At 36.2% G+C, this 72089-nt stretch overlaps 5 protein-coding genes, 1 long non-coding RNA gene and 1 pseudogene across 7 annotated transcripts; 3 read left to right on the forward strand and 4 right to left on the reverse strand.

The window, feature by feature from the left end:
- Window positions 1–387: 387 nt before the first annotated feature.
- Window positions 388–17832, reverse strand: LOC140807427 (putative glycerol-3-phosphate transporter 1; annotated as a pseudogene).
- Window positions 17833–19940: 2108 nt separating this feature from the next.
- Window positions 19941–21341, reverse strand: LOC140808430 (uncharacterized). Its single transcript, XM_073165565.1, has 2 exons — window positions 20807–21341; window positions 19941–20731 (listed from the first exon to the last, which is right to left on the reverse strand). Exons 1-2 carry the CDS (start codon window positions 21299–21301, stop codon window positions 20597–20599), a joined length of 630 nt encoding a protein of 209 aa, XP_073021666.1. The 5' UTR covers window positions 21302–21341; the 3' UTR covers window positions 19941–20596.
- Window positions 21342–24231: 2890 nt separating this feature from the next.
- Window positions 24232–25154, reverse strand: LOC140807358 (peroxisomal membrane protein 11-4-like). The gene has a single exon (XM_073164174.1). The coding sequence runs from the start codon at window positions 24964–24966 to the stop codon at window positions 24292–24294; it is 675 nt and encodes a 224-aa protein (XP_073020275.1). The 5' UTR covers window positions 24967–25154; the 3' UTR covers window positions 24232–24291.
- A 7769-nt stretch (window positions 25155–32923) lies between these two features.
- LOC140806844 (uncharacterized) lies at window positions 32924–33463 on the forward strand. Its single transcript, XM_073163364.1, has one exon. The coding sequence runs from the start codon at window positions 32924–32926 to the stop codon at window positions 33461–33463; it is 540 nt and encodes a 179-aa protein (XP_073019465.1).
- Window positions 33464–39880: 6417 nt separating this feature from the next.
- LOC140807583 (uncharacterized) lies at window positions 39881–46794 on the forward strand. Its single transcript, XR_012112719.1, has 4 exons — window positions 39881–40018; window positions 40129–40197; window positions 46384–46510; window positions 46674–46794. It is a non-coding gene; the product is annotated as an uncharacterized lncRNA (long non-coding RNA).
- Window positions 46795–56251: 9457 nt separating this feature from the next.
- LOC140806933 (disease resistance protein At4g27190-like) lies at window positions 56252–65629 on the reverse strand. Of its 2 annotated transcripts, none has more exons than XM_073163498.1 (4): window positions 65441–65629; window positions 57828–60210; window positions 56916–57404; window positions 56252–56504 (listed from the first exon to the last, which is right to left on the reverse strand). In XM_073163498.1, the coding sequence occupies exons 2-4, from the start codon at window positions 60093–60095 to the stop codon at window positions 56448–56450; spliced, it is 2814 nt and encodes a 937-aa protein (XP_073019599.1). In that variant the 5' UTR covers window positions 60096–60210; window positions 65441–65629; the 3' UTR covers window positions 56252–56447. The 2 variants fall into 2 exon arrangements, with proteins under 2 accessions (XP_073019599.1, XP_073019598.1); XM_073163497.1 differs by having other exon boundaries at window positions 56252–56507.
- Window positions 60417–63003, forward strand: LOC140806845 (uncharacterized). The gene is made up of 4 exons (XM_073163365.1): window positions 60417–60781; window positions 60856–61561; window positions 61705–61893; window positions 61966–63003. Exons 1-4 carry the CDS (start codon window positions 60417–60419, stop codon window positions 63001–63003), a joined length of 2298 nt encoding a protein of 765 aa, XP_073019466.1.
- Window positions 65630–72089: the final 6460 nt, after the last annotated feature.

Raw genomic sequence — 72089 nt, forward strand, 5'->3', positions numbered from 1 at the left:
ATAATGTTTAGTATTTTTTTTAAAAAAAATAATAAGCGGGTTGGCACGCCTAACCCGCAGCCCAAGGCGGGTTGGGCTGGGTTGGCCATTTAGGGGCTGGCCCGCCCCGCCCCGCCTAATGACGGGTTGCGACGGGTTGCGGGCCAGCCCGCCCCGTTAGCCCGTTTTGACATGTATAAACACCGGTGTCGCGTCTCCGGTTGATGGGATTGACAACGAAGTTTGGAGTTAAATTTTAAAAAGAATTACGGGTCAAACAAGTACAGAAACCGATTATTTAACCGTAACCGGAAATCGTAAGTATGATGCTACAAACAAACATCATAATCTATAACCAATTCCTAGGGCTTTTACTAAGGATAACACGCGACCCGCATATTAATACAGTAGTCCAAGATCATGTAATATTTCATAAATAAAAATAAGGGAATAAAAAACCTTTTCTGTCAAGCTAGATCTCTTGTTCGAAATCTATGACTTAATAGTTTTTGTATTTTGACTAAAATAATTTGTAAAATTACATGTTGGTATAGGGCAATCACACTTCGGTTACAGGAGACGTCGACGTAGGAAGTCCTCGGGTCCTTGATTCTCGTATCTTTACACTCACCTCCGCTACAACGAGTCTTGTTAGAAGCAGACCGTCTACAAGGGCCGCGCCCATGAGCATTGTAAATACTGCAGTCCAGCTCTTGGCCGAAATATATCCTGTGAGCAGTGGCCCTATGGGCGGATCCAATCGAGCCCGTTCCATCAATGATGGCAGTAACCGTGGCTAATGCTCGTGAATTGCCTTTCAACGAGCTGTGAGTTCCAAAATCAGTCCAAACTGCTGTTGTTATAAGGGCGTAAGGCCCATTGACAAATACTCCCGTTATCAGCATGAGAATGACATCAACGGTCATGGATATGTGCCCATAGCTTAGATAACAATAGAGAGCCGGGATACAACAGTACATTAAACTTGCTGCTTTTATGACTCTTGCATTCAAATTATCCGAATTGTGGCAGGATCCCACCAACCACTCCTCCGACATCGAATAACGTTGACAAGCTAAGTTTCCCGATTCTTCGTTTGATAAGTATCCTCCCTCGATAGCTGCAGCATCACGAATTATATGCAATGAATTGAAGAGAACCAGAAGCCAAAATAATTTGAAATTAAACCGCGAAAAATAAGAACTTACCCATGTGGCTGATGTAGAACGGAATCTAATAAAGGAAAGTGTAAGCTGCCAATTTAGTAAAGAAAAGGCAAAGGGCAAAAGGGGCAACCCCAGAATCCTCCATGCTTCAAGGAATCCCACGGCATCCCTCTCATCAGATTTCATCCTCAACAGGGGTTTGACTTCATCCCCCGTTTTCTTGGGGGAGAGCAGTGTATTGTCATCTAAATCAGCTCCAACAGATTCGGGAGTAACAGGCAACAAAAGGAACAGCACAGCGCCAACAAAAGCAATTACCTAGTCTGGGAACAACCATAGACCAACCCCATTCACGTTTCAAAAGCATTGAAGCAACCAACGAACCGGTAATATTACCAACATAATAAGTCCTCTTCTTTTTTCCAAACCAGTTACCTACAACTGCCACTGTGATACCTTGTCCCGCATCTTAAAAATTAAAAGATTTAAAATGAGTTTATAATGGGCTACAATGAACTTCTATAGCAACTTGGGTAAATCATTTTCGTAAAGCAAAGACGAATACGAAGTAGTTGCTATAAGAGTTCATTGTGCAGTCACGCAAGCACGGGCCCGGGCTCGGGGCGTGACAAAATGGTATCAGAGTCGGTCACCGGCATGGAACACCGGGAAATAAGTGCTATGTGTGGCAAAGTGCTATGTGCATGAGAGCCACCTCTTGAACCTGCGGGACAAAGTGCTACATGACGGGAACCACCTCTAGATTCTCGGCGCTAGTGGATCGAGTGGTCAGGTCGCGACGAGGATGTCGCGTTCTGAAGGATGGGTGATTGTGATACCTTGTCTCACATCTTAAAAATTAAAAGATTTAAAATGAGTTTATAATGGGCTACAATGGACTTCTATAGCAACTTGGGTTAATCATTTTCGTAAAGCGAAAACGAATACGAAGTAGTTATAGGGGCTCATTGTGCTGTCACGCAGGCACGGGCCCGAGCTCGGGGCGTGACTGCCACAACTAATGGCCATCCAGTCGTTTGAAACAACCTAGCAAGCTTTTGGACAATCAAATAGAAGTAAAAGATATGGATGTTTGCCCATTATCCAACGCCAAAAAGTGCAGTAAACAAAACAGTTCCGACCATTCCTATGGTTAGAAATATCCTAAGATCCATCCTATCGCCCACATGACCAGAAAAGTACATTCCTACAGCATACACAAAAAGGAATGCCACATCAAGCACATCGAGCAATGACTTGCCGTCTCCGCCATTGAACGGAGACCATCCTGCGCTCTCAAATAGCTTGTGAGAATAAGACCTTTTATCGAATGGGAAATGAAATCTCATGTCTACATTAGGCGATTGGGGATCAAGCACACTTTTCACTATGCTTGTGGTTTTTTGAGTAGCATGGTAGGTCATCACGTAGGCGAAAAACGTGACTATTAGAACAATGGATCTATGCGTCTTGTAAGAAACGGCGGATCCTTTTATGTACTCTATAAAACGGATTCCCGGAGGCTTGCTGCCATTTATTTCCGGGACGAGTTCGCTACTTGAACCAATCAATGACTCGAAAGAAATTCCCATTCTATAAGACAGCAAACCGAAAACCTGAGACAGGAGTTCAATTACTGTAACTGAGTCGTATAAACCTCAAGAACTGATATTCTGTCATTAATAGGTCAAGATTTTAACACAAAAAAAAAATTCAATTCAAGCTACCGGCCAAACATACTTCGTTAAATTGAAACTCCATCCTAGAAAATTGTTCGCTAAACCGTCCAACTGAAAATTTGTTGTGGCATCCATTTCTGAACAAACTTCAAAATTTCAAGTCCAATCCACCATAAGAATAAAAGAATACCATATTCGTAAGCTAAACGAAAAAATGTCCTGTTTGGCCATAATAAAATCTCTCAAGAAAAAAAATAAGAATATTTAACTTCTTCATCACCCTAAAACAATCAAATCTTCATACACGTTTCATACAGCAGTAGAACAAAACAACGAAATCGCAAGAACAACAATTAACCCACAAATTTTCCAACATCCTAGTACACAAATTCAACCTTAAATTTTAAAACAAACGCAAAAGTAAATATACGGCACTTTTATAGCATAAAAAAGGCAAACAAAGAAGACATACAAATTTGAGAAATTCGAGAACAGTTCAGAGGTAAAAGCATAGATTACGCGTACAAAACCGAAAAGCTAACATGGGATTTTTGAAACTCAAACAGCCTTTCCTCTTTTATTCACAACTTATGTGTTATCATTCGACTAAACTCTGAAATGGTTCTGTTTCTACCCCATTTTTTCTTCAGTTCCTGAGGAAGGAAGTAAATGGCCCATTTCCCGGCGAGAGGTTGAGACGGATTGATCAACGAGGCTTTTATAAAAGTGGTCGGCAGTTTTAAATCCCAAGGCTGCTATTATTATTACTAGCGGCTGAGGGTGTTAATAATTGCATGAATATCGAAATAACATTATTTTGTCCAACTCTAGCATAAGAAGAAAGGAATTTGACATTTCATTTTATGAAATGAATACAAATGAATATTGAATACCAACCTCTAAGTCAATTAGCTCCAATAGTATCAGATGTGGACTAAACATATTTTTGCAACAATTATGACTTCTTGGATACCTTAACCTTTATCATATGCAAGATATTTATGTCAGAGTCAACAATAAGACATGCCAAATATTAGTTGATACACAAACTTTATTGAATTAACCATGTACTGGATGAATAACATACTTACCAAGGTCAGAGTACTGCCGTACTCAAACATGAAAAGTCGTTTAAGCTTTGATATACTTTCAAAACTTATCCACGAATGATAGCAGGATGAAAATTAATATTTGAAACACTATTTCTTTTTCGCAGCACTTGCCTGAAGATAGCACCATATGCAGGAATGATTCCAGAAAAATTATTATTTTCATTAGTATACTCCATCAAATTACCTATAAATTGTTTCGATAAAACATGAAAAATCACAACGTCAATAAATTATAAGAAAATAGGTGTGGATAACTAATAGTTCAACTTGCACACGGATTGTCATTGTAATGAGATGGCATCTATAAAACATTGTAGTGATTTCAATCCTCTAATAAAACTAAACAAAATCTATAAATTGTTATTCTAGAGATTCCAATCCTCCCTTACCGTATTGACAAAACCAAAAAAAACTTTAATTTGCACACACAGATTCCTCAAATTGTAACACGTGTTAATATAAAAACACCAAAATTTTCTATGACACAACATATGATGAGCAGTATATTATCAATGATGCGATAATCTCTTATATATAATTTGCTTCACTTGTAGATGAGCTTATTACGGCAAAAACAAATAAGAAGACAGGTGATATAAACTACTAATATCATCAAGACTACCGTAGTAAAAATTTAAATGAAAGGCAAGCATGGAAGTAAAACATTAAATGAAAGGCTAATCATGGACAAACCAAGCTACAAAAAAACCCAGTATGGATTTGAACCATCATGCTGGGAAAGATATAAATTTGACGCACAATTGTAGAGCAAAATGAAATGAAAAAGTATTTTAACTATTTGTACATAATATATTTTTAAAAAATTTATAATAAAGAGAGTTGGCTTACCTATACTTTTATCGTTCTCTATTAAGTAGCAGCACGTCTTTGAAAATAACATTTCTTGTGTATACACCAGATACACTCTAAATTCCTGTCTTTTATCAAAATTTTGGTAGAATTTTGTGAGACTCCTCTTGAAAGTGCCACATATAGCTGACTGTGGCTGAGCACATGGTTATGCGGCCAATATTTGAGATTGTTTGACCTTCCGCTTTTTTATTGTCAAAGCAAAACTAAGTCTTATTGGAGACTGTCGACGTGTCAATTCAAAATGGTAATCCAGAATTATCTTCACTTTTCAAGGACATTCGAGCTTGAAAGAATCTTGTACCCTTATGAGGACCATATGATCTCTGCATCTATAAAATTTCTACCAAGACTGCGGCATATTAATTGTCCCATTGCATAGGCCAAATTCGGGCGCAACATTTCACGAGAGCATGATAGGACTTCTTACTTTCAATGCGATTCTATGTGCCGGCAAACCACTTGGACTAAGGGAATTCAAAAATTCTTCTTAAAAAAGGTTGTGATTGTCTTCTCCTACACTATTACAAGACGTACACTCCTTTTCTTCTCCAGAAAACTTGATAATGAGCATTTGATTAATATTGTAAACGTCAACATTTTTTTGTTTGATGATGGCTCTGCCAACCATATAGTTTGCATCATTAACATGATCTATCATATAGGAAAAACATAATCAATCAACTAATGAATTGATTGTTAACATTTCCATGGTATGATAATCGAATCTGATAATTTTATAAAACCATCATTCAGAGTGTGTTGCAATCCATCACCTATGCACAAGAGAAATTGTGAAAACTCAATATCTTGAACATATCTCATATTTTGTTCAATGTTTATTATCTTCACACAATACCAAAATGCTGACCTTGAAATTCTTGTGGCTATTTGTCCTGCCTTAGACCCTTATTTAACAACTGGTAACACTTGTCGAAAATCACCAACAAAAACCATTGCCTTCCCTCCAAATACCAATTGGTTTTCCATAATATCTTGGAAACTCTTACTGATGGATTCAAAAGCATAGTGATTTTCCATTGGATCCTTGTCCCAAACTATAGTTGATGCACGCCTTATTAGATCTACAAGTTTTGTCTGTTTTTTTTATTTTGCAAAATGTTGATGTGGTTGGTCTAAGTGGAATTTGAAAGCATTAATGTGCAACTCTTTCACTGGCAAGAATGCCGCAGCTATTCCAAATGTTTAACCGCAATTATAATTTTACCGATTTCTTAATTATGCCAACATTGAGCAATACAAAAAAGTTATACCAATACCACCAGGACCATTAATGAAGAAAAATTTTAATTGGTTATGCACATTACTTTCTATGATGGTGTCAAACGCTATCCGCCGTTGAGCATTCAAACATTCAATAGATCTCAAATCATCATCAGAAATTTGAATAGAAAGTTCATCCTCAAGTGTTCTTGGTAGCGGTGTGTTCTCTAAATATTCAACATTTATTGATGGCAAATCGAAAACATCTAGTTTCTTTTTGTACTGATGCAGCAACCTTCGTATATTTAGCAATAACTTATTGGTGACTAAGTTACTTGATGAAATTGCTCTACAATAATCTTCACACATGTAACTCTGTAAGTATGGAACTCATCCCAGAGTTCTCGAATTTCTGTTGGTTGACAGAACACCAATATGTATACAAATAACCTTCTCAATGAAGATGACATTCTAACATAGCATGTTTCTTGCAAACATTGTTGAACATAATCATCATGTTGAAGAAGTCCCCTCATTTGCGTAGCCTTCTTCAATGTTGAATATGTAACCCTATTCACAGTCATTAGATTTTCAAAAGATGTTAGCCCCCTAACATCTTTTGAAAATCTAACACGATTTAGAAGTATATGAAGATAAAGCATCTCGCCTTCAGATGGTGACGCACCAACCACTATATTGTTGCTTCTTCGACGAATCCTTTTTTTTTTAGTTTTTATCAACGTGTAATACAGCGATACAAATACTTTCTAGTCAAGTCAGGATCACAATTTATTTTGCAAAATTCTGTAAGCATGGTCTTCGAGTTGTCAACATCTACAACTAGATCACTTACATGTTGTTGAGAGTAAAAAAAAATCAAATGTTGGTTTGGTGTGCATAGTTGAAACCTAGTGACTGAAGGATACATCCTACTGAACTCAAATGAGAAAATTTGCCACAATACTTCAGGTTAACAAATCCATCTTCCATCTGAACTGTTGGATTTCATCACAATTTTTCCCTTTTCGTAACTCTAGCGCGACCCAATCATGACCTTTATGGATGTACTTGTATATGTACTTGACACATTTGATTTCACCACATACTTCAACATTAATATGAAAATCATATTTCAATAAAAGCCATGGATTATACGGGACAACCCAACAATTATCAATGATATTTTCATCATTGTTGGCAACTGATACTTGTGTACCTTCACATCTTCGATACGAAGAATATGAATCATTTCCTCTTAATGTATATTCCACAAATGACTTTGCAAAGTACTTCTTACATTTACCATTTACCGTGCATGGTCATTGATCGATGCACATGTCCCATATATCGTATGTCCGACAACTGCTTTGTGTAGAGTTAGTTATTCTGCTGTAAAGGTATTTCAGCATGCACAATTGAGTCAAATTGATCGAAAGTAGACACCTTGTCATTATTTTCAAATATGACCGACATATGAACATGAGGAAACCTTCTTTTTTTATACTCAATGACATAAGAATAATAGCGGACCTTTCCTAAAACCCTTCTCTCTACAACTTCTATCTTAAACTCCTCAAATTTTGACCTAAATATCCTTGTAATCAAACCTGGACGGTCTTGAGGTGATTGCTCAGGAAGTAGTTGATACTTTATCTCATTCCAATTTGGATTGCATGTCATTGTAAGCATTTTATCCAATTTCCATATGTTTGTACCAAAGTCATGGCAACACAATTCTGGAACCAACATTTCCAATATAATGTATTGTTAGATATTCATGCAAACAATCTTGTAGTCAAGTTCTGAACGTATAACGCGTTGATTTGAATGTATCCAGCGTAGTCTTTGTTTTTAAATCTTTACGTAATTGTCGACTACATATTGTTGAAGTAGACGACCTCCTCTAAGCAGCAATGACGGTGAATTTTCTCGTATCTGATTCAGAAAAGAATTTACAATATATGAGTGTGATGTATATTTAAGTTTAAAAGATTTTTTTTATTAAAAAGAGAAAGAATAAAGTACATAGGTTTTTTCACTAACCTGTAGCATATACGCTTAGTAATTTAAGCATGTTGACGGGTACCGTCAATATTTTGCTATTTATGTCCCAACCATATGTACCATGTGACAAAAAAGAGGATATGCGAGAGATCACAATAGCTAACAACATTTTGAATGCTGGTAAGATTTCCACCGATTCCTTGTATAACAATATCTTGAGTGCACAAATTTTCTTCACATTTGTTTCGACAATGATGGCCGCAAATTGAGATGTTGGTAGAATATATTGATGTTCATTAGGTTTTTGTTGCCTGATGATGAGCCTACAATTAGTTATGTCTTGACATCGGCCAATTTTTTGAAACACGTGCACAAATGGATTGTGTTGATCGAGAACGTTTTGTATCTTAATCAACAATTCTCGTCTTAGTTTTGGGCTTTCTTGAAGTCTACTGTCTATATCATGATTTGTGTCTACAATCCACATCTACATGTACATTGGCCTACAATTCTCATTTAGTAGAAGACTTCCAATCGTGTGATATATTGACTCATGGGCACGAAATGTGTAAATTTCATGCGTACCGGTTGCTAAAGACTCATCTATGTTGACTCTCATCGATCTAAAAAAAAAAGGTTGTATGCCCTTATAAACTACTGAAAATGTTTGCCTTCCTGATTAACCGCTGGATACAGCTCTTGCAATTCAATTGGATAATGGATATATTCACATTTGTGTTTCCATTTCTACAGTACAATTATGAATCTTGAATTAAACACTCAAACCTGATATTTATAGCAGAATACATGGGCCCGTGACGGGCCTCACACCTTGGCTGGGGATGGGCCAGGGTTCCCAAATCTGGTTTGAGCCTAACCTTAGTGGGACCATCCATGGGGCATCACCAGTCTTCCTCTCCCGAGTCGAATTGAATCGTAGGATCGAAGTTCGATTAATTGCGTTGTCTTCAGTTTACAACATGTGAGCTGTGCATTTTTCTCCTGTTGCTCATTAGTCAACAAAAATTTGGAAACAAATCAAATCGAAATACTGTTCTGAGGGAAAGATTTGGTCTGTGCTTCGTCCATAAATAGAGGTCCCCTCCTCACTTCATTCTCACATATCCTACACAGAATTTTCTCCCTCCTACATTCATCAGCTCTCCCTTGAATAGCCACTGCACGCCCTCGCTCACCCCACGTGTTCGTCTCCTCACCCTCGGCCATGCCCGAGCCCCAGCCTACAGGCACCTGCGCGCCCTGCACTCTCATCCCCACACCCACAGTAGCCGCATGCCCTAATCCAACCGCCTTCCTCTCCGCGCGCCTCGCCTCATCTGAGCACGCCCTGCGCCCTCACCCTCGTCCACACTGCCCTCACGCCCAGCCGCACTCCTCACCGTACGCCTCGCCTATTGCCTCCTCACCCAGCGCGCAGCCTCGCCTCTCTCGACAGTCGCCGCACACGCCCAGCCCGCCGCCCCGCCCAGCACGCAGCCTCGCCTCTCTCACCACTCGCCGCGCACAACCAGCGCGCCGCCAGCACTCTCGCACTTCGAGTGCTCGCCGCACGCTCGCCCTGCCATCCTCGCCCCAACACGCCACAGCACATAGCACACTCTCGCCCAGCCGCCCTGCACGCCCGCCCTCGCCCCGCACGCTACTTACCTTATTATTCAGGTGTTTTCTCACACTTCCTACGGGTTAGTTTGCTCCTCTATTGGTTTGATTATCCTTAACATTTATGTCTTCTTCTAATTCCGGGTTTTGTTCTTCGAGTGATTCCGAGAGAACTAGCGAGAATAGGACTTCCTTAGAAGATCCTGAATTTACCCTTGATTCCCCTGAGGAGGAAGTCATCACTCATAGCAAGTAAGGAAATTCGTCATGTGACCCAACAGATGAATATCTCTAATGCTGATAACCTCTCGTACGGCCACCTATCGTCCCACATCCCCCTTACTAGCGAGTCAAAACTTAGGAATTTGTGGCATATTCTTTCCTCTCACCAAATCATCATTTCTACCCCCGAGGACCGACCCTATCTAACTCCCAAGGGTTGCTATACTTTCTTTCAGCACCATTTCGATGCAGGTCTTCGATTTCCTTTGTTTGACTCCCTCCAAGAGTTGAGTAATTATTATCAGGCGCATCTAGGTCCGCTCACTCCCAATGCTTTCCGCTCGATATGATGTTCAATTGTGTTATTTAGGGCCTTAGACCTTTTCTTAAATTGCACTACTTTTTCCTACTTCCAGGTCTTAGCCTAGTCGAAAGAAGGACCTTTCTATGTGACCTCTCGGTATAGCCATAAGCTTTTTGACGGGGCCCCCAGTCATGTGAAGGACTGGAAAAATTACTTCTTCTTTTATTCAGCCCACGAAAGAGTTGACTTGTTCCACGAATTGGAATCCTACTTTCACCAAGCTTAATCTTTCCAAGGGTTACAAGAAAGATAAGACCTATCTGCACATAATGAGCGTACAAGGAGATAGATGCTTTAGTATTCCCCGAATCTTATCTGAAAATCTCCTGTGCCATGTCGAGTTAAGTCCAGCAAAAATTAAGCTGAAGGAGAATGATGGTAGATATTCTCATCTTTTCACACTTCTTGTTTCGTTTTCAATTATTATGTCCTTTGATAACATTCTCATCTAGTTCATTGTTTTTGTTCGCAGGTACAAGAGTCATGAATGCCGCATTGCTCCGTGAGGGACGGGGGGCACCAAAGAAGTCAGTCGTCGCAGCAACCAAGAGAAGAATGAAAGAAAATTGTTCTACAACTGCGAAGAAACCTGCTGGCTCACCCACCACTGCGAAGAAGAAGAAGAAGTCAGGCTCCTCCTTCTCCACCCAGCCTCATCCCCGCCTCCTCAGGCTAAGTCCTCTCCTCATTCTGGCAAAGAGAAGACGTCTATTGATCTCAGCCCATCAGTCCAACAGAAAAGGAAACGCAAAATCTTCGAGATCTTAGTCACGTCAGCCTCTTCCCTAGAGGTGTCTGGATATGATGATGAGCATCTTTCTGGGCCAGCGATACATCTTTTGTATACCTCGGAGTCAGTTACCGCGGGCCGAGGCCCTACTCACATAGCTCAGAAGCTATTATTTCAGCTTCCCTCCCATGCAGACGCAGCTTTCTTGAGTTCACTGAGATGGTCTAATTTAGCCCGCCAGACATGCAGCAGTCTTATCTTTCTTGTAACCCTTGGAAAGCTTAGGCTTGGTGAAAGTAGGATATCAATCCGTGGAACAAGTCAACTCTTTGGTGGGCTGAAGAAAGAAGAAAAATTTTTCCAGTCCTTCACATTACTGGGGGACCCGTCAAAAAGCTTATGGCTAGACCGAGAGGTCACGTAGAAAGGTCCTTCTTTCGACTTGGCTAAACCAGGAAGTAGGAAAAAGTAGTGCAATTTAAGGGAAGGTCTAAGGCCCGAAATATCACAATGAAACATCATATCGAGCGAAAAGCATTGGGAGTTAGCAGACCTAGATGCGCCTGATAATAATTGCTCAACTCCTCGAGGGAGTCACATAGGGGAAAGCAAAGACCTGCATCGAAATGGTGCTGAAAGAAAGTACAGCAACCCTTGGGAGTTAGATAGGGTCGGTCCTCGAGGGTAGGAATGATGATTTGGTGAGATGAAAGAATATGCCACAAAGTCCTAAGTTCTGACTCGCTAGTAAGGGGGATGTAGGACGATAGGTGGTCGTACCAGAGGTTATCAGCATTAGAGATATTCATCTGTTGGGCCACATGACCAATTTCCTTACCAGAACGGCTATGAGTGATGACTTCTTCCTCGAGGGAATCAAGGGTAAATTCAGGATCTTCTAAGGAAGTCCTACTCTTGCTAAACTCGCTAGATCTCTCGGAATCACTCGAGGAACAAAACTCGGAATTAGAAGAACACAAAAATGTTAATGATAATCAAACCAATAGAGGAGCAAACTAACCCAGAGGAAGTGTTAGAAAACACCTGAAGAATAAGGCTAAAATTCTGTGTAGGATAAGTGAGGATGGGACCTCTATTTATAGAGGAAGCCCAGACCAAATCTTTCCCTTCAGAACATGATTGCGATTTGATTTGTTTCCAAATTTTTGGTGACTAATGAGCAGTAGGCAGATCACATGTTGTAAATCGAAGACAACGCAATAGTCGTACTTCGAACCTACAATTCAGTTCGAATTTCGAATCTACGATTCAGTCTTTTTTTAAATTTGTTTAAAAACTAATTTTTTTCATTAGTGTATTTTAATTTTATATATAATAAATTTTATAATTTAATTAAATAAAAAACTTACATGACTCAATCCCACCAAACTCAACCCAATCAACATCTCAATCCATTCCTTCCCAATCTTTACAAATATATTCTTCTTCTCAACCTTCAGTATCATCCATTGTAATTTTGTTTGGTTTCTGTCTAGCAATGAGTCTACAAGGTATTCGTCTGCAAGAAATCGAACGAGAGAATCACGTAAGATAAGAAATCGACTTTTTATTTTGAATTTTACTGGGTCAAACTCGACCCATTAATTCGATTGAGATGTTTTTTGTTCGCATCTAGATCGACCAACTCGACCCAGAAAAGTGGGTCGAGGTGTGAAAAGCTCGGATCGAGCACTTCACAGTGTGACGAGCTCAACCCAGCACCTCGACCCAGGTGAGTCGAGCTCACTGGACCCAAACAAAGAGCTCGACCCAATTTTTTAAATGAACACTATTTAATTTTAAATTTTGACAACTAATAACATTTTTTTTGTAGATTTACTTCTCCACTAAACTTGGAAAGAATCAATTCTTTGAATGTAATTTAACTTTAGAACCAAAATACGTGGAGATTTGTAAGATCATTTTTGAATGAGAATGAAATAGAATATTTGGTCCAGCATACAATTTGAATCCATTGTTATGGTTTTTGATGAGTAGACAAACTTATGACAGTGGATATAATGAATTTTGGATAATATATCGTAAACGACCTTTACGGTTTTATCATTGTTAGAGTATTGTTTGCTAAAGGGGCTAAATTGTTCAAAATTTTATCATGTGATACCTGAAGAAGATGAATTTAAGTGGAGGCATTTTGGTGGGAGAGACAGTATAGGTTTAGGGAATTTCATAGTTAGAATGGATGAGTATGAGAATGACTTAGGGGAAGTGATAGACATAGAGAAGTTGAAATTGACCAGTTTTTTGTTCATGACAGGTGTATTAGGTAGACAAAGAAAAAATAAAAAAGATACAGTGGATTTAGAATAGATTACATTAGTTAATAACTTTGATAGTTTTATTAACTATCCATGGGGTAGAATAGCTTTCGAAAAAATAATTTATGGACTTATAAAATATCTCGAAAGTAATTTCAGAAGCTATGAAAATCTGTTCGCACGCAATGGGACTGATCCAGATTTCAGTGGGTGTGGTGGCTTTCATATAAGCTGATTTATTCATCATTTACAGGTAACTAAATCCACTGTATCATTTTTATTTTTTCTTTGTCTACCCAATACACCTGCCACGAACAAAAAATTGGTCAATTTCAACTTCTATACGTCTATCTCTTCTCCTAAGTCATTCTCGTATTCATCCATTATATTATAACTATGAAATCCTTCAAACCTATATCATCTCTTCCACCAAAATGCCTCCAACTAAATTCATCTTCTTCCGGTATCACAGGATAAAATTTTGAACAATGTAGCCCCGTTAGCAAACAATATCTAGCAATGAAAACCGTAAAGGTCGTTTACGAATATCATCCAAAATTCATTATATCTACTGTCACAAGTTTGTCTATTCATCAAAAACCATAAAAATTGATTCTAATTGTTATAATCCTTAGCGCATACAATCAAATTACCGAATTGTGTATGCTGGACCAAATATTCTATTTTTTTCTCATTCAAAAATGATACAATATTCTTTCAAATCTCAACGTATGTTGATCATAAAGTTAACTTATATTCAAAGAATTGATTCCTTCCAAGTTTAGTGGGGAAGTAAATTTGCAAAAAAATAAATATGTGATTAGTTGTCAGAATTTAAAATTAAATAGTATTCATTTAAAAAATTGGGTCGAGGTGCTAGGTCGAGCTCTTCACACTGTGAAGAGCTCGATCTGAGCTCGTCCGAGCTCTTCACGCCTCGACCCACTCTTCTGGGTCGAGTTAGTCGATCTAGATGCGAACAAAAAATATCTCAATCGAATTAATGGGTCGAGTTCGACCCAGTAAAATTCAAAATAAAAAGACAGTTTCTTACCAATACATGATTCTTTCGTTCGATTTCTTGCAGACGAATACCTTATAAACTCATTATTAGCCAGAAACCAAACAAAATTCCAATGGATGGTGAGGAGAGTTGAGAAGAAGAAAATATTTTGTTAAGATTGAGAAGGAATGGAGTGAGATGTGGATTGAGTTGAGTTGGGTGAGATTGGATCGTGTAAGTTTTTAATTTAATTAAATTATAAATTTTATTATAAATAAAAAAAAAAAATTACATACACTAATGAAAAAAATTAGTTTTAAAACAAATTTAAAAAATGATAAAAAAAGTAAATTACATTCCTTTTTTTTTAAATAAAGACTTCCACCAGTCCTATTTTCCTCGGGCTTTTTCACCGTTTACAACAAATTTCTTAAAAGCTTAATAAAATAACGTAAAAAAAAGTTAAAAAACTAAGGTGTCAAGAGGCGTGACTTTCAATTTTTTTTTAAAAAAAGGCAAGTCACACCTTTTCAAGAGGCGTGACTTGCTTTTTTTTAAAAAAAAATTAAAGGCAAGTCGCGTCATATGAGATGGTGTAGGAAGATTGTCATCTGAAACACCGACGACCCAATGCAGTCAATAATGCATGTTTCTTTCTTTTATTTCACAAAGAAGACGTTAAAAAAATTTATGATTAAAAATCATGTATTAAAGTGATTTGATGTATCACTGATGAAGACTAACGTGTCGTGTTTTTTATCTGAAAATTTGCTTATATATCATTTGCCTTCGTTTCAAATGTATTATTCTCGTGCTTCACTTCTCTGGATTTAAATGTACCGTTATTGGTCATTCCTTGTGAATTTTCGTTCGATGTTCGATTAAGTCATTGTATTTCAGCACATGAGGTGTGATGTCCTATAATAACATTACCACCTACGAATAAAAGTACCGGCACACTGTCCATTCCTATAAAAAAAATTCAATAGGTCACACAAAATAAAAAGGTGATAATAAATTTTTTAAAATTTCAATTGAATAACAAAATGTAAAATATAACAAAATAATACACTATAAAATTAATTTACATATGCTTTCATTTTTATTAAGATTAATTATAATAATAATGATGATAATGCTAAATTTGTTTTACTAAACTACAACTATCAATAATAATAATATTTTTTATTTAATAAGTAATAATAAAAATAATTATGATAATAAATTTCATACTAAATAGGAAAAAAAATAATAGTAAAATCATTTATATGTATATTTTTTTAATAAAGTTTTTAGAAATAATAAATTTTATATTAGTTATGTAAAATAATAATAGGTCCTACTAAATACCAATTAAGTTAATAATAAAATCATACTACTTATTTTTATTTAATAAATTAATAACAAAAAAAATTATAATAATAGATTTTATATTATTTGTATAAAATCAATCAACTGTAATACTTTTTTTTTTATAACATACCTAAATAAAACAAAAATCATAAGAATTACAATTGTAAGTGTTATTTTTATTCTAAAATAAAAAATCGCATTTCTTATTTATATCTTACAAGTTAATTATAATAAAATAATATTTTTATAATAATAAGTTTTCACAAATACGCACGTGGAATAAAATAATAATTAAATAAATTAATTATACAACTGATTTTATGTTTAATACGTTAAGAACAAAAATACAATATTTATACTAATAAATTTTATATTACTTGTGTAAAATAAAATAACTGTAATACTTAATTTTTTATATGCTACCTTTATAAAACAACAACATCAATAATAATTATAAATAAAAGTATTATTATTATTTTCTAAAAAAAGTTTATTATTATTCTAAAATAAAAAAAAATGTATTTTTTAGTTGTATCTTATAAGTCAATAATATTATAAATAATAATTTTTATATTAAAAAGTTTTGATACTACGCATGTCAAATAAAATAATAAGAAATTAAATTAATTGTAATATTTATTTACATTTAAGTAATTAAAAACAATATTAATCGTATTTATAATAAAAACATTTATATTATTTGTGTAAAATAAATTAATCGCTACACTAAATTTTTTTAAATACTACCAATATCAAACATTGAAGAAAAAGTACTGTTATTATCATTTGCATAATATAAAATAATAAGAATAACTGATAATACATAGAAACATAATTAAGCGTTTTAATCATAAAATCGAAACGTAAGATTATGATAAATTCATAATTTATATTCGAATACTCAAGTAAATTAATTTATATCAACGTTTACCTCAAATAGACGTTCAAAATCAAAATTTTATCTGCAAATATATAATCACAAATAAATAAATTAACGGTTTTAATCAAACGTCGAATGAAAAATTTAATTTAAAGCATACAAACCTCATGTGCTGAAGTACAATGACTTAATCGAACATCGAACGAAAATCCACAAGGAATGACCAATAACGATACATTTAAATCCAGAGATATGAAGCACAAGAATAATACATTTGAAACGAAGGCAAATGATATATAAGCAAATTTTCAGATAAAAAACACGCCACGTTAGTCTTCATCAGTGATACATCAAATCACTTTAGTACATGATTTTTAATCATAAATTTTTTTAACGTCTTCTTTGTCAGATGACAGACTTCCTCCACCATCCTCTGCCACCAGCGTCCAGCAAATATTTAAAAAAAAAAATCACGCCGATTCGATAGGCGTGACTTACTTAAAAAAAAAATATTAAGCAAGTCGCGCCATATGAGATGGCGTGACTTGCTTTTTTTAAAAAAAAATTAAAGGCAAGTCACGCCTCTTCAAGAGGCGACTTGCTTTTTTTAAAAAAAAAATGAAAGTCACACCTTAGTTTGTTAACTTTTTTTTTACGTTATTTTATTAAGCTTTTAAGAAATTTGTTGTATACGGTGAAAAAACCCTATTTTCCTCATCCTCCCGATCTTTGGCCCAATAAATCGACCGCAAATTCCGTGGGTGGGGTGTATATTAATTGCTCTGTCTACGTTAGAAGCAGAATAAAGTGAAGAAACATAGATAAAACCCTTGGCAACTAGTTTTTTCATTAAAAAACTTCAATAAATAAATTTGAACATACGTGAAAGGGAAAACCAATCGGCAAGATGAAAATAAATGAAACCCCATTCTTGATTTGATGTCAACTTCATACCAGAGTTTAATAAGATCCTGGCATGCCCAAGCACCACCGAGAAGTGAGAACAAAATACACCACACACGCCAATTTCTGGAAAATACAAAGACGTAATGAAAACCTGTGGCGTTGGCTGAATCTGTACATCGTCGGGTCGAATCCTTTCAGCCTCACCCGCACTCCGTGTATGAATCGTCATAATATAAATTTTTCGGGAAGTGAAAAGAAACGAGAAAACATTTGAGTTCTTGAGTCCGGAACACCGCTTAGATCTTCGAAGATTGACGTTGAGAAACAAAATTCTGCTGTGCGAGAGAAAATTGTATGTGAGATGGAGTTTGAAGAAGTTTTTCAAAGTTCGTCAGATATTAGACGTGGAGGGGAAGTTGGGATTTGGGAGATATTTTTTAGCCAAAAACTTGTGTGAGACGGTCTTACGGATCGTATTTGTGAGACGGATCTTTTATTTAGGCCACTCATAAAAAAATATTACTTTTTATGCTAAGAGTATTACTTTTTATTGTGAATATGTGTAGGGTCGACCCGTCTCACAGATTCTGATCCGTGAGACGGTCTCACATGAGACCCACTCTATTTTTTATTGAAAACAATAAATCTATTTTTTTTATGAGATATGATATTGTTTTAAATGTCCTCTCTTTTTTTCTTTTTAATTTAATTACTTCAGCTATATCATAATAAATCATTATCATGACCTTATCTCGGAAATCATAATCACAATGATAATAACAAAAAAATTAAAATATATTCTATTTTATTAAAGTTTAAGAAATGACAGTAACCATCTAAGAAACACACAAACTTTTACTTCCAATTTTACTTTTATATGATATTAATATTACACTTTTGTTTTTTTAAATTTTTTGTTTTTTTTTTTAAAATTTCAACACACTTTTATTTTTATTTTTTATTTCAACAATTCAAATAACAATTTAGTCTCACCATAGTTTATCAAATTTCACTTTAATCTATCGATAATGATAAAAAATATTGTACACACACGCATCGCGTGTGCAGAGTAACTAGTTTTGATTATGTATGTTTATACTGACAAATTTCAATTTAAGTCGTATATTTTTTAATTATTGTCAACTGTATTCTTTTTTCCGCATGAGTGTTGATGTGATATTGCATATATCAACATAGTATCGCAATATCAATTTTATGGTTGGTACTTGAATTGGACGTCAGAGGAGATACACGTACGGAAGCTCACCTCTGGCCCTTTTTATAACATTCAGGTTTTTCTCACATAGTTTAGCAACAGAATAGCTGGTTCCTCAACCGGCGAGAGCTCACCTCTTTGGAGTAATAAACAGAAAACATGTTTTTAGTGAGCATTAACTATTATTGGCAATACATTGAATACAATTACAATAACACATTGAATACAATTACAATAACAAAAACAAAAAGAGATGTCATGTGAAGGAACACAAAAGAACGCCTACATCAAATTTGTACCGAGTTGTGCTTTGAACCTTTGGATCTTTTGATCTATAAATATTGGATGAAAACTTTATTAAAGACCATTAAAAGTCTGCAAAAAATTAATTCGGTCAATTGTGAGGTGCCCTCTTCCATCTATGGATTTGGGTTGAGGTAATTCGGGATTGGGTTGGGTTGATGGATTTGGGTTGGGGTAATTTGGGATTGGGTTGGGTTGATTTGTGGATTGGATTTGGGTTGGGTAATTTGGGCTAGGGATTGGATTGGGTTGATTTGTGGATTGGATTTGGGTTGGGGTAATTTGGGATAGGGATTGGGTAATTTGGGCTAGGGATTGGGTTGGGTTGGGTTGATTTGTGGATTGGATTTGGGTTGGGGTAATTTGGGCTAGGGGTTTGGTTGGGTTGGGTTGATTTGTGGATTGGATTTGGGTTGGGGTGATGTTATCTTTGGACCTCATAGACGAACTTAGGGAAGAGGCATCACTCCGTGCAGAAAGGTACAGAGCGCAAATGGCCAGAGCATACAATAACAAGGTTAAGCATAGGTCATTTCAAGTAGGGGACTTAGTCTTGAGGAGGGCAGAAATCTTGCGGCAGGTAGGTAAACTCGATCCAAAATGGGAAGGCCCGTACAAAGTAATCGAGATAATCAAAGGAGGAGCATATCGTCTTCAGCAACCAGATGGGAAGACCTTACCAAGAACATGCAACATTGCGAACTTAAAGAAATTTTACGTATAGACTACGTGTTTCTGTTTGTTTTTACTTAAAGAGCAGTCGGTCACAAGATGTTATTACCTGAGTTACGTTTATCAATAAATTTATAAGTTTTTCTTGCATTTATCGTGTTTTGATTTTACTTAATTAGAGACCCAAAAAAAAAAAAAAAAAAAAAACAAATGTGTAACGCACGCAGAAGACATCACGAGACCCAAGGTGTCACAGAGAGCCACCCAAGCATAAGAGGCTTGGCCAGCCCAGCGGGAAAGTGCTCAGACACTGTAAGAGGTCACCAAAATAGAGTCCCGGGATACCTACGCTAGGGTAATAACGTCCCGCCGAGACCACAGAGGCATAAAAGTGCCCAAGTTCATATTTAATTAAGCAGCAAGCGTGGAGTATTACTAAAAGAAAACCAAAATTAATGTCCAGATGACATAGTAATCAAAATAAACTTCGACTAAGCAAAATAGTTGTGCAAAAGTACGATCTTAGAATAAAGCTCCGACAGGTCTAGTGGCAAAGACAAAAATCATCCATCCTCGATAGCTTCGTCAGCAGGGAGCAAGTGCAGCGCGCCAATGACCTCACAGTCAACATCCCCCGCTGGAGGAAACTCTGGCAGAGGGTCAACCCGAGCGGTGTCATCCAACTCTGCCGCATGAGGTGAAATCCTCATAATCACCTCCTCAGGAACCAAGCCTGTCAAGCGAAGCTGGAGACGACAGTCTCGCACCACCTCATCACGGAGACCAAAAGCGTGACTGTAAACCTCATCAGCATAGGCCGGAGAAGCACGAAAGGCTGCTAGTGCCTTCTCCTCAACACCCGTCACAAAGGACTGCCCCGTCTTAGAAGCCAAGAACATCCCGCCAGTCTTCACCTCGGTATGATGTTTGTCATAAAGGGAACCAAGTTCTTAGAAGCCAAGAACATCCCGCCAGTCTTCACCGTCTTAGAAGCCAAGAACATCCCGCCAGTCTTCACCTCGGTATGATGTTCTCCGATCGAAGACATCCATTTTCTTCCTTTAATTGGGAGAGCTCTCGGCAAAATCGAGCCTCCTCAGCTCGACCTCTCTCCTCTCGAGCCTGGTAAGCACAGGCCAGAGACACAGCCTGAAAATCAAGAGACAATTGGTTACATCACGTAAACGTCCCTACAGAAAAGACACTGAGGGGCGAGGAAAGCACCTGGCAACCTATCAAGGCCAGAGAGTGGGATAGAGCAGCAGGGGGCTGAGGGACCAAATGAGCCATGTCATGATCACATATCATCTCCCTCCCTTTTCTCCATCCCATATCAGGGTCATCTAAATCCCAAAAAGACCCCACTTTCTCCTTAGCATTAACTCCTTCCAAAAGTAGAGAGTTCTTCCGAGAGCCTCGAGAAGACGATATCGGATCCCCATGACCTTTCTTAAAGTTTGGCGGGGTGGCCACTTCGCCTTTCCTCTTGCCATCTTCATGTCCCCTAGTACACTGGTCCTTTCTTTTATCCACAACAGCTCCAGAAGCATGGCTGTCAGTGGACATAGGATGTGGCCCCTGACGACCTTGAGAACTAGACCCTCCTCCACGACCAGACTGGGGGTGCGACCCCGAAGTAGGGATAGAAGATCGAGGAGCGGGAGAGTAGCGCCGATCATCAACTCTTTTCTTCTCTCCGATAGAAAGAGACCTCCCCATAGTATCTTCTCGAGCTTGAAGGGTGGCCAAATTCACACGCAACCCTACAAGAAGAATAAGGGGCAATGAAGCATCAAAATTTCATAACTCAAACGTAAAAGTTAAAAGTAATGAATGTCAACGATGTACAAAAAGACGATTAGAGCAACAAAAAAGATACCTCGCATGATGACAGTAGTAAAACAAGAAAGGAAGAAGAAAATCGATGGTCCGTAGGAGCAGATTCAGAAAATAGAGCAAAAGCATTTGAGGAGTATATATTATACAGTAATATAGCATAAAGGCAACAATAATGATTCGTAGAGAAAAAGAATAAAGCAAGAGAGAGAGTTACCTGACATTGCGGCCGAGAATCAGGAGAAGATGAGGCATGTGGGACCCTTTTATAGGGGAATGGGGCTTAACCTAGATGCAGGATTGGAGTGGAGAATAGATTAAAGTTTTTGGTTCAGTTTATTTTTTTTAATTAGATGTAGGACCGAGAGTTTTTGGTTAAGTTATTCTTACTCTCCATCACCTTCAATAAATTGTAGGTGTTCGAGAGTGGGGGGCTTATGATGGGTATTAGTCTAAGAAGTGATTTAATTTTGTGAGTTAGGTAATTAGTGTGGTAAAGATTAGATTGGGCCATTAATTAAAGATTAGGCCCAATAGAGAGCCCAAGATGATTGAGGGCCCATGGCCCATCTAGAAAGCTTATAAATAGGAGCTATCACACCATTTCAAGGAGGATTTTTTATCTCATTATATGCTCCAAAAAGCCTCTAGCTTTTGAGAGTGCATATCTTGGGGTGTTTGCTAACTCGAGTACCGGAGGACCTTTTACCGAGAATCTCGCGATACCTCTAATCTCGTTTCGTGACACAGGTGGCGACCCTGATATTTACTGCTGTGGACACTGAAGTACGGGTTATTCTCTCATAACAACGTGTCCACCCGGATAGATTGATCACCTAAATTTCGTACTGCATCAAGTTGTGCAAGAACCGATAGTTGCATTCATCGCATTATCTTATTCACTTCTTCAAAAAATCTTTACAGAAGTTAGTGTTACTAAGTGTGGAGATTGTTGCATTGTGTTTTTGGATTGTCATTAAAAATGGTGACTTGTAAGAGATATTGCAAGGAATTTCAAATGAAAGTGTGAACTCGGTTAGATTGGGTTTGTACAATGACTCGCACAAATAAACCCTCTAATGGAATCCTTCGTATACATAGAAGAGATTATAATTCTAACTTTTATAAACAAATCTTCGTGTACTTTTGTTCTTAACAGTTTTAATTTATCATTAACCTTAGTTATTTAATGGTTCTGCATCACTATAGGCACCCCTGGCCTGTGTATTCATTAGACATCAGGTTCATGTGCGCACATATTCACCGCTTCTGTTTGAGCATTTTCTGCATTTAGAACATTCATATGTTATTCCACTTATCAGTTTAGACCAAGAAAAGTACATTCGGTTGCTAAATCCTAACTCAATTTATTGACTTAAAAATCTTGCAAAAAACAACATTAGATTATTCACCGTCCTTTGAGTTATTCTAAACGTAACCTGGATTTCGGGACTATATTTGCTAGAGATTCACATAGATATTGTGAAAGATTATCTCTTTGTTATAATTAATTGACTAAATATAATAATAATATATAATATATTCTTAAACTTAGAATATCATATTAACTAACTTTGGTATGTCAATATGACAACGAAGTTATTTTTACAGTTTTATTCTTTATAATATTTGTCAGTTAATTTTACTGGTGTGAGTTTATTAATAAAAGTAAGTTTCTTGTGGGACGATCTTACATATATTTATTCGTGAGACGGGTTAACTATGTCCATAATTACAATAAAATAATAATTTTGACATACAAAATATTATTTTTCATGGATGACCAAAATAGATATTTGTTTCACAAAATTGACTCGTAAGACCATGAGTTTTTGTGTGTTATTAGTTTTTGTACTTCTCTCTAACCTTTTATGAATTTTTCCCAAACTTATCTCAAATTTATCTAAAAGTTCAGACTATATCAGTAAATTTTATCTAATCATTAATCTGTATATCCTAATAAAATAATACATATTTTTACACCAAAATTATCGAACTTAAAAAAAAATTAATATGCGTGCCACGGAACACTGGTAGTTATAGGTAGCATTAATCGGGTATTCGGTCGGGTTTGGATTACTTGGTTGAAAACATGGGTTGTTCTACCGGAATTACCAGATCCAGTATCCAATGAAGGCTATGAAGAAGTTAAAGAAACTAGTGGACTTGACTATTTCCCAACGTCATTCAAACACGAAATATTTATAGAAGGATTGCGAAAACAGAGATTGCATGCTGATTATTAAGGAAATTTTTTAAATTAACAATATTGGAACTCATGAATTAATTTGTAACATGTGTAAGGCCCGAGGCTGAAGAGGACGGGGGCTGATCGGCGGTGTCATGAGATTGCTCGGACAATAAGTGGTTCTTGGCAAGCTTCTGGGCGAAGGGAACATGATTTAACCGATCTCACATCGGAATAAGAGAGATTCTAAAATTGTTCAGGTATGAGACTATGCAGTTGAGGAATATTTAAAAAATTTGATATGTACTACTCATATCAAGAAAGTGCATCTTTTTTCGGGAGCTCATCACATAAGAACTCCAAAGTTAAACGTACTTGAATTGGAGTAATTTTGTGATATGTGACCCCCTATGAAATTTCCTATGGTACGTGTGAGTGAGGACATAAATACAATGGAAGATACTCGTTTTGATACAGTTAGGACAATCGTCGAATATGAGCGATCCTATATTTGTTATTTTTGTTTGTTTCATAATTAATTTGATTTTTGATGGAGTGTTTGGATGAACTAAAAATTGCTGACAGCTGACATAGCATTTCTATTCAACTTCTTTTTTTGTATATAATTTTTCAGTGAGCCCAATTAAACAATACATCAACAAACTTTAATTTACATTAATTATATCTAAGATGGCCAATTTCTATACCAACCAGCCCATGCAGAGACCAACCCACTAATCCCTAACGTGACTGCATGATTACAGAAAGGATTGGGCTCAATATCAGCAAGCGCAATAACCAAATCTGCCAAATTTGCTGCCACAGCCATCAATCTCATCACCCGATCAACCCTAATTTTCTTGATATTCTCCGGTTCAGATCCTTCCTCCCCACTTTTCACAAGCCTTCTTTCTTCCATAATCCCCTTCCGGATCAGTATAAAATCCGACACGACGAAGAATACGTACCCGAAAGCCTCGCCGAAAGCCGACACAAAGCTCATCCTCGGAGCAAGTTTTGTGTCGAGGACTCCGATTCTTGATAGCCAGAGAAAATGGTCGAAGAAGAAGTAAACCATTTCGCCAGCGTTGGAGAGGATGGCGAGTAGCCGGAAGGTTACGGTGGCTCCTGGACTGCGACGGATGGCGTTGAATCCAGTGAGGAACCGGCCGCTGCGGAAGGCCTTCCGGCTGAGCCCGGAGGCGACTTCCCATTTCTTTGCTCTGCCAGCGAACTCTGGACTTGTTCTTTCTGCATGCCAATGAACTAGTTTGGATACATATTGGAAGGTTTTAACAAGTTTGTCGATTCCATCTCTTTTTGCAAGACAGATCACTAGTTTATCTACTGTGTCATTCATGGCCGAGGATGAAATTCGATTGTGTTAATCATGATGGGGGGGATTTTGAAGTGTAATTTAAACGTCGGCAGCCACAAAATTTATGGGTATTTTTTTGGGATAATTGTGGAATTATATGGTTGGATGGTATTGTTTTGTCCTTATATTTCATAGTAATATCGTTTGTTTTTTCTTTCTTCTGTTTTTGTTTCCTTGGGTGAAAGAGATGAAGGATGAGCCTTTGGTTTTGGAGGTGGAGCTCTGGACAAGTAGCCCTTTTCAGTTGCATAATATATATTTTAAAATACATCTCTCTCAAAATAAATAATATTTCAAAATGTCTACTGAATAAATATACACACCATAATCTTTTTTAAAAAAAAAAAAATTTAAAGCATTATAAATTTCGAAAATAATAATTATTTTAATTAATTCTTTAAAATGTTATAGACATGTTTACAAAAAAAACTTGCTTAATATAAAAATAATATTGTAAACTAAAAATTAATTTATCAGCGCATAATATATGCACATGAATACTAGCTATTAACAAAGGTTCATTCAGATTAACAAACGCTTGGAACTTTTAATGAGCGTACAAATACAATAACTTTTAGCTTAATAAAAAAAATTAAAAGATACATTTTTTCTCTCATTAAAAGTTAGCGTGTTGTTTACCGATCGAGTTAATCTTTGTGCCCATTAATAAGATGAAAGTCACTTATTCAATATATAATTTTGATATACTTCATCACATCCAATATGTGAGAGTCATCTAATTCATATGTACAAAGGTCGACACAGTTGGTGGACAACATGAGTAGGTCTTTTGTGAGACAGTCTTATTAATCTTTTTCTGTGAGACGGGTCAACCCTACTGATATTCACAATAAAAAGTAATAATCTTAGCATAAAAAAATATATTTTTATGGATCACCCAAATAAAAGATCTGTATCACAAAATACGACCCGTGAGACTATCTACACAAGTTTTTGCCGGACAACATATATAGTTTCAATATAAGTCATCACTTCATTTAATCGAATTTCTATTAACTTTTTCTTTTTCTTTTTTAGTATGATGAAACCTCGAACCATTACTTTTCATTGCACATTAGATAAAACAATTACAAATGTCTCATATCAAATATTAAAACTAATAAAGAATATCTTATAAACCCCAAAAAGATAATATCAGAAAAGTATTGTTACACCTCTTGGATTTATAATATAACAAATTTTTGAGACGATGGCGAGTAGCCGGAAGGTTACGGTGGCTGATAATACTGTTTGAGAAAAGCTTACGGTGGTACTCACGTTCCATAGATTTTATTTTGATTTTTTATAATAAAGCTCGACAAAACTAACCTTTTTCATACTTGTTAATTCTATTATAAAATATACATTTTTACCACATTTATTTTTTAATCAAAGCAAAAACTTGTGTGAGACAATAGTCGTATTTTATAAGACATATATCTTATTTGGATCATCAATGAAAAAGTATTACTTTTTATGCTAAGATTATTACTTTTTATTGTAAATATTGTCTAACAGGTAAAGATTAGTGAGATCATGTCATAAAAGATCATCTTTCATCAAATATTTTTTGATGCATTTGTCAACCATTTTTGTTTGGATAAAAATAAAAAGACATATAAATACAAATCATTATGTATTATTCGTTTGATGAATATAAAAGTTTCAAATCTTTAATTTTTAGTTTCTAAAGTTTGAAACAAAAAAGCAAAGATATTTAAAATAAATCGCAAAACTTTAATATTTTATATAATAATAATAATTATATTATTATTGTGCATAAAGATTGTGGTGCCTAAAGATACAATCACATGCAAGAATAAACCACAAGGAAATTGGAAGCAAATGCCATAATTTAGCCATCATATTTTCGAAAATAAGCAAGGAAATTTGGAGTCAAATATTGTGATATTCAGGCAATTTTGAACATGATTTAGATGCCATACTTAGCCCCATACTCATCCCCTATAAATACCACATCAAATCCTAGCACTCCCTACACTAAATTTTCGAAATCCCTAGCTGCAATTCTCGAAAATTCCAGCAACTATCCTAGCCGAAACCCTGCTGAAAAACCATCCCAATGATAGGCTAGAAATCGAAGCCGAAGTACTGTCCGAGCAAGAACGAGAAGCGACTCAATTACCGAAGCCAAACACCTACGTTTTTAGCATCAATATACACTGTAAGTGGGCTGTTTTTAAAGGTTTAAATTTTCAGATTTTTGCATGTGTTCGTTCTTTTCAAAAATACGGTCGAGCACCGTCGTTGTGTCTATACGTTTTTTTATTTCGAATTTTGGTACGTTTACGTGTTGGCACTATGAGAATTCCCTGAAAATGGGTGGAATTCCAACATATGGCCCTTCACGGCGGGATAAAACCGCTTTATGGCCTCGCCCCCTCAGAGAATTAAAACTTAGGGACTGATATCAATAAACCATAGAAGGTGGAAAAATCGCAGTGCTGTTATGATATGAGTATGATGTTACGTTATGAAAAGTATGATGTGTTGTGTCATTTTTTTCGAAATTGTGTAAATATTTTTTTGTTGTGCTCGATATGCCCCCACTTGCTGAGTATTTTCCCAAATACTCACCCCCCTTAGAACCCTTCCCAAATAAGCTTGAAGAAGAACTTGAGGAGGAAGAATCTGAGCAATTCTGGTGATGGTGTGTAGTGCCCAAATTCAGTACACGTATAACCCATGCAATTGTTTAATCATTAAAGCATTTTAATTAATTTTAAAACGAGTCTTAGTATTGCATTATTTATTTAACTGCATTACTTTAATTATTCATGTTTATGTGATGCACGTTAGAATGTTTTTCAAGTTTCATATTTCAGGCGATTATTCGAGGCGGGATCGAGGAAGAGACCGGTGACCATTTTGGAAATTTTATGCGGTATTTTATTTTAAGTCAGGAATAGGGCGTTTTAAATAATTTATTGAGTTTTAGTATTTTCAAGCTTAAATCACTTATTTAGTAATTTTGAGAGTTTAAGACTTTTAAACTTTTTATTTTGTGGGTGTTATTTTAATTAAGGAGCTATTTAAAATTAATGTGTATTTTTCTTTAATTAGGGGAGTATTAGCATTTTTAAATTAGCATGTTAATTATTGAATTAAGCATAATTTACTCCCTAATTACTAAAACACACGCGCACACACACTTTTACACACACCTGTACATGATAAACACACAACACACCCTACACATCTCAATTTTCAGATTTTAAAAGAAAGAAACCTAGGGTTCCTACTCCTTCAAGCAGCCGCCCCCTTCCCCTTATTTTTCCATCAAGTTTTTGGGGGATTTTATGGCAAGAAAATCGAGCCACGATCGTCTCGGATCAATCTCGCTTCCATCTCTGCTTCGGTGACGTCGTTTCGGTAAAGTTTTATATAAAAAAGGCACGTATATTCTGTTCTTGATGCATCGATCATGTCATATTATGCGTGCGTTGTTATTTATGCGTAAAACCATGTGTACGATGTGTAGAAGTTCGAGCAATTGTGTTGGGATCACTTTTGAAACCATTTTAGGGATCAAAAATCACGTTTTTACTGTTCTGGTTGAAAATGCGAATTTTCAGTCAATATTTTGAGAAAACTTTCAACTAAAAAATTGTAGAACTTTTTGATGCCTTCGATTTGATATAAAATTCGAGATTTTTGGACGATAATTGAGTGAGTTATGATGTTTTTTGTGGGACTGCTCAAATCATGTTTTCAGAAAATCATGTTATTAATAAGTTCTTGAAGTTTTTGTGTTGCAGGCTTCGTTGGAAATCGCCGGGCGATAGTTGATGCATTTAGATATGTTTTGTATGAGGTCGGAACGATATTGAGTGTGTCGTTTAGTGTCGCTAAATGCTTGAATCCATTAGAAGTCGTAGGATACGATTTGGTGTCAAATTCCGTGCTTGAGTCGTTTTGAGTCGTTGGTTATCTATCGTCGCTTTTGGGAACGATTTCTTTCTGATTGTTGGGGGTTAGTATAAAGCCTTGGTGTCCTAGGGAGTGTCTTGGGGTGTCAATTCGTAGCCATGGAGTTGGATGAGGAGGAGGAAACATCGTGTAAAAATTTTCGCGCAAGTTTCGTCGTGCAGTAGGTAGACGGACCAGTACACGGACCCTGACACGGGGTTCGTGCCTTTGTTCTTCCGGAGTGCTTTTTTTCCCAGAGTCTGCACGGACCCTAAGCACGGGGTCCGTGTCTTCCTTTTTTTACACACGCATTTTACAGTACCTACACGGACCCGGAGCCGGACCTGGGCACGGGGTCCGTGTACTTCATATTTTGGGAAAAATTATGGTATGCTTTGAGGAAGGTTTAGTACAATGATTTACAAAGTCGAGTCATGGGAACTTTAGAACGTCCTAAGGAATTGATTTAACTCATAAGGGAGCATGATTACTTACATCTAAGTTATGCGAGTTAAGCATGTTAAATCATGGTCAGTATGTGCAGCAAGGGCCCCGATCGAGGTCCAACAAATCCCTCAACGCCAAGTAAGTATGTGTGACGTGCAAGAAAATATTTAAGTTTTTGAGGTATGCTAAATGTCTTGTGACCAAATTATGTTTAGGATTGGAAAGCGTTAAATTATGAACGGGAACCAATCCGCCCGTTAAATTATGAACGGGTTAGATCGAGGTTAGAAAGCGTTAAATTATGAACGGGGACCAACCAGCCCGTTAAATTATGAACGGGGATCTCATGTATGTGGCAGTGGATACGTCCCTGTCAGCCCAGTACTATGGTTTGTCTGATCAGACATTTATTACGTTATGGGTCACTTGCTTTGAAACATGTCTCTACGCAAAATGATGAAGTTATGTATGTTCTAGTATGCAGTATGTTTATGACAAGTTTTCACGTTATGGCACGTCTATGTTATGTACGTATGTTCAAGTTTTAGTACGCAAATTCAAGTTCAAGTATGTATGTTCTATTTTAAAGTTGCATGCGGTTTTATTATGTAGTACTCGATATTTTCCAGTTTTTACGTGTTGAGTCTTTAGACTTACTAGACTTGATCGATGCAGGTGAGTATGTTGATGAGGAGACAGGAGGTGGCGACCAAAGGGCAGGCTTGAACTGAGCGGGAGGCTAACTCGAGGACCGTAAGGCTTATGTTTTTGTGCAAATGTTAATTTACTCTGATTTCATGTTTTGAGGGAAACACATTGAGCAAACCTTTTGTGAGCAAATTTTATTGTAGTTATTTTGAACAACCATGTCTTATGGGGGACTTGGTTGAGATATTTTATGGCAAACTTTGAATGTTATTTTATGTTTAAGAAAATTTTTAATTTTTCCGCAAATTTTGAGTATGAAAAGTATGGTACGTTACATGGTGAATGCTTAAGAATTTAGATTAAGTTTAAAGTTTATTATGTTATTCAGTTTTACGTTTCCGCATTAAACTCTTTCGTTCTTTTTGGATTTCGGTATTGTAAAGAGAGTTGTTATTACGTTTGAATTATGATTTATAAACTGGTTTCGGTTTATACTATACTACGAGGCTAGTTGTTTTCAATTGTGTGATTGTTAAACGACGCCGGTGTCAATCCCGAGTTTCGGGACGTGACATTTAAGTGGTATCAGAACCGCCATGTTCATAATCCGGTTGGGAAAAAATGAGAAAAAAAATTACAAAAAAAAATTTCGGTGGAATTTTTTAGAAAGGCCGATGCTATCGCCTCCGAAACGGCCCAACGAGCGATTTCACCACTTCGTCGTGAGGTAGGGGTCGAAATCGCGAAATTCTTTCGTTTAGGCATCCGAAACGTCGTTTTTGCCGTTTTAGGAAATATTCGTAGACCTCATAACTTCTCATAGGAAATTTCGAATTCGATTCTGTCGATTGTTCTGGAATTCTCTCGACATATGCTTCGAACCCATGTGTCAAATTCCCAACTTTCCATTTTTGGAAAAAAATTATATATTTTTCGAAAATTTCATATATTTTGCATATTGTCCCTTGTTATATATTGTATTTTTCCGATTCAGAGCATTTTCATTTTGATTTCAGGAAATGGCTCCATCGAATCCCATGCGACCCCGCACCCGTGCCCAAGCTTCCATTCGTATGCAGGAGCTTGCTCTTCATTATCAGTCCCGCCAGATTCAGTGACTTAGAGCAAGATTGAGTGAGAGGAGGAATGAGGTCGAGACTTTAGCCGCTGAGAAAGAGGAGATTAGTGTCCGCCTTAACCAGTCGATCTATCAGGGAGAGCTGGTGAGAGGAGACAACATGGACTTGAGGGAGGCCGTAGAGCACAGCCTGTATCGAGAGGGAAAGCTGAGAGAAGATATAGAGAGATACCGTAAGGAATTGGAATATGAGAGACAACAAAATTCAAGGGGAAAGAAGAGATTGAAGAATTCATGTGAGGTTATGAGCAGCCTTGTGCATGTGACCCGCGGTCTGACCCAGCAAGTTGAAACTCTGAAGGACCAGGCCAAGCAGAAGAAACATCACCATCTCCAGTATCAGCAGCATTTCAATGACGAGATGGACGTGGCTGATGCAGAGATACAGGGACTTAAGGCACAGGTGGCACATCTCACAGGTGAGAACGCCCAGCTCACACAGATGATAGAGCTGCTTCATGAGGACGAGCCAGAGGAGGAGCCGGAAGAGGAAGAGCCCATAGAGATAAATGAGCATATAGCAGCCATTGGAGATTGAGAGATAGAGGACTAGAGCATCTTAGTGACCATTCTTTTATTACTAAGAGTTTATTTTCTCGTTGTTGCTATATTTCTTTTCATTCAGTACGATTGTTTTCGTTCAGTAATATTTGGTTGCATTCAGTTGTTCCTCTATATTCAAAAATTAATAAAAGTTATGTTTATTTATTAACTTCAGTTGTTCCAGCATAACTTATTTATTTAATCATGTCGTTATGTGCAAATGATTCTTAGAAACGTTTAATTATAGAAATGGCCGGTAGACCTCCGAGACAAAACCGAAACCCACTATGCTAACAACAACAATGCCAACGAAGAAGATAACGGACCACCACCTGGGTTTAGTCTTAATCAAGCAGACCTAATGGCCATAGCCACGATTGTGGCAACAACACTGCAAGGGTTAGTAAACCCGAATGCCAATCAGCCACCACCACCTCTACCACAACACGGAGTCAAGTTCCACTATGAATCACTTCGCAAAAACAGGTGCCCAACCTTCAGTGGAGATGCCGACCCTGAAGTTATCCAAAGCTGGCTAAAAAGCGTGGAGACTCAGCTCAGCTGCGACTGTTGGAAGTCCCTGAGGTACTAAAAGTGGATGTGATTGTGCCTTTCTTGGAAGATAAAGCAGGAAAGTGGTGGGAAGCAATCTTGCCTAGCCATGACAGCTGCGGGGCCAATCACGTGACAAAATTTTCGAGAAGCTTTTCTGAAACAGTATTATCCAGCCGAGGTCAGACTGCAGAAACTGAGTGAGTTTGAAAACTTCATTCATGCTCCGGATATGTCAGTCGTGGAATACACCTTCCAGTTCAATGCCCTTGGATCTTATGCTCCGGCAATCATGGCGGATGAAGTTTTGAAATTGCACCGCTTTAAGAAGGGGTTGAACAGCAGGATCCAATCAGCCTTAGCAGTCTACCAACCGGCGGATTTTTCCAACCTGATGAGCACAGCTATCCGAGCTGAAACTGATATCCAGCGCAGGAGAAGGAAAATAAGAACAAAAGGCCTATGAATAGTCAGTTCTCACATAACAGTCAGACTTTCAAAAAGCCTAACCAGTCCGGTAAACCATCTAAGGGGCCTTCGCCTGCCACAAGCTTCCAAGCTATTAAGTCTTGCCCAACTTGCCACTTACGACACCTGGGAGAGTGTCGTAGAGCGACCGGTGTCTGCTTTGGATGCGAGAAACCAGGACACCGTATGGAATAATGTCCAGACGCCACTAACATGACAATTGGACCGGGAAAAGGAGACGGGTCAAACTCAGGGGTGAATGCCAATAAGCCACGGGAGAACAAACCGAATGCCAAGGTGTTTTCCATGACGCAAGAGGAGGCAGACGACGCGAACGATGTCGTGACAGGTACCATATTTATTCAGCAAGTGCATGCTTATGTGTTATTTGACTATACACATTCTTTTATGTCTAAGATATTTGCTAAGAAGTTAGGATGTAAGCCCGAGAATCTAACTGAGCCCTTTTGGATAGCCACACCTACAAGTAGGGCCATTGAAACTCGCGAAATTTACAGAGATTGTAAAATCAGTATTGGTAACCAGACTTTTAGCGTCGACTTGATACAATTGATCATGGTCGATTTCGACATCATCTTAGGAATGGATTGGTTAGCGAGAAACAGTGCGATAGTAGCTTGTAAGGAAAAGAGAATCAAACTCCGGACCCCAGATCAGGAGGAAATCGTCTTTATGGTAAATCCAAGGAGCGGAAGTCACTGCTTTCCGCCTCTCAAGCTTGGAAAGCCATGAAATCCGGAGAGGACATCTACCTAGCAATGGTCAGTGAAGTAGAAGAAGAAGTCGAGCTGAAACTGGAAGACATTCCGATAGTGAGAGAGTTCCCAGATGTTTTTCCAAAAGAACTCTCAGGGACAGTCCCGAACCGCGAAGTGGAGTTCGAGATCAATCTGGTTCCCGGTGCTGCACCAATCTCTAAAGCACCTTACAGAATGGCACAAGCCGAACTCAAGGAGCTGAAAGAACAACTCCAAGAATTGCTAGATAAAAGGCAAATTCGACCGAGTGTGTCCCCATGGGGAGCTCCAGTACTCTTCGTGAAGAAGAAAGACGGGAGTAGGAGTTAGCTTAAAAGAGCCGTCGTCTTTTCTAAACTGGATCTGAGGACAGGTTACCAACAATTGCAGGTCAGGGCTGAAGATATCCCCAAGACAGCCTTTCGAACCAGATATGGGCACTATAAATTCACGGTGATGCCTTTTGGTCTGACAAACGCACCAGCAGCGTTCATGGATCTGATGAATAGGGTATTCAAGCCATTTATCCTCGTCTATTTCCCTGACGAGAACATCCACGAAGAGCACCTTCACCTTGCTTTGCAAATCTTAAGAGAGAATAAGCTCTATGCTAAGTTCAGCAAGAGTGAATTCTGGCTAAGAAGTGTGTCCTTTCTAGGACACGTGATCTCGAAAGCAGGAGTGTCAGTGGATCCAAGGAAATTAGAGGCAATTACAGAGTGGTCGAAACCGAAGAACGCCATCGATATCAGAATCTTTCTTGGATTGGCAGGTTACTACCGAAAGTTTGTCGAAGGATTCTCCTCGATAGCCGTACCACTGACGAAACTCACACGAAGAATTCTAAATTCATCTGGAGCGAAGGTTGTGAGAAGAGTTTCCAGACACTGAAAGAGAAACTCGCATCCACGCCAGTGTTGATCCTGCCCGCAGAGAATAAAGATTTCACTATCTACAGTGACCCTCTAAGGAAGGTCTAAGATGCGTACTCATGCAAGAAAGAAGATTGATCGCCTACGCATCAAGGCAGTTGAAATGGCACGAGCAGAAATACCCTACTCATGATCTGGAGCTGGCAGCGGTTGTCTTCACCTTAAAGATTTAGAGGCAACTTGACCATAAGCTACCATCCGGGTGAAGCAAACAAAGTGGCTGATGCACTAAGTCGGAAGGGCCCAGGCAAAGTGACTCTAGCTTCCCTCTCGGCCCAGCCATGTCTGCAGGAGACCGTCAAGTTAAACCAAGATCAAGACCCAATACTAATCAAGCTAAAAGACCAAGTCAGAGAAGGGAAATCTCAAGATCATCAGATTGATGGCAAGGGGATCCTATGGATGAAAGGGAGACTGTGTGTACCCGACAGCGATAACCTTCGCCAAGAGATAATGGCAGAGGCGCACAAGTCAAAATTCTCAGTCCATCCAGGCAGTACAAAAATGTACAGGGATCTCAAGAATAATTTCTGGTGGAATGACATGAAAAGAGATGTAGCGGAATTCGTTTCCAGATGCTAGGTATGTCAGCAGGTCAAAGCAGAACACCAGCGACCTGGAGAATTATTGCAACCTCTGGAAATTCCCGAATGGAAGTGGGAGCATATTTCCATTGACTTTGTGGTAGGACTGCCGAAGTCTAGGCAAAGCCATGACAGTACATGGGTGATCGTTGACAGGCTTACGAAGACTGTACACTTCTTACCCATCCGCATGAATTACAATCTCGATAAGTTGGCTTCACTGTACATGGACAACATTGTGAGACTGCATGGAGTGCCAGTGAGCATCCTATCTGATAGAGATCCGAGGTTTGTCTCGCGCTTTTGGAAGAGCTTTAAAGAGGCCATGGGAACGAAAGTGACCCTAAGTACGACCTATTATCCTCAAACCGATGGGCAAATGGAGAGAACCATCCAAACCTTATAAGACATGCTGTGAGCATGCGCCCTCGAGTTTAGTAGCAATTGGAGCACTCATCTACCCTTAATTGAGTTTTCTTACAACAACAGCTATCACAGCAGCATTGGAATAGCTCCATACCAAGCTCTTTATGGAAGGAAATGTCGATCACCACTGTTTTGGGATGAAGTGGGAGAAAAAACCTTGGTGGGACCCGAGCTAGTACAGATGACAGTGGACAAGGTTAAAATTGTTCAAGAAAAGCTCAAGGCAGCTCAAGATCGATAGAAGAGCTGGGCAGATCTTAAAAGAAGGCCAGTAGAGTTCAGCGTGGGCGAGAAGGCTTATGTAAAAGTCTCGTCTATGAGAAGAGTTGTCCGATTCGGTAAGGCCGGGAAACTGAACCCTCGATATGTTGGACCCTTCGAAATCTTGGAAAAAGTGGGCACGCTAGCATGCAGACTGGCATTGCCACCAAGCATGTCAAGAATCCACAACGGGTTCCACGTATCCCAGCTAAGGAGGTACATTCCAGATCCAAGTCACGTGTTGGAAGTGGAACCGCTCTTGATCGAAGGAAACTTTGGAGAATAACTGAGATACGAAGAAGTCCCTATCAGAATTGTGGACACAAAAGAACAAGTTCTTAGACGACGTGTTATTCCATACGTCAAATATAGTGTTCCAACCATTCAGAGAAAGAAGCAACTTGGGAAATTGAAGAGAAGATGCGAAAGAAATATCCCTACCTGTTTGGAGACCGAGCCAACCCAAGTTTCGAGGACGAAACTTCCCATAAGGAGGGAGGGATGTAAGACCCGATTTTTTTTACATGCGATTAATAACTATAAGGAAATTTGTAAGATTTGGTTATTGTATTAAATAAGATATGCATATGGGAAAATAATTAATTGTTAGAAATCTTTGTTACCAAGTCAAAATACCTACAATAAGGCATGCATATTTTCGAAAATATGCAAGGGATATACAAGATTTGGTAGGGAGCATCCAAGGCTAGAGGAATCAATGCATGGAATTAGTAATTTTCGAAAATCCACTTATTATTGTGCATAAAGATTGTGGTGCCTAAAGATACAATCACATGCAAGAATAAACCACAAGGAAATTGGAAGCAAATCCCATAATTTAGCCATCATATTTTTGAAAATAAGCAAGGAAATTTGGAGTCAAATATTGTGATATTCAGGCAATTTTGAACATGATTTAGATGCCATACTTAGCCCCATACTCATCCCCTATAAATACCACATCAAATTCTAGCACTCCCTACACTAAATTTTTGAAATCCCTAGCTGCAATTCTCGAAAATTCCAGCAACTATCCTAGCCAAAACCCTGCTGAAAAACCATCCCAATGATAGGCTAGAAATCGAAGCCGAAGTACTGTCCGAGCAAGAACGAGAAGCGACTCAATTACCGAAGCCAAACACCTACGTTTTTAGCATCAATATACACTGTAAGTGGGCTGTTTTTAAAGGTTTAAATTTTCAGATTTTTGCATGTGTTCGTTCTTTTCAAAAATACAGTCGAGCACCGTCGTTGTGTCTATACGTTTTTTTATTTCGAATTTTGGTACGTTTACGTGTTGGCACTATGAGAATTCCCTGAAAATGGGTGGAATTCCAGCATATGGCCCTTCACGGCGGGATACAACCGTTTTATGGCCTCGCCCCCTTAGAAGATTAAAACTCAGGGACTGATATCAGTAAACCATAGAAGGTGGAAAAATCGCAGTGCTGTTATGATATGAGTATGATGTTACGTTATGAAAAGTATGATGTGTTATGTGTCATTTTTTTCGAAATTGTGTAAATATTTTTTTGTTGTGCTCGATATGCCCCCACTTGCTGAGTATTTTCCCAAATACTCACCCCCCTTACAACTCTTCCCAGATAAGCTTGAATAAGAACTTGAGGAAGAAGAATCTTAGCAATTCTGGGGATGGTGAATGCTCAAGAATTTAGATTAAGTTTAAAGTTTATTATGTTCTTTAGTTTTACGTTTTCGCATTAAACTCTGTCGTTCTTTTTGGATTTCGGTATTGTAAAGACATTTGTTATTACGTTTGAATTATGATTTACAAACTGGTTTCGATTTACACTATACTACGAGGCTAGTTGTTTTCAATTGTGTGATTGTTAAACGACGTCGATATCAATCCCGTGTTTTGGGGCATGACAGAGCCGGGATCTTGGTTTAGTGTAGGCAATAATATATTATAATTAATAAAGCAAAAAAAAATAGCAATGATTAATCGACAACTAAATAATGTGTCATAAAGTTTGAACACAAGTTATGCACAGCCAGTAGCATTGATAATTGATGGGAAAATGTCGGAAAAATGACGAACAACAGCATGTACACAATCTGAAATCAAAACAAAATATGATATAAAATATAAAATATACGTTCAAAAAATACGCATGAATTCATTATCGATTGGAAAAAGCATAAAATTATAAAACAATTGAATGATCGACAAACATTGAACGAAAAAACGAACCTAAAATTTGGTAACATTTTGGTTTTTAAGAGATTATGAAAGATGAAGTAGTATTAAAATGAATTGGAATGATTGTTAATCAAAGCATATGACGTTCATGACTCGAGAATATAAAACACATGCAGAAGGCTATAGAGTGTATACTTAGATACTCATAATATGTAAAAAATTGAGTCTAAAATTTGGGTCTACAAATTATTAAAAGAAAATTGGATCAGTATAGACAGCCAAGCATATAATAATAGCATACAGAAATTAAAAATTTAGACATATATCTATATATATATATATATATATATATATATATATATATATATATATATATATATATCTATAAACATATAAAAAATTTGTGGCCCAGTGTAGGCCCCCCAGTGTAGGCACCGGCCTACACTGGGCCTATGCTGGCTCCGCCAGTCGGTGGACCTAGTTGTGGCTTAAAGAAATCGAATTCAGTATGCTTTAGTGGCTGAGTTCTATACATGGCTTTTCTTAGCCCTACTAAAAGTAGCTGCCTCATATTTGTTATGCTTCGTATATTTGCTTTGGGATACGATGATCATCTATTGCGAAATCCCATCTATATACCGACTTGAGATGTATCTATTTCATCAGGAGTAAACAATACGTAGTAAAAAAGAACGAATCGCCATTTTTTTTTTTGCATTAATCATTCTTCGACTCCTTGATGTTGGAAAATACTTTACTAGTGTGAGTCAACCCTGAACGTATTATAGTTTGAAGATGTTACATCTGCGTATTAAATAATTTAATGAATGTTCCTATAAAGGATGAAGCTGTCAGAGAAAATAGCTACTGATATGTGATTATAGTTTTAGGTTCCGTTTGGTATGTGTGATGAGATAAGTAAATGATTAGTAATTAAAGTGATTGAAAAATGAGATATATGAACTAATAGTATCGTGTGATAAATAACTTGGTGTTTGGTATGATTTTAAAATGATGGATTAATTTTGTAAATTTTATTGTAATGACCAAAATCAAGTGTTAATTAAATATATATTCTGAAAATAATTGGATAAATAATTAAATATTTATAATTATAATTTACATTTATTAAAATTAGTTTAAATATATTTATTAGAAATATATTTATAAATATACATTTAATTAATAATTAAAATATTAATAATATTTTGAATATTAATTTTATTGTTAAACAAATTTTTATTGGTAATTACAATATTATTGTTTTTTTAAATAATTATAAATATTTTTAAAATAATTTGATAGATAATTAAATATTTATAATTATAATTTACATTTATTAAAATTAATTTAAATATATTTATTTGAAATAAATTTGTAAATAAACATTTATTGTAAAAATTAAAATAATAGTAATATTTTGAATTTTAATTTTAAATAAATTTTAGTGATATTACAATATCATTGTTTTTTTAAATAATTATAAATATTCTTAAAACAATTGAATAGATAAATAATTGAAGAGATAATTAAATATTTATAATTATAATTTATATTTATTAAAATTAATTTAAATATATTTATTAAAAAATATATTTGAAAATATTACACTAATCATTAAACAAATAAATTAGAATTTAATAAATTTTTATTTTCATAAAAGAATTAATTAACAAGATTACAAATTTATAAAAATTTAATTTAAGATAGATTTACATTACAATTTATTTTTTAAAAAAATAATTGAAAATAATAAAAAAATGAAATTAATTTATAAAAAAATATAATAAAAATTTAAAATTTTTTAAAATATATTGAAGAAGACAATTCAACGGCATTATGATCAATATACAATCTTATCATGATCACTACTCAAGAATTATACATTATCACACTATTGAGTAGGGATATTTAATCACACAAATAACATGAACAGTGAGTGCTTTCAATCATAATCAAGGGCTTGAAATAAAAAATGAACCAAACACAAGATAAGAGATGATTATTTAATAATCATTCTCTTATAATAGCTACCAAACGTAGCCTTAATGTTGGGATAGTTCTAAAGCCATCAGGGCAAAGAAATTGCTTCGGAGGAAAGATGCAATAAAGGAAGCAAAAAGGCTGCAGCGTTGGCTGCTGGAATTGATTTGGAGAGTGATGATTCGGATGAAGAATCTCCAGTAAGGAATCAAAACTGTGACCTGATTAAATTATAATTGTTCCCTTTTGTATTATATAGATATGACCTACTCACCTTTTTTCATTTTGATGCAATTAATAACTGGTTCAGCGATTGTTTCCGGAACCCTCTTTGCCAGATCTTCTAAAAGATGAAGGGCGTCATCATCTGATTTTAGACGTAAGCCTCCCATTCACCATCTTCTTCCCACTCTACCGACCCTTTTGTCTCACTTTTTCAAAGTTTGGTTTTGTCTCTCCTATCTGTTTCAACAGCCATGTTCCAGTGAACCTGCACCAGGTCTCAATGTTACTGGATCATGTTTGCATTTAATATCGGTAGAGCTAAAAACTTACTGGGGCTATATCAAGTTCACTAGGATAAGATATGATACTCACGGAAAATTTAGGGTCCGATTCCAGCAAGTGTCACTAGTCCAGACGCAGGTTTTGCAATTATCCTGAGCCTGAAATCACGAATAAGACCGTTAGGAGGGGGCCAGGAGGGTGTCCTGGCGTAGCCCCTCCGACGCTCAAGTCAGTGACTGAGGATATATGGGGGGAGCAGCTAAGGGTGCTGCTGAAAACAATATAGTGAATCCATAATCATACGCTCAAACCTGGTATTTATAGGAGAATACCTAGGCATGTCATGGGCCATTCACCTGCGGGCCTTATATATGGGCCGGGAGTTTGGGCCCGATCTTGATGGGTTCATCCCTAGGGTATCACCAGTCTCCCCCTCCCGAGTCGAATTGAATCGTAGGTTCAAAGTTTGATTAATTGCGTTGTTCTAGGTTTACAACATGTGAGTTGTGTGTCCTTCTCGCCATCTGTCAGTCTCCAAAAATTTGGAAACAAATAAAGTCGCAATCCTGCAGCGTCGCCCCCTCCTCACGCTCGCCGCTCGCCCCTGCCGCGCACAACGCCCCAGCTGGCAACACTCGCCTTGTCGACGCTCGCGGCCAGCGCACAATTCGCCAGCCTAGCCTCGCCAAGCGCCGCCCTCGCCTAGCCACACCACACTACCCTCGTCGAGTCTACGCCCAGCCCTTATGCTTGCCTGCTTCGCCCTCGCCTTCCTATACACCTGCCGAGCTCGCCCCTCACCAGCCGCCCAGACGCTCGCCCACATGCTCGCCCTCGCCTGCCCATACACCTGCCAAGCTCGCCCCTCACCAGCCCAGCCCCTCAGCTCGCCTGTCACGCTCGCCCATCACCGCCCAGCCAGCTCGCCCAACCCCTTAGCTCGCCTGTCACGCTCGCCCATCATCGCCCAGCCAGCTCGCCCTCGCCTGCCCATACACCTGCCAAGCTCGCCCCTCACCAGCCCTGCCAGGTCGATCCCCGTAATTTTTGCAGCGGCAAACATCTTTCGTTATCGACAAACCAAATAAATTTTTCTCCTCCCAAACTCTGCTCCTCTACTAGACGATGCCTTAGTAGGTAAAATAAAATTTAATTTCTCCCAAACTCTGCTCCTCTGCTAGGCGATGCCTTATCAGGAAATTTTAATTTCTCTCCGGCCAAAGTCTGCTCCTCTTCTAGGCGACGTCTTAGCAGGAAAATAAAGATTTCACTTCGTCACCCTCTAACTCCTCTGCTAGGTCGGGCCTTAGCAGGAAAAATAAAAAGTCACCACCTCCACCCTCAAATTCTTTTGCTAAGCCGGGCCTTAGCGGGAAAATAAAAATTCACCACCCCCCACACTCTAACTCCTCTGCTAAGCCGGGCCTTAGCAGGAAAATAAAGATTCAACACCTCCACCCTCTAACTCCTCTGCTAGGCGATGCCTTAGTAGGAAAATAAAGATTCCACCTCGTCATCCTCTAACTCTTCTGCCAGCCGATGCCTAAGCAGGAAAATAAAAATTCACCACCCACACCCTCTAACTCCTCTGCTAAGCCGGGCCATAGCAGGAAAATAAAAACTCAACACCTCCACTCTCTAACTCCTCTGCTCGGTCGGGCCTTAGCAGGAAAATTAAAAATTCAACAACCTCACCCTCTAACTCCTCTGCTAGGTGATACCTCAGCAGGCATATAAAAATTCAACACACCCACCCTCTAACTCCTCTGCTAGGTGATACCTCAGCAGGAAAATAAAAATTCAACACCCCCACCCTCTAAGTCCTCTGCTAGGTGATACCTTAGCAGGAAAATAGAAATTCAACCTCCTCACCATCTAACTCCTCTGCTAGGTGATATCTTAGCAGGAAAATAAAAATTCAACCACCCCACCCTCTAACTCCTCTGCTAGGTGATACCTTAGCAGGCATATTTAATTTCTCACGCTGCTCTTCTCCTAGGCGATGCCTTAGTAGGAAAATAAAGATTTCACCTCGTCATCCTCTAACTCCTCTGCCAGGCGACGCCTGAGCAGGAAAATAAAAATTCACCACCCCCACCATCTAACTCCTCTGCTAAGCTGGGCCTTAGCAGGAAAATAAAATTCACCACCTTCACCCTCTAACTCCTCTGCTAAGCCGGGCCTTAGCAGGAAAATAAAAACTCAACAACTCCACCATCTAACTCCTCTGCTAGGTCGGGCTTAGCAGGAAAAATAAAAATTCAACACCCTCACCCTCTAACTCCTCTGCTAGGTGATACCTCAGCAGGCATATAAAAATTCAACACACTCACCCTCTAACTCTTCTGCTAGGTGATACCTTAGCAGGAAAATAAAAATTCAACACCCTCACCCTCTAACTCCTCTGCTAGGTGAGACCTTAGCAGGAAAATAGAAATTCAACCTCCTCACCATCTAACTCCTCTGCTAGGTGATACCTAAGCAGGAAAATAAAAATTCAACAACCCCACCCTCTAACTCGTCTGCTAGGTGATACCTTAGCAGGCATATTTAATTTCTCACGCTGCTCCTCTGCTAGGCGATGCCTTAATAGGAAAATAAAATTTCTCCTCGCTCCAACTCTGCTCCTCTACTAGGCGATGCCTTAGTAGGAAAAAATAAATTTCTCCCCGCCCCAACTCTACTCCTCTACTAGGCGATGCCTTAATAGGAAAATAAAATTTCTCCCCGTCCCAACTCTGCTCCTCTACTAGGCGATGCCTTAGTAAGAAAATAAAATTTTTTTCTCTCCTTCCAATACAACAACATTCATGAATTAAAAAGAAGAACCTGATTTTATTGAATTCCAACTGATTACATGAGAAAATGTAAAGATGAAATACATCAACGATAAAATCCAGAATGATATTCACTAAGGTGGTAAACATTCTAGGGACTCCTTAAAGCCTTGCTTTGAGTATTCTTCAAGTAATAAGCTCCAGAATTAAATTTCTCAATCACTCTGAAAAGATCATTCCACTCTGGTCCAATTTTCCCCTCTGATCTTCTTGTACCTAGGACCAAGCCACACATTTCCTCCTTTCCTAATCATGTTAACTTCCAAACGCGCTCTCTTCCCCTCTTCTTTCACTATCCCCTCATAACACCGACGCGCGACCCTCTGATCCCCACATAAAACTCCAACCTCCTTCCCTACAGGAAACTTCAACTTCTGATGATACGTGGACGCTACAGCTCTGAAATCCTTTAGGGCCGGTCGCCCCAGAATTCCATTTTAAGCGGATGGGGTGTCCACCACAGTAAATGTTGTCATTTTTGTTACCCGCTGAGGCTCTTGTCCCAAAGATAGAGGAAGGACAATCTGACCGAGCGGTGGGATGGCATGTCCTGCAAATCCATATAGAGGAGTAGAGATTGGCTCGAACTCAAATCCCTCCACCTTCATCTTATCCAAAGTTCTCTTGAACATGATATTAACAGAGCTTCCATTATCAATAAATATTCGTGCCACATCGTAATTGGCAACGGTGGCCGTTACCACCAAGGCATCATTATGAGGAGCCACAATGCCTCGGAGGTCATCCGATCCAAAACTGATGACACGATCCTGGGGTAGGTCCGCACCTCTAGATATTTCAAAATTCTCCAACCTCCTCCCATGCGTCTTTCGCGCTCGCCCGGAATCTCCATCAGTAGCACCCCCCGATATCATATGAATTATTCCTCTCGTAGGGTGGTTATCCTCGATCCTCTGATGTATCCAGGGAGGGCCTCGACCTCGCCTAGAAAATGGGCGAGATCTCAGTTCACTCCCGGACGAGGATCCTTCTCGTCTAACCCGCGGCGGAGGTCGAGCACTGCTCTCAACCCTCTGCGACTTCTCCCTCATCTCTCCTGACTCCCTCACCTCCATCACCTTATCCCGACTCCTATTCAAAGGAACATGTGAAGAGAATTGTACTCCACTTATGGTTATGTCTTCCTCCCTCTCACCTGCACCTCTCTTCTTACTTCCTCTCTCGGATCCCTCCCCCTACTCCCTCCGGGTCGGTTTTACATCCTTCTGTACCGTTGGACATCTTCCAAGTTTACATATTTTTCCGCCCGAGATAACAGATCATCATAACTTGATGGAGCTTTCTTCACTAATGATTTAAAGAACTCTCCTCCTCTAAGTCCCTGGGTAAAGGCACTTATCATGATGTCAGGAGTGGCCGCTGATATCTCAAGCGCTGTGTTGTTGAAACGTTGAACAAACTCTCGCAAAGTTTCAGCTTCTTGTTGTTTCACCACAAACAAACTCAAATAGTTTTTTTGGTGTTTTTTGATGCTAGCGAATCTGTGCAAGAAAGCAACTGAAAAATCCTCGAAAGATCGTATAGAGTTGGGCTGCAAGGTGTTAAACCATTACTGGGCTGACCTCACCAACGTGCCCAGAAACACCCTGCACCTGACCCCATCTGAATATTGATGTAATAGGGCCGCATTCTCAAATCTCCCCAAGTGTTCTTCGGGGTCAGTATGTCCATCGTACTCTCCCACATTCGACTGTCGAAAATTTGGAGGAAGTCCTTCTTCTAAAATGTCTAGTGACAAGGGACTTCTTCTCTTGGGTGCCGGCGCTCTGCTTCCCAACTGCTGCCTCAACATCTGTATTTACTTCCACATTTTTCCCATCTCACTAATCTCCCCTTTTTGGTGGGGCTGTGTCTCTTCAACCCTGCTCTGGTGGCCCTCAGCATCTTCCTCTCGCTCCTGGCGAGTAGCCTGCTCTTCAGCAAAAATAGACTCTCGGTTCTTTTCTTCATTCACAGTTCAGGTGATAAATTGGCCCAGCTGTTCCAGGGTCAAGTTCCCCACATTCTCATTGGGACGGGTTTGCTCGACCCTCGTCTCGTGAATGGGCTGCTCGGTTCTCGTCTCTTGACGAGGTTGTTCCTGTCCCGTCTCAAGATGCGGCTGTTCCTGTATTGTCTCAGCATGAGATGGTTCGGGTCCCCTCCGAGGACGCGATGATGCTGAGCTAGCTCTTCCACTCCCTTTCTTCCCTACCATATCTACGTCTCAACTCAAGTTTCCCACAGACGGCGCCAAGTGATACTCACGGAAAATTTAGGGTCCGCTTTCAGCAAGTGTCACTAGTCCAGATGCAGGTTTTGCAATTATCCTGAGCCTGAAATCACGAATAAGACCGTTAGGAGGGGGCCAGGAGGGTGTCCTGGCGTAGCCCCTCCGACGCTCAAGTCAGTGACTGAGGATATATGAGAGGAGCAGCTAAGGGTGCTGCTGAAAACAATATAGTGAATCCATAATCATACGCTCAAACCTGGTATTTATAGGAGAATACCTGGGCTTGTCATAGGCCATTCACCTGCGGGCCTTATATGTGGGCCGGGAGTTTGGGCAGGATCTTGATGGGTTCATCCTTGGGATATCCAGATAGAACTTGAGAGGAAGAAGGGAAAAACTTGTAATTAGAGCTGTTTTGCCCTATATTATCTCTCTTGTGCAATTATGTATTTATTTGTCAGATTGCCTGCATTTCAAAGAACATAAAATCAAGAAATGGCTTCAGACCATTTTTCTCTATTTCTTGGTGAGCCAATCTTAATTTGATGTTGTAATCTGTAAACATGACGTGAATCTCAGTTACTTATTAGCCTACAGTGCGAGGCATCGAGTAGCTTGAAAGAAATTGCTGATAACACGGACATATTTTAAGAACAGAAATACATAGTAAACAGGAATGGAACTGAAGGTCCTGCTAACATATTTCCTTTGCATTGATAACATTGAGAGCATAAGGCATTTGGTAAATCATTTGAACGTGAAAACAAATAAATATTTAGAATGTATGAAGAGCCGATTAAAGATAATAATTAGATTTGATTATGGTACTTGATGTTGTGCTATATTATTTAATCATCATTACTTTCACATGTTTCTCTTTATGTTTTCCTAAATGTGTTCATCCCTGGTTAGAGTTTGATTTTTTATATGATCTTCCATTAACTCTGTTGTGTGATTAAAATTTTCTGAGTAAAATCAATTTCTTTAGGTATGCAAGTCATTATCATTCTTGCGAAGGTATTGGGATGCATTAGAGATCATCAATCTTTCCTTGAAAGTGGAATGCAATACTTTTTCTGCTGGGATGAAGGAGGAGCTTTGAACTCTTGGAGCTCGTAAGTCTTGAAATTATGAAATAATTGTAGCTACTTTTGTAGATCTTCCTTCATGTTTGGTTCTTTTAATTCAGTAGTGACCTGGGCTTCGTTATTACTTGGGAATAGGTGCATTGTAATTTTTTAAAAGTTCTAAATCATTTCCTCGTCTTTGAACTTGTAGGAATAGCATATAATTTTGCTGATCCTGCAAATGGGTGGGATTGTGTGCGGTACCTTGTCAGTCAGCATCCTTACAGCTTTGCTGCATGGAGTTGCTGCTACAAAGCTGTATCAAGGTAACAATGCCCATGTTCTACATTTATTGTTGTTTTGCAAAAACATATCTATTTGCATCTAATAGACGACTGTTAATCAGCTAATGGTGTTTAGAAAAGGTTAGCCTTCTAGGTTCGAAATAAATTATTCAATATCAAAACCATACGATTTAGAAAAACCTGGCTCTGATACCTCTATTGGATCTGGGTTTTCTACACGCCCAAACACATCGGAAGTTTTTAAAATTTTTAGATCTTGACGTTCAAGATGTATTTGGACGTTCGTATGGTTTTAAGAATAAACATTCACAGGGTGTAAAGAATTTTATACATTTGTGAATTAAATCACTTGGCTCCAACTAATCTGGTATGAACGGATTAGCTTTTGATGAATCCCTACGAACTTTCTTCGATTCTTCTAATTAGGTCCACGACTAGAAGATTTGTTCCTCTTCCAAATAGCACTAGAATATTTAGAAGAAGTTTCAACGTTGGAGATTAAAATCGAGAGACGGCTCAACTCTCTTTTTCTTGAAAAGTTGGCCAAAACTTTGGAGGAAATTTTGTGACACTCACGTGAATCAACCTTTTGAAGAATGGAGGCTAGGTCAATTTTTATTTCCTTAAAAACAATAGCTTGACCAAAATTCTATAATTAAAATTAGTGTGCTAGATTAATTAATTGAACTAGTCCAACTAGTTTAATTAATTAATCAATGTCCATTAATAACTTTAATTATTTAATATGTTGGACTTGTACTCATACAAGACCATTAAACATATTCCCACTATATTTGATTTAATATTTAATAAACTCAACTTTTGAGCTTAATAAATTAAATCAATTATAAATTCAACATTTGAAGTTAATATTTAAATTATAAATTCAACTCCTTGAATTTATCACCTCCAAAATTTAATATTTAATTAATAAACCCAACTTTTGAGTTTAATAAATTAAATTATCAAATTTTATAAATTCAACTCCTTGAATTTATTCTCTCCAAATTTCATAAATTCAACTTCTTGAATTTACTATATCATAAATTCTAACTCCTTGAATTTATTTTCTCAAAATTGAATTATCATAAATTCAATTCCTTGAATTTACTATATCATAATATAAATTCAACTCCTTGAATTTATTCTCTCAACGGGAACAAACGATCCAGTACTTGTGTGACCCTCAATGGTTCAGGGATACAGTTAGCCGTGAGTTCACAACTCTTTGTGATTCAAGACATAATCCTTTATTTAGGCTTACCCTAGTTAGCCCCATTCTTTCCATCAACACCTTGATCAAGAATGTCAGAACTCATTTCTGATTGCACCCATCGGATCATGGTAAGAGCGTCTAGTAGCATCGCCCCATGATCCCCTAGGTATCACTGATAGTGCCTGCAAAAACCAGTCGATTATGATTAACGTACAGTACGGTCCCTTCATCTCATATCCTGATCGAATCTGCAACCATTGGTTTATCGAGGGTTGCATATTAATTCGATAACTATATGATAACTATAATAGTGGCATCGCGTGTACTATTGGAGAACTCCTTCTCCAACGTACATCTCATACTCTGACCAGAGATTCCATGCACTATTATTACATTAGATCACATAGGATATCCACAACCGTAAGTGAGTGGTGAATCCACTGACTACAATGCACTGACTCCTATATGTGTCGCAACTGTACCCAACCTCGCCACCTGATGACTCTCCTGGAGCCGGTAAACGAGTCAAAGCACAGCCCTAGTATATAGAGCCTCAGTGTTGTCCCGGGTCGTAAGGAATAATGGTGTACAATCATAACTACAGACTTATCCTCTAGATGAATGATAATCACTTGGAAAGTCCGAGGGAGGGTTGTTCGATATAATCATCATATGACTAGCCATCTGCATTTTTGGACATCTCCATGCCCTTACCAAGAAACGCAGTACACAACATCACATATGCTAGTCTCGAGCTCAAGCGACCTTTATCCATGTTTTAGGCGGCTGAATCGACTAGGAACGAATTTAGAATATGTAGTGTTTACAAATGAGTTTCAACATTGAATTACGATTTATTTGTATTAAAACATAATCAAGGACTTTATCTATGCTGATTGCATGAGTATACAGATAAAGTATCATGAAACCATTAAAAGTTAAATTATATTAAAATAAATATTGTTTATTACACTTGAGTCAATAAATTCTCTAGCCAACCGTTGGCTTACAGGACATCTACTCTAACAGTTATCTATGCTGATTGCATGTAATATTGTTTATTACACTTGAGTCAATATATATATATATATATATATATATATATATATATATATATATATATATATATATATATATATATATATATATATATATATATATATATATATATATATATATATATATACACTGTTTGTTGACGCCTGCTTACAAAGAATTCCTACCGTTTCTCCACTTTGAAGCTCCGGATTGATTTTTAAATTTTATGGAAAAATTATAATTTTGGTTATGGCTTTATTGTGATGCAGGTTCTTTAAATAATTAAAATGCAATATTAATTCGTTATATTTGTAGTTTTTTATTATAGTCTAAATTTATACTTATTTTCGTTGATATTGAAAAATAAAAGATATGGGATAAGACTTTGTTCAAATGACTAAAATTGTTGCACGAGAGCTGAAATTGAATAAGATTAATTTGTAGTTTTTCCAACTATCTAAAATATCTCGTTTGCACTATAACGTGGAAAATGTTTTTTTTTCTTCTAATATGTTATTATCATATTGTTATGCAGACAATTATGATTTATTTCTTTGTTAACAGATAAATCCGTATATATTAAATAAGCATTAAGAAGGAATATCTGGAAAAAACACGCATACACATAATACTATTTTATATATAATAAATATCTTTTATGAAATTATATAATATTTTTTAAACTTCAACCAATAAAAATTGTATAATTAATATTGGACAATTAAAATTTTGATGATTCACAAAATAATCAAAGGCTGTCGGACCGAAACAAGACTAACTGATTAATTGAAAGAGCACAACCTAACTGAACTGTCAAAGGCAATTGTTCTCTCAAAGAAAATCGATGATTATCTCAGACGAAATCAGTCAGGTGCTTTCCAGCCTCACCGAACTCACATAAGTCATACTCTGAGTCATTCAAGCTTATTCCTCAAAAGATCATAGCAACATTCTTCAGTCAAGCTTATGATATTAGAAGAATAGTTCCCATACACAACAAATTTTAGAGTTGTTAAAAGTCAGAATCTATATGCATTACTTGTCTGTATTATTTCTGAAAAGGACGATGACACGTGATTGCATATGCTATTTTGGTAAGGCCCAAGAATGATTCAAAAAGAGTAGTTCGGGTTTGAACGGTGGAAATATTCTATATAAGGCTCAACTTTTGAATCTATCAGCCTGTACAATCTCACTCTTTAGAATCTATCTATTTATGAAGTATGTGAAAGCCTACCTGATCAAGAGTTACTAGAACAAACACTTGAAGTTTTCATTCGATCATTGTAAGGATCAAATTATGCTTAGATTATTTATTTTTAAAATATTTGTAACTGATAGAAATAGACTTTATATTCGGATTTTTAAATTAATTGTGTTAGCTAGGAGTTTCAGTGGACAATATATAAGTCCTCCTGAAGTGGTTTTTGGCAAATTTCTTATTATAACTACCAAAATCTTCTAATGATATTCTTTTGGTAATAAAAGAATGAGTGACATATGAGTTTTTAATATCCGAACATCCATAAACATTTATTTGTTTATTTTATATTTTATCAGTTACTCGGCATTGATGATAATAGTCTCATTCAATTATTGTTCACATCAATTCAATGAGCCTCATTCCGCGCAGGTACTCTTATCGCTGGCATGTTGAGCTAAAAATGATCAAGGATGATATTCAAAAGTTGCTAACCCACTCGATTTTTATTTTTATTTTTCGAAAATTTTGTGTTGATTGTTTATTCACCATATCTGATCAATCTCTCAATCCTAACAATTAATTAATTAATTATTCTGTTGTGTACTTAGAAAGGGTAATATATTAACATTATTTTCAATAAACTTTATAACTAATGTGCCAAATTGAATGTTTAAAAAAATTTAAAAATATTTTTGAAGAATAAATAAATAAATATATAGATATTTGTGGGATCAAACATATTACATTAGCTCTGATACCAATAGTAAAACCTGACGTTTGTTGTTAATATATAGATTGTGGTGGCAACGCAACTCAAATATTTTAAATCGTAAAACAACTCAATTATCACGCTTCGATTAGTCTCCCGACAAAAACAATTATTAACCCCGGCCACCCCAACATTAACAACTTATTTTTCGGAACTAGCTAATTTGAAATTTGATATAACAAGATAAACAAATAATATATCAAGTTAAAAACAAGGATGAATGTCGTTTAGCCAAAAGTTGTGGACACACTATCTATATCAAGTAGGGAGATATAACCATGCATGGTTCCGGTTTAGATTCAATTTGCTACAATTTGAAACTAATGTGTCCGCTAAAATTACCAAAGATGCATACCCATCTCAACCCATTGAAAATGTAATTTAAAGACACATAGTATTTGAAATTTAAAGAATCGTGGTACTAAATTTTGTAAATGTTTGTGTGTGTGTGTGTGTGTGTGTGTGTGTGTGTATACACACAACATATGTTACAGAGCCGACGAAAGAATTGAGAAAAATGGATGGACACCAACATGATCTAATATCTCATAAATCTTATACAATCACAGTTACCTGATCCAAACTTGTCGGGTAAAAAAAATTAAAACATTTAACCCATTTCATACATATACAGGTTTATGTTTTAAACTCGAATAATTGTCATCCTTAGTCTAGTTCAATATTTTTTTATAAGAAATTAAAAATTATAATTTTTTTAAAAAACTATAAATTTTACATGAAGAACTGATGGAGATGGATGGGTAGAAGTTTATGGTTCAGTGGTTCACCATTGTGATTATCGACGGATAATGAAAGTTACATAATGGATTTACCTCGAAAATTGAACTCTCTGTAAGGGATTATGTTGTTCGACAGATACCAATAATAAAAATATCAGAATAAGATGTAAAATCATGAATTTGTGTTTTATCAGATTTAAATGTTGTGCCAGATGTTACAACATCTCGGACAACATGCAGCGAAAATTAAAATTTGTAACATAAATTTACTTAAAAATAAATAAATGGACAAGATTAAATATTTGCAGCCTTATGGCAAAAATTAATCACTAGAAAAACCAAACGTTTATACAAAAACCTATCACTAGTGATTATCACGAAAATCAATTTCCTCAACAAGTTGAGAAAATAAAAGCTTTCTAAAACAAATAACCAGAATAAAAACTAAAACAAGAAAGCTAAAAACGTGATCCCGAAAGACACAATCAATCAGATGCAATCTTCAGTCAATCAGCGTTACGGATGTTGTCGGTAGATGTTGGCAACATTCAGAGCAACACGGCGATCACCACTCCAAACAGCAACGGCTTCGAGAATAATTTTGCTCTGCAAAATCTCTACTATGTGAATGTGTGTATGGTCAATATCGAAGCAGCCTTCACTAATGTGCTTGACCTCATATTTATAGATGAAGAATCCTATCTCCACAATGAAACCTAAAACAAAAGGAAAGTAAGAGTTTTATTAGGAATAAACTCTATTTAAACATTGATATCATATCTCTTTAAATCATTCCAATAAATATCATATCTAGACTACTTTTGAATGATTATCTCATTATCTAATAAAGGCAAAATCATACTAAATATTTATACTCAATCAAATCAACAAGGAAAAATAATGTTAGGGAAATAATTAAAAATCTAAGGAATTATAACAATTAAAGTCGAGAATATTATTTCCCTTCACTCTCATCAAAAATGAAAAAGGAAAAGTTACATTCCAATCATAGAAAGCAGCCAACAACAAAATGGCAACTGACAGTTTACTTTATAAATTTTGCTTTTATAATCTATAAAATATATATAAAAAAATTATAATTTAGATAGAATATATTTTTATGTTTCAGTAATTTATTTTTTATATTATCAAATTTTAATATTGATATGTTATTTCTATTTTCAAAAAAATAATTCAGTTTTTTTCTATACAACGTCACCAATATTTTCATAAAAGACGACTAAAATTATTTAAAAAAATATGATACATGACTAATATTTGAATTCGCAAACATAAACCACTAAAATAGACAAGCATACATTATCAAAATTATAATTTTCTCTAAATACATAATTTGATGTGACAAATTTATTAATTACAATAGAAATTAATTAGATTAATATAAATTGGTACTTTATTATTATATAATATAATTTTACAAAGTTAATGATATATATTTCATTACTCAAGAACATGGTGTATTTTATTAATTAAGCTATTCAAATATGAATTTACCTATTATTTCATTGTTGGAAATAATTGCATGTGAACCAACCAAAATAATTATTTGACACTTTTCAGCATGGAAAATAATCAAATACAAAATCATAAATTTAAAATAAAATTTTCAAGTTCAATTACTTACACATCTATATTTTCAAGAATATCAACAGTACTTTACAATTTTTAACTATAGTTTGAGAGAAAAGCTCCATGCTTAATTAATCACCAATTAATCAAATAAAGAGTTGAAAATAAACTTGAATATTTTACAATATGTCACACCAACAGGGTTGGACCTTCTATGAGTCAGGAAGGCCACCGCCTCATAGTCACGCTCTGGATGTGTCAAATTTTATTTTTTTTATTATATATGGATCGAGTTGGTGGTATAATGAAATAAAAAATTTGTCCAATATTAAATAAAAAAGAAGACTAATTTGAATATTTTCTGTTTATGATCGATTAAACTCGATCTTTTCTTCAAGTTTGATTCGAACAATTTAAATAATATCAAAAGACTTGGAGATATTTGTTGAATTTGGAAAAGTTAAAGATTTATTCTTTAACTAGCTTCATGAAGTATTGTATGGAGTTTCAACAATTTTTGAATATGTTACTGTGTTTTGCGAAACTGAATGACTTATTCTCAAATATTTATATTGTCTATACAATTTTGTTAACCATACAAGTAACAGTTGCATCAATAGAAAACCTTTATCGAAGTTAAAGTTAATAAAGACTTATATTTGATCAACAATATCACAAGATAGACTAAATGAGCTAGCCATGTTGTTGATTGATTAAGAAATGGTTAGAAAACTAGGTTATATAGATTTGATAAATATTTTTGCCTCTAAAATAGCTAGAACAATATTATATATATAATTATTTTAAATATTTATTTACTGATTTTTTATGTAATATATTGTTTATGATGTATTTATGTATTGTTTATTGCATTTATTATTTGCTAACTGAAATTTATCGTACAAGAAGATTCATTTTTGGATTTTTGCCTCAGACTCCATCGTACATAAGTACGACTGCTACCAAAATATCAAAACGGTTAAATCTTCAAACAAAATATCAAAACGGTTAAAATAAGATGCTATTCTATTGTAAATTTGTAAATAATGTATTATCAAGAAAAAACGATTGGTTTCAAATAATATTATAATTCAGTCATTGTAATCATTCCACAAAAAAATAAATGCATCGAATATTTCATTTAATTCTTTTTAATAATGAAAGTTTACCTTCTTATTTGAGTTATTAAAGATGACTGTTCAAAGGATTCATTCAATCATTCCTTATATAGTGAGTTTATATATTGGAAAGATTGTAATTTTGGTTTTGTATATTTATCTTTTTGTGTTTTTGATATTTTATATTGTCGAATTTCAGTTTTGATCTCTATTTTTTTTTCCAATTTAAATCGTTTTCCGACATGGTGCCGATGGCCTGGACATGACACTGTCATGATGTTGAATTATGCAGTATAATATCAGCATTTATGTGAGAAAACATAACTAAAATTTCTGAAAATAGAATGATATTTTATAATATAAAGAAAGCGAAGAAATAAATTTACATAACAAAAATTAAAAAAAAATCGTTTACATTTGGCACGAAGATGAACATTTTTCCATTCTAGGGAATTCAGTTAACAAAAAACGTGTATCCATCCAACCGAATTAAATATATTTGACTTGTAACAAAATAAATATGTATTTTCTTTTAATGGAAGTCTGACAACATATGCCTGTGATCCAAGATAGACCCACTAAATCCTGGAATCAAGTGCTATTTTTGTTTTAAATTAATAAATAAATAAAATAATATGTAAGAAATATATGACTTTATAAATGGAGTATGCACATTTTAATTTTGTGATGCGAGTGTGTCTCCCTTATCCCATAGCTTGTCAAGCATTATAGCCAAGGGAGTTCGTGTCACCAAGACAATATATTTCTTTTATGAAGTTTTTTTAAGGGAAAGCATGCAATTTTATTAATCAGAAATTCAAATTCAACGTTTTCCATCCACGTTGGAAAATTCCGAGTATCCCAAACAAGACAAAAACTTGTGTGAGACGGTCTCACAGGTCGAATTTGTGAGACGGATCTCTTATTTGGGTCGTCCATGAAAATGTATTATTTTTTATGCTAAAAGTATCATTTTTTATTGTGAATATGGATAGGGTTGATTCGTCTCACAGATTAAGTATCCGCGAGATGGTCTCAAATGAGACCTACTCCCCAAACAAATGGAGAAGGGAAATAAGTAGCAAAATGTGTTATATTATGAGCAACTAAATTTGCATTTCACCCAACATAAAATATATCAGTAGCTTGTGTTGATTCCATCATATTATATATGGATCAAAAGTATGTGGGCTTAGAGATGACAATTTTCTCACGGGTTCAGGGCCCTGTGAGAAAAACCCGAAACGTGAACGAGATCTCCGATTTTTTTCCGGTTCAAGTTCAAGACGGGTATGTTGATACTGTTCTCATCTCTAAACTTGTCCTGAAAATAATAATAAAATAAATCCCAACCAACCACATTTACATGCAATTGTAAATAATATGTAAATTAAAGGGTTATATGTATTCGCATCTCTATATTTTATGCATTTGACATTTACCTAATTTATGAAGTGTAAAAACTGTAACATGTCAAGATAAGCAAGTATCAAATACATGAAATGTTTATCAGACGAATGCAAATTACACGTAAATTAATTATGGGGTAAATTTTATGTATACCCCCAGTAGAAATTCAAAAACAGAAAACAGAACATATATAAAATTAAGTTAATCAACCTTAAAACCACGTGCAAATGTGGTAAATGTTTTTTATTTTAAAAAAAAATGAAGTATACATTAAACTATTCATATATTTTTTTATTGGATTTTATATGTTTTTAGATTTTTCAAAGGGTATATGTACAATTAGCCAAATTTATTATACTGCTAAAAAAATAGAAGCACTTCACCATCTTACAAGATGAATGGAAAACATAAAAAATGATTATTCGAAATCTGCAAACAAAATCAATATCTTTACAACAATCAGAAAATTCTAGATTTACAACCATCTTACATGCGAAAACAAATGAGAAAAATAGAATTAAGAAATTCAATAAAGAAGCAGAACTTAAAGAAAATTTCCTCGTCGTACAATCTTTTCCCTTTCCCACTCCTTGCTTCAAGTGCTATTTCTCTTCTTCGCCCTTCTCCTCAATGTTCTCCTCTTCCTTTTATTCTGCTATATATTATCGCATTTAAATGAAACAACAAGGCCCTGATCAGGCAGCCGTTGCATAATAAAACAAATTTAGGATTTAGGCTATCATAACGAAACGTAATTACAATCATATTACCAAATAAAAGGCATAATATTGAAATAAAAAAATATACTCTTAGCATATTACAATAATAAAAATTATAACATATCAAAACAATGAATTCAACAAATGTTAAATATACAAGTCCAGTACATTAAGGGAACATAACATAAACATTAGTATAATTATGAAGATAAAATATAAAGAGTGGTCGTACTTTTTTAAATGAAACAAAAGCAGAAAATCATTCTAAGATATGCAACATATGAACAACAAATATACATTGTAATAAGATGATAGCTATGTATTGGCTATTCGTAGAAACTTACCTTAGTACTTCTTAAATGATCGTTCAAGTCTTTTATTTTAGTGTCCCCGCTCTTCGTCCCGAACCAATGTAATTTTGGCGTACTTAACGACCCCAAAGTGAAAGTTTTCATCAGAGGGCAATGATCCATTCGAACAGTGACAAGTGATGGTAACTCAAATGCGTGAGTCCATTGGCAAAAACTTCTCAACTTACAATTGTTGAAAATTTCCAAACATCTCAGATTAGGAAAGACAGAGTTAGCAGTTACATGTGTCTCATCTTCGATCACGTCGATCATCTCTTTGCAATGATTTATTTCTAATAAATGGAGATTAACAAGAGCTTTTGCAATTGAAGATGATATTAAGTTTCTGATGCCATCAATTTTATATATATTCAATATCTCAAGATTATGAAAGAAACTAATTGGGATATGGCTACACCACATATTGCTTATTTTATCTGGAAAGCCATCGAGTCGAAGTTCGTTTAGGCCAATAATTTCAACCTGCAAAAGATTGAGAATTAAATGACAATTCATTGATTGCTCAAAATGAAATATTTTAATGTAAATGTAGAATCCAAATAGACTGTACATAATCAAAACTGTAACACACACACACACACACACACACACATATATATATATAAAAATAGACTGTACATAATCAAAACTGTAAAACACACACACACACACACACACACACATATATATATATATATATAATCTGTTTGTGCAACAAAACATAAAAAAAAATCTCAAAGAAATTCTATTTTAGCAATTGCCATGATTGTAAAATAAAACAAAAACCATTATATGAATCATATACATATTGCTACTACTATTCAAACCCAATAACAATTATAATGATGAAATATTTAATTTAAAATACTTAGGTGGGTTCTTTGAGATTACGAAGAAAAGACGTACCTTTTTATTGCAAAAGAAATGAAGAGAATGCTGGTCGTGGGTGGGTTCTGAATCTATTGGCACAAAACTATTCAGCCTTGGCAAATTTCCAATCCTCAAATCTTCCAGCTCTGGAAACTTGATGCTTTCAGCACCTCCGTAGAACGTTGTCAGGCATGGCAGACCACGTAGGTCCAATTCATTCAATTCTTGGAATATGATATGACGATTTCCATCATCCCTAAATATTTCTTCTATATTGTCATTATCACGAACGCCGATCTTCTCAATCATGCCGGCAGGCAATTGGTCGATTTTGGTTCGGAGATTTGGGCAGTTCTTGATTTTTAGTTTTATCAACTGGGGGAATTTTATGATTTCAACTCCTTGGGTGAAAGCTAAAAGGTTTGGCAGATTTAACAGTTTCAGTGCCTCCAACTTTGGGAACTCAATAATAGAAGCCTCTGTGTTGCTTTCCATTTCATTCCACCATACTTGTTCAATCGTGTCACAGAAAGATATTACCATGCTTTGAAGTTGTACAAGATTCCTTGCTGTTGCCATTGAGAAGAGATATCGTAGATTGAGACACTTGCGAATGTGTATGGATTTGAGGTTGACCAGTGAAACATTCTGATTTGGACTCTTCCACAAATATCCCAACTTGGGAAGATCTTGAACAACTAGTGATTCTAGATTTTTGAAGGAATTGGATCCCTCTGGAATTGTACCATCAATTATCTCTTCCAACTCTTTGAGATTTGTCAGCTGCAGGTACTCCAACATTGGGAATTTCCAATCGATTGCATTCATCAATTTCTCCACCGTTGAACAATTCCTCGAGCTTTCAATCTCACCTAGATTAAAATTGTTTGGATCATCTCCACGTAATTCTAGCCACTGGGTGTCCTTTCCTAGTCCTCGAATCCAATTTGCTACTGTCACGTCTCTCGGTAATTGGAGTCTGATTCTTCTCTCAGGCCTTCTCTCATGCTTCTTGACTGCTTCGAAATCATCAAAGAAACATTCGTCCTCATGATCTACGTCCTCATAAGCACGTATTTGATATCTTCTTAACGGATTTGAAAGCAATATCTCTTGGGCGACCAATTTGGTATCAATCTCCAAGCAAGTCAAATTGCTGAGAGACTCAAGTTCTGAAAGACTAGCATTCCCACTTACATTTCCCTTTGCTTCCCATTTGTCAAAGCTATTAACTATCTTCAATTCCTCCAACCCAACCAAGCTTGATATGACACCAGCCACTATTCTTTTGAGTTTATAGCAATCCGTCAATTCTAATAATCTTAGAGATTTCAATTCCCCAACATCTGCTGGTAACTCTTCAATTTCATAACAGCGCCAGACACGAAGAATTTCCAAACTTGCTAACACTCCAACAATTGATATGTCTTTAACCTCGCAATTTTCCAAGTACAACTTTCTAAGTTTTTTTAGGAATTCCAGAGAGGATGGAAGTGATTGAAAATTTTGATTTGAAAAATACAAGACTGTCAGCTCCTTCATTCTTTCAAAACAAATAACATTGACATCAAATCCTTCGGGAAATTCATTATAACTGGAATTCAAAAGCATCAGGAGACGAAGATTTGGAAAATCCAACCCAACAGGAAGCTTGGCATTGGCAATATTTGAAATTTCCACCGACATCCAATTGCAATTGCGAGATGAATCCATTGAGGACACATTCAAAAACCCTTGCTTTTCTTTTGAACCAATGAAAATAGCAACATCACGAACAACATCATGCATTTTTACCTCTTGTTCATTTCTACCAGTCATCAACAAAAAACGACTTCTAAGCCTCTCCAATAAATGATATGTTCTGTTTCTTCCATCTTCAATATTGTTGATTCCCTGAAACATGCCTAACCCAAAGCTGAGCAAAGCCAAGTCCTCAATCCAGATGTTATAATCTTCGGGAAACAAGCAACATAGCAGGAAAAGGGACTTTTCACTTTCAGTTTCCAAGAAATCGTAACTCAGTTTCAGAGGCGTGTAAACATCTTTCACAACTTCGGGGAAATTCGTTGGGTTAGCTCCTCTCAGTTGTAAAAGTGCATCTTTCCATGACTGTATACTTTTATTTTTAAGAGCTATACCAACGGTTGCAAGCGCAATTGGCAAACCTTTGCATTCTGCTGCGACTTCTTTTGCTATGGGACGCAAATATAAATCATCCACGCGATCACCAGATTTCTCTCTAAAAAATGTCCAAGCTTCTTTTTGGTCTAAGACTTGTATTTCATTAACTTTATCGGCTTCCATTTTTCTGTTGAAAATAATTAATTTGCAATTGGCTTTCAATATTCTTGGATAATCCTAGAAGATGTGAGATCAATCAAGACAGAAGCCGAGGAGTGCGTGGTTGGATGAAATGAATCTGCATTAATTGAAGGATATTATTATTGCTTAGTGTCAAATTAAAATTAGTCTATAAATAGGCTTGTGTATTCATCATTCGGTGATAGGAAGATAATAAAAGATAATTTAACAAATATTGTAATTCTTGCAATATTATATTCAAAACCCAACATATTTGTGGTATCAGAGCCACCCTTGGCCTAATATTACCTCCCAAATTCCTATATGGCATCCACCGGCAGTCAAGAGCTTGCCTTCACATATTCCCAACAAGGTGTTCCTATCTTTGTTGGTCAAGATTATGAGCTTTGGAGTGTTCTCATGAAGACCTTGTTCGTGTCTCATGAATTATGGGATATCGTTGAAGAGGGTTTCGCCTCTCTCACAACGGAGGAGGTAGGCGCATTAACAAATGCGCAAAAGAAAGAGCATAAAGAGAACAAAACAAAGGATGCAAAAGCCTTGTCCTTTATGCACCAAGGGGTGAGTCGAGCCATACTTCCGCGCATCACGTGTGCCAGTATAGCAAAAGATGCATGGCAAATTTTGAAGAATCAATTCGGTGGCCATGAGAAGGTGATTACAATCAAGTTACAAAATCTATGGCGAGACTTCGACAATTTGACCATGAAGGATTCTAAAATGTGCAAGAATTTTTATCTAGAGTATCTTCCGCTGTAAACCAAATAAAAGGATATGGAGACAATCTAGAAGAAAAGAAGATCATCGAGAAAGTTCTACGATGTTTGCCAGCAAAGTTCGAACATATAGTTGCTGCGATTGAAGAATCCAAAGATCTTTCTAAATTAACTTTGGATGAACTCATGGGTTCTCTCGAAGCCCATGAGAAACGGATGAGCAGGTTCTCAAATCAAAGTTGGGAGCAAACCTTTCAAGGAAAGGTTAATATTTCACAAAAAGAGGATGATACCCTGCAACAAAAGAAGAAGGAGCCGATTCAAAGACCATCACGAGGAAGAGGTCGTGGAAGGTATCTGAGTTTTCAAGCTCGAGGTCATAGAGGAGGTAGAAGCTCCAGCAATTCGAGAAACTCCAGTCAAAATCAAGATTCTTATTGTCGAATTTGCAGAAAGAATGGCCATGACACCAATAGCTACTGGAGTAAATGCAAAAAATGTCGAAATACAAATCATTCTCAAAGAGACTGTTGGTATCAAGATGGCGGTGAATCTAGGGAGGCAAATTTCACCGAGGAAATTAAAAAAAATGAGACTGATCAAGTATTTTACTCATGTTTAAATTCTCAACAACAACTTGAGAATATTTGGTATGTTGATAGTGGATGCAGCAATCATATGTCTGGTAACAAAAATATGTTTGTGGATCTGGATGAATCGTACTCATCAGAGGTAAAGCTTAGAGATAATAAGGCTTGTAAAATCACCGGAAAGGGAGCTATTGCGGTCCAGACAAAAGACGGCAAAACCAATTTATTATCAAGGATGTATTCTATGTGCCTGAGTTAACTCAAAGTTTGTTGAGTGTCGGCCAGCTGCTGAAGAAAAATTACAAGGTGGAGTTCAATAATGATCTTTGCATTATTATTGATAAGCAGAAGAAATTCACGGTAGCAAGTATCAAGATGACTCCTAACAAAAGTCTTTCTTCTCAATTTGCCAATAGCTCAGAAAGTTGCGTTGAAGAGTACCTTAAACGAGGATCACAATCTTTGGCATTTGAGGTATGGGCATCTAAGTTACAAAGGTTTGAATTTTTTTAAAGAAAATGGTTTTTGGTCTTCCTAACTTTCCAGATCAGGAAAGCCCATGTGAAGGATGTATCTTTGGCAAAAATGCATCGACTTCCATTTCCAAAGATCTCCTATCGAGCCAAAGTCCCTCTCGAGTTAGTACATGCCGATGTTTGTGAACCAATGCAGACACCTTCTATCAATAACTACAGGTATTTTTTATTGTTCGTGGATGATTATACAAGGATGATGTGGGTCTATATTCTCAAGGAGAAGTCCGAAGCATTTCCAAAATTTATTGAGTTCAAGACCCTTGTTGAAAATCAAAATGGCAAAAAGATCAAGATTTTACGAACAGATCGTGGAGGAGAATTCAATGGAAAGACCTTCATGGATTTTTGCAAAGAGAAGGGGATCCAAAGGCAACTGACAGTTCGTTACAGTCCACAACAAAATGGGGTTGCCGAAAGGAAAAATCGCACGATTGTAGAAATGGCTCGAAGCATGATGGCAGGCAAAGGGCTTCCAAAGTCATTCTGGGCAGAAGCTATAAATACTACTTTTTATTTTCTGAATCGATCTCCTACAAAGGCACTTCCTAATAAGACTCCATATGAAGCATGGTACCGAAGAAAGCCTCAGGTACAACATCTCAAAGTTTTTGGATGCATTGCTTATTATCATATTCCTTCTCAGCAGCGAGAAAAGTTTGATAAAAAGGGAGAAAAACTCATTTTTATTGGCTACAGTGATGAATCAAAGGGTTTTCGTTTTATTAACCCGAAAACAAATAAATTAATAATTTCCAGAGATGTTATTTTTAATGAAGAACAGTCTTGGAGTCGGGGAGATGATCAAAAGATGAAGACAACTCTTGAGTATCCAATTGAGCCATTATCAACTACACATTTAAGCGGATTTATCAAACTGTCTGCCATTAGAAAACAAGCGAATGGAGATGGAAAATCCTACGTGAATCTGCTTCTCTACGTTGACAAGACCCAGAAGCAAAACCAATTACAAATAGAGCAAAGTCAACTTATTAAAAATTGCAACCCTTCTTCGTGTTTTTCCTCGAATCTGAAACAGAGAAGGCGATGAGATTAGAGACGGAGGTTGACTAATTGCACTCTTCCTACACTACCATATGTTAGAGTAGATGCCCTGCAAGCCAACGGTTGGCTATGGATTTTATTGACTAAGTGAAATAAACAATTTTTATTTTAATATAATTTAACTTTTAATGGTTTAGTTATACTTTATCTGTATACCCATGCAATCAGCATAGATAAAGTCCTTGATTATGCTTTAATACAAATGAATCGTAATTCGATGTTGAAACTCATTTGTAAACACTGCATATTCTAAATTCTTTCCTAGTCGATTCAGCCGCCTAAAACATGGATAAAGGTCGCTTGAGCTCGAGACTAGCATCTGTGATGTTGTGTACTGCGTTTCTTGGTAAGGGCATGGAGATGTCCAAACATACAGATGGATAGTCATATGATGATTATACCGAACAACCTTCCCTCGGACTTTCCAAGTGGTTATCATTCATCGAGAGGATAAGTCCGTGGTTATGATTGTACACCAATATTTCTTACGACCGGGGACAACACTGAGGCTCTATATGCTAGAGCTGTGCTTTGACTCGTTTACCGGCTCCAGGAGAGTCATCAGGTGGCGAGGTTGAGTACAGTCGCGACACATATAGAAGCCAGTGCATTGTAGTCGGGGATTCACCGCTCACCTACGGGTGTAGATATCCTATGTGATCTGATATAATAATAGTGCATGAAATCTCTTGTCAGAGTATGAGATGTACGTTGGAGAAAGAGTTCTCCAATAATACACGCGATGCCACTATTATATGTAACACATAGTTATCGAATTAATATGCAACATTCAATGAACCAATGGTTGCGGATTCGATCGGGATATTTGAGATAAGAGGACCGTACTATACGTTAATCATAATCGACTGGTTCTTGCAGGCACTATCAGTGATACCTAGGGGATCATGGGGCGATGCTACTAGACGCTCTTACCATGATCCGACGGGTGCAATCAGAAATGAGTTCTGACATTCTTGATCAAGGTGTTGATGGAAAGAATGAGGCTAACTAGGGTAAGCCTAAATAAAAGATTATGTCATGAATCACAAAGAGCTGTGAACCCACGGCTAGCTGTATCCCTGAACCATTGAGGGTCGCACAAGTACTTGGATCGTTTGTTCCCGTTGAGAGAATAAATTCAAGTAGTTGAATTTATATATTATTATTGTAAATTCAAGGAGTTGAATTTATGATAATTAAATTTTGAGAAAATAAATTCAAGGAGTTGAATTTATGAGATAGTAAATTCAAGAAGTTGAATTTATGAAATATGGAGAGAATAAATTCAAATGGTTGAATTTATGAATTTGATAATTTAATTTATTAAACTCATAAGTTGAGTTTATTAAATATTAAATTTGGATGTGAGAAATTCAAGTAGTTGAATTTATAATTTAAATATTAAATTCAAATGTTGAATTTATAATAGATATATGCATCGAGGTTTGGTCTAATATATGCATGCAATTAGAATCCATAGTTAACTTAATTAATATAATTAAGTTAAAGGAGGTATTAGAAAAATATAATAATGATTTTTTAATTATTATAGTGCATGAAATTTCGGTGGAAAAATCGAGATTGCCAAATGTTGGCATGCAATTTTAGAATCTTTAATGAACTTAATTAATTAGATTAATTAAGGAAATGAAAGATTAGAAATAATAATAAGATATATATATTGCATCCGAAAGTTTTGGAAAATAAAAAGAATATGTCATTAATTTAGAATCTTTAATTAACTTAATTAATTAGATTAATTAAGTAAATTAAGGATTAGAAATAAAGATAATGATTTTGATTCTTAATTGATAAGGGAGCACCCGAGAGTTTTTAAAAAAGGAAAAAGAGGTACTGCTCTTCAATTCAATTCCTTGGGCAAGAAGATTTTCGGCTCTCCCAATTCCAAAAGCTGCTCTTGAAATCTTTTTCTTATGCAAAGAAAATTCGGCTTGTGCTAATTAATCGCAACGAGTCGATTTCTTCTTCGTGTTCTATCTCTACGCAAAAACATCTTATAATTTTCTAGTGCAAATTATAAGAGGAACAAGTATTCCAGTCGTGGACCGGATTAGGAGATTGAAGAAAGTTCGTAGGGATTCATCAAGAGCTATTTCCGCTAATTCCGGAATAGTTGGAGACGTGTGAATCGTTCACCAAAGGTATAAATTTTCAGCACCCTATGAATGTTTGTTTAATTATGAAAACCATACGAGCGTCCAAATCAAAAGTTATTTTGTTTTTCAAAATAAAATAAAAAATTTTAAACTTCCGCTGCGTTTGGGCGCGTAAAAAACCACGATCCAACATCATCTATATCAGAACCAAATGGTCCCTAATTAAAAATCCAATGGAACAAATGAAAGTTTCGTTTGAGGCATTATAACATCAGAATGAAGGAGAGATTAATGCAAGGAACTCACTCTGCTGCGATCATGACCGAAGGAGTACTGCTGGAACAGATCATGGTGCATGAGAGATAGATACCATTTTCTTCTTCTGCTTCAGTAATCCTTGATTTGTTTTGGGCAGGAAGATAATAAGTTCTTGTTTTGGTTCTTGCACGGAGGAGACTATATAATAAGGATCTTAGACAGAGTCAAGTGAAGCAACTCCGATGGGCCAATTCCTTTATATATATATATATATATATTAAAAAAATAGTAAGTATGCCTCGGACGAAACTTCGAGACATTTTTTTTAAAAAAAAAAATTGGCTTCGACTTGAGTTTGGAGAAAGGTTGGGTTCAATAAATTTATGGAGTTTTTGATTTTTATATATATTAAAAAATAGCAAGTATGCCTCGAAGCAAAACTTCGAGACTTGCTTTTTTAAAACAAATAAATAAATAAATTTGTTGGGTTTGACTTGAGTTTGGGAAAAGGTTGGATTCAATGAATTTACAGGAAACTTGCTTATTATTATAATAATAATGATGGTGATATATATATATATATATATATATATATATATATATATATATATATATATATATATATATATATATATATATATATATATATAAAAAAACCAAACATCATGTTGAAAATAATATATTTAAATATTGAAAAAGTAATAGTTGAATATTTGAATGTTGAAAATAAGAGTTGTAAAGTTAGAAATTTGTGTGTGATGATGTAGGTAATGATGTATTTTATTTTTGGATTATGTGTAATGAAACTCTATAAATAGATCTCTCATTTGTGAAGAAAATCACAATTGAGTAGAGAAAAAAATATTAGAAAGTGTGTAGTTTGGTAAATTTTGAGAGTTTGAGATTTTTACTTTTTACCATAAATTTTTACTTTTTCACAACACGTTATCAGCATGAAGCTCTAAAAGTCCTACATACTTTTCCAAGCTCCAAACAGAAGAAAAAGGTAACAAAATAATTATATTTATTTTACTGTTATTTATTTATTGTGTATTTATTTAATATACAATATAATGTTATTATTAGAAATAATAAAAATAAATTTTTCATAAACTTGTTATAAATCCTGGGAGGATGTTAAGACGACATCCCACACTCCCGGTAAGGGATACGACAAGTATAAAAGCCTATAAGGTTTTTAAACAAAATAAATTATGACACTCATTATAATATTATGATATGATATACATAATTATTTAAACATGTCTAATATTATATATATCATATTATTACCATAAAATTATACAAATACATACCTTTATTTTTGTGTACACCAACGGTCATAAATGGTAAAAAACGGCTAGTTTTTGTCCTATAAATATGATCTCACAAACACATACAATCACTCCAACTTTCTCTTCTTCTCTAAAAATTATTCATTCATCAAATTTTTCGAAGAAAAAAGAAGATGGCTTTCTCAAGGATATTTTTAATTATTTTGGTTATCATACTCACGAGTCTTGTATTTATCGGAGAATATCCTCCTCGTGCGTTTTCTTTATTTTTACAAATACTTGTACTTGTTGTTTATCCGTTACTTTGTATTGCAATATTTATTAACTAATAAAATGCATCGTAATTTTTTTAGTACCACCATGTCAAATTTAACAAAGCTCGAATTTATTGCGCTCGACATCACGGGAAAGAATTATATGCCATGGACTCTAGATGTAGAAATGCATCTTGAGTCATTGGGTCTAAGCGAGACCATTAAAGAAAATGGCATATGCACGTCACAAGAAAAGGCAAGAGCCATGATATTTTTGCGTCGACATCTCGACGATGGATTGAAATGTGAATATCTGACTGAAAAAAATCCCATGGCTTTGTGGAAGAGATTAAAAGAAAGATTTGAACATATAAGGGAAGTTATACTTCCGACCGCCCGGGATGAATGGAATACACTGAGATTCCAAGATTTTAAAAAAGTCAGTGATTACAATTCGGCGATGTATAGAATAATCTCGCAATTAAAATTTTGTGGACATGAGGTCACAGAATCTGAGATGCTTGAAAAAACATTTTCCACATTTCATGCATCAAATATTACTCTACAGCAACAATATAGAGTACGTGGATTTGCGAGATATTCTGAGCTCATCGCCTGTATTCTTGTGGCGGAAAAGAACAATGAGCTATTAATGAGAAATCATCAGTCCCGACCCACTGGATCAACAGCATTTCCCGAAGTAAATGCTGTAAGTAAAAATGAATTTAAACCTCGGAACCAAAATCAAATTCATAGACAAGATTTTGGTCGAGGTCGAGGTCGAGGCCGAGGTCGTGGACGTGGACGTGGACGTGGAATTGGCCGTGGTCGTGGTCGAGGCCGTGGTTTTGAAAATAATAGAGATAGTTATTTTTATAACTCATTTCAAAAGAGCGTCCCAAACCATCCACAGAAAAGGCATCATGAGAATACAAGTGTTAATGAGAATCACTCAAAAAGATATGAAAGTTCTTGTTACAGATGTGGTACTCCAGGACATTGGTCCAAAGTTTGTCGAGCCCCTGAGCATCTTTGTAAACTTTATAAAGAATCATTAAAGGGGAAAGAAAAGGAGACCAACTTCACTGAACGCAGTGACCGTTTGAGTGATTCAACTCATCTTGATGCTGGTGATTTTATGAATGATTTCTCTGGAAATGATCAACATGTTGGTGGGATAGAAATGAACAATTTTGATGCTACAGATTTTCTCAATGATTTCTCTGAAAATGAACAATTTAATGGTAGAATATAAATGTACAATAATTTATTTTTCATGTATTCATGTAATAATGTTTTATTGTACAATTATGATATGTGTTATATTTATATATGTATTGTCAGTAATTTTATTTCATTGCATATTTTTTTGAAGTTCAAATATGGAAAATGCTATGAGCAAAGCTGAAGTTTGCATACCCGATAGTGGTACAACGCACACTATCCTCCGAGATAAAAGATATTTCTTGGAACTAAAACCAACAAAAACAACGGTGAATACAATATCAGGTCCTGTAGACTTGATTAAAGGATGTGGTAAAGCACAATTTTTGTTACCTAATGGTACAAAATTTTTGATCAATGATGCTTTATATTCACCACAATCGAAAAGAAATTTGTTGAGTTTTAATGATATATATTCTCATGGGTATGATACTCAAACAATGAATGAAGGGAATGAGAAATATATGTGTCTTATCACATATAAATCAGGAAAGAAATATGTGATTGAAAAACTACCAATGCTCCCTACTGGATTGCATTATACACATATAAGTCCCATTGAATCAAACATGGTAGTTGATAATTCTTCGATATTAACCAATTGGCATGATCGATTGGGACATCCTGGTTCAACAATGATGCGAAGAATTATAGAAAATACACATGGTCATCCACTGAAAGACCAGAAGATCTTTCAGAATAATAAGTTTCAATGTAAAGCATGTTCTCTTGGAAAACTTATTATAAGACCATCACCAGTCAAAATCCAAACTGAATCACCAATGTTTCTTGAACGTATTCAGGGTGATATTTGTGGACCAATCCATCCACCATGTGGACCATTCAGATACTTTATGGTATTGATTGATGCCTCCAGCAGATGGTCACATGTATGTTTATTGTCAACTCGAAATGTTGCATTTGCAAGATTACTTGCTCAAATAATAAAATTGAGGAATCAATTTCCTGATTATACAATCAAGAAAATTAGACTTGATAATGCTGGTGAATTTACTTCCCAGACTTTCAATGATTATTGTATGTCTATGGGAATCATTGTTGAGCATCCTGTTGCTCATGTACATACACAGAATGGATTGGCTGAATCATTGATTAAACGTCTGCAAATGATTGCTAGACCAATGATTATGAAAACAAAGCTCCCTATTTCTATATGGGGACATGCAATTTTACATGCTGCTTCATTAATTCGCATCAGACCAAGTGCATATCATAAATACTCCCCATTGCAGCTTGCATTTGGTAAAGAACCAGACATTTCTCATCTGAGAATTTTTGGATGTATGGTGTATGTGCCTATTGCACCACCACAACGAAAGAAAATGGGACCTCAAAGAAAGGTTGGAATTTATATCGGTTATGATAGTCCATCAATCATTCGATATCTTGAACCTCAGACAGGCGACGTGTTCACAGCACGTTTCGCTGATTGTCATTTTAATGAGGAAATCTTCCCAATGTTAGGGGGAGAACAGAAACATACCGAAAAGGAAATTACATGGTATGTATCATCATTGTTACATCTGGATCCAAGAACAAAACAATGTGAAAAAGATGTACAACAAATTGTACACTTGCAAAGAATAGCAAATCAAATACCAGATGCATTTGCAGACACAAAAGGTGTAACTAAATCATATATACATGCTGCAAATGCCCCTGCTCGAATTAAAATTCCAAAGAAACAAATGGAAGATACTCATGATGTCATTAAACGCCTGAAGCGTGGAAGGCCAGTCGGTTCCAAGGATAAAAATCCTCGAAAAAGAAAATTCATAGAGAAACACGATGATCACAAAATAAAGAATGATGTTTCTGAAGAAACACATGATGATCACAAAATAGAGAATGATGTTCCTGAAGAAACACATGATGATGAAAATGTTCTGTCAGAACCACAAACTGACGAGAATCATGAAATCTCTATCAATTACATTAATACTGGAAAAATATGGAACCGAAAAGATATAGATGAAATTGATGATATATTTTCTTATAATGTGGCAATCGACATCATAAATGATAACGAAGAGCATGAACCAAAATCTTTTGGTGAATGTAAAAATCGGCAGGATTGGATAAAATGGAAAGATGCCATCCAGGTTGAATTAGATTCGCTAAATAAACGTAATGTTTTTGGACCTATAGTCCTTACACCTGAAGGTGTAAAACCTGTTGGATACAAATGGGTTTTTATTCGAAAGCGAAATGAGAAAAATGAAATAGTAAGATATAAAGCTCGACTTGTTGCACAAGGTTTTTCTCAAAGGCCTGGAATTGATTATGAAGAAACGTATTCTCCTGTGATGGATGCAATTACGTTTCGGTATTTGATTAGCTTGGCGGTATCTGAAAATTTAGAAATGCGTCTTATGGATGTTGTGACAGCTTACTTATATGGATAACTTGATAGTAATATATATATATGAAAATCCCTGAAGGATTTAAGATGCCTGAAGCACAAAGTTCAAAACCCAGGGAATGTTATTCTGTGAAATTACAAAGATCATTATATGGGTTAAAGCAATCAGGTCGAATGTGATATAATCGACTAAGTGATCACTTGATGAAAAAGGGATATGTAAATAATTCAATATGCCCTTGTGTTTTCATTAAGAAAACAACATCCGGATGCGTAATTATTGCTGTATATGTTGATGATTTAAACATCATTGGAACGAATAAGGAAATTCAAGAAGTTGTGTCATACTTGAAGGAAGAATTTGAAATGAAGGATCTTGGAAAAACCAAGTATTGTCTGAGTTTACAAATTGAACAAAAAGAATGTGGAATGTTTGTTCACCAGACAAATTATACAGAAAAGATCCTTAAACGTTTTAACATGGATAAAGCAAATCCTTTAAGTACTCCAATGGTCGTTAGATCATTAAACATAGAAAAGGATCCATTCCGTCCATGTGAAGATGATGAAGATATTCTTGGTCTAGAAGTACCATATCTAAGTGCCATTGGTGCCCTTATGTACCTTACAAATTGTACAAGGCCTAATATATCTTTTGCCGTGAATCTGTTGGCAAGATTTAGCTCATATCCAACAAAGAGACACTGGAACGGAATTAAACATATATTCCGTTATCTACGAGGAACGACAGACTTGGGACTTTTGTATTCAAAAGATGCTAATCCAAGTATAATTGGTTATGCTGATGCTGGATACTTATCTGATCCACACAAGGCACGTTCCCAAACTGGATATGTATTTACTCGTGGAGGCACTGCAATTTCTTGGCGTTCACAGAAACAAACGCTCGTAACAACTTCATCAAATCATGCCGAGATTATTGCACTACATGAAGCAAGTCGTGAATGTGTGTGGTTAAAATCAATGACCCAACATATTCAGATATCATGCGGATTATCATTCAACGAGAAGCCTGTGATACTATATGAAGATAATGCTGCATGTGTTGCTCAAATGAAAGAGGGATACATAAAAAGCGACAGAACTAAACATATTCCTCCTAAGTTCTTCGCATTCACCAAGGAGCTAGAGAAGAATAAATGTATTGATGTTCGTCACATTCAATCAAGTGAAAACTCATCAGATCTCTTCACAAAGGCACTTCCTACGTCAATATTCAGAAAGCACATATATAATATTGGGATGCGCAATCTACGAAATTTGTGAAGAATTGTTCATGTCAACATCAGGGGGAGTTTACGTGACTGCACTCTTTTTCCCTTACTATGGTTTTTATCCCAATGGGTTTTTCCAAGTAAGGTTTTTAACGAGGCAGTACAAAACACGTAATGAAGACATCATCGTACCATGATCATCATCACAAGGGGGAGTGTTGAAAATAATATATTTAAATATTGAAAAAGTAATAGTTGAATATTTGAATGTTGAAAATAAGAGTTGTAAAGTTAGAAATTTGTGTG

The sequence above is a fragment of the Primulina eburnea genome, chromosome 12, assembly GCF_022965805.1.
Source record: "Primulina eburnea isolate SZY01 chromosome 12, ASM2296580v1, whole genome shotgun sequence".
In the NCBI taxonomy this organism is placed as follows: domain Eukaryota; kingdom Viridiplantae; phylum Streptophyta; class Magnoliopsida; order Lamiales; family Gesneriaceae; genus Primulina; species Primulina eburnea.

Coding starts and splice junctions, on each gene's coding strand:
- LOC140808430 (XM_073165565.1), bottom strand. CDS start 21,301: ATGGGGAGGTCTCTTTCTATCGGAGAGAAGAAAAGAGTTGATGATCGG. Junction 20,732..20,806: donor TGGCCTTGATAGGTTGCCAG/GTGCTTTCCTCG, acceptor CTTGATTTTCAG/GCTGTGTCTCTGGCCTGTGC.
- LOC140807358 (XM_073164174.1), bottom strand. CDS start 24,966: ATGAATGACACAGTAGATAAACTAGTGATCTGTCTTGCAAAAAGAGAT.
- LOC140806844 (XM_073163364.1), top strand. CDS start 32,924: ATGACAATTGGACCGGGAAAAGGAGACGGGTCAAACTCAGGGGTGAAT.
- LOC140806933 (XM_073163497.1), bottom strand. CDS start 60,095: ATGGAAGCCGATAAAGTTAATGAAATACAAGTCTTAGACCAAAAAGAA. Junction 57,405..57,827: donor ATTTCTTTTGCAATAAAAAG/GTACGTCTTTTC, acceptor AATCTTTTGCAG/GTTGAAATTATTGGCCTAAA. Junction 56,508..56,915: donor ATCATTTAAGAAGTACTAAG/GTAAGTTTCTAC, acceptor GATAATATATAG/CAGAATAAAAGGAAGAGGAG.
- LOC140806845 (XM_073163365.1), top strand. CDS start 60,417: ATGGCATCCACCGGCAGTCAAGAGCTTGCCTTCACATATTCCCAACAA. Junction 60,782..60,855: donor GAGAAGGTGATTACAATCAA/GTTACAAAATCT, acceptor ATTTTTATCTAG/AGTATCTTCCGCTGTAAACC. Junction 61,894..61,965: donor CACAATCTTTGGCATTTGAG/GTATGGGCATCT, acceptor CTAACTTTCCAG/ATCAGGAAAGCCCATGTGAA.